At 43.2% G+C, this 72,089-nt stretch overlaps 1 protein-coding gene across 1 annotated transcript; it reads left to right on the forward strand.

The window, feature by feature from the left end:
- Positions 1 to 1,317: 1,317 nt before the first annotated feature.
- PPTC7 (protein phosphatase targeting COQ7) lies at positions 1,318 to 58,077 on the forward strand. Its single transcript, XM_082269681.1, has 6 exons — positions 1,318 to 1,774; positions 32,367 to 32,546; positions 42,369 to 42,567; positions 43,494 to 43,617; positions 51,795 to 51,924; positions 57,602 to 58,077. The coding sequence occupies exons 1-6, from the start codon at positions 1,573 to 1,575 to the stop codon at positions 57,658 to 57,660; spliced, it is 894 nt and encodes a 297-aa protein (XP_082125807.1). The 5' UTR covers positions 1,318 to 1,572; the 3' UTR covers positions 57,661 to 58,077.
- Positions 58,078 to 72,089: the final 14,012 nt, after the last annotated feature.

The raw sequence follows: 72,089 nt of genomic DNA on the forward strand, positions 1-72,089 counted from the left end.
CATTACCAACAGCTCAGTGTCTGCCACCCCTCTCTGCCAATCCCTACACTGTCTTCCGATCGCCCAGCGAATTACATTCAAATATTAACAACAACATACAAATTCACAACTCTGCCCCGAGCTACATCACTAATCTTGTCTCCAAATATTAGAGGTGCACTGAATAAAAACTAAAAATTCAGGATGCACTTGCCCGAAACCAAAAATTAATATTTTTTTAATATATATTTTTATATATAATTGTATTATATTTTTGACTCTTTATTTATTATCATGAATTGAATAGAATATGAATTTATTGTCGTTTATTGTGTTTATTGCCAGTATCACCATTTTGGTCAGTTACAAAACCTGCACCAAAAACGCACCTCCCTGTTGAAAGGCATTGATAATGCAGCAAGAATGCATCAATAATGCACCCATGCTACATTTATTTTTTATGCTGTGTTTAAGTCACATGACCTATGAAAAACACACCGTAAGCACAGTAAAATCACTCCAAAATCACGTGTGTTTACCGCGCCATTATCGACACCTTTTTCTCTAATGGTAAAATGCCGAAAACACAATTTTACCAAAATTTTGGTGCATCTCTACCAAACATCAAGACCTCCTGCTCCCATGCTTGTCTCCAGGAGCCTCTCCCACCCTCTGGAACTCTCTACCTCAATCTGTCTGGCTATCTCCTACTCCTAAAAACGTAGGCTTCCCTGAAGATATTTCACGCCTCCAGCTAATCTATAACTTCCATCAGCTCATCCTCCACAGTTACACCCTTCTGTACCACCTGCCCCATGCTATTAGATTGTAAGCTCTTATGAGCAGGGCCCTCTTGTATTTTTTTTTTGCATTGTAACTGTACTGTCTCCCTTTTATATTGTAAAACGTTGCGTAAACTGGTGTTGGCACTTTAAATCCCTTATAATAATAATTTATGGCTTTAGGCCTATGCTCCTCAGCAGTTGTGTATATAGGATGGCTGTATGCAGCGCCTGGGCTCCCTACACTGGACGCGGCCTCATACACTAGTGTGCACGAGGCCTAAGTAGCATTTTGCTATCCTTCACAACATGCTAAAAAATGATACAGCCAGCAGTGTTCTTTGTGAGTTTATTGTAAGGAAATATCTTTACAAAACGTTCCTTCCCTTTGCACATGTTCTGCTCAGTTGTGTAGACTGTGGAGCTGGATGTGTGGAGAGGTATCCAGGGATCCTCTACTACCCGCTGACGTCACAAGAACTCCCTCCCATCCATACACAGCTAGCCACTGCGGGGAATCCTGGTGACGTAGGAGCGACGTCGGGGCGATCACGTGCATCGTTGCAGTCACCTCCCTCCTCCGGCCCTCTGAAATATTAGTGCGGTCCAAGATGGCGGTAGAGGTCGGCCGGACTCGTGTTAGCCGGCACTGAGTGCGCAGAGAGAGGTCGGGCTGACTGAGACATAGAGGGCGGCAGGAGGAGAAGAGAGCCGGCGCCTGGGCGCCACACTGGCCTGGCTGCGGGAGACGGATAGCGGGGTGCCCTTGAGGAAGGCGGAGGAGAGGGGAAAGAGGTGTCCGGCCGGGGCCATGTTCTCAGTACTCTCATACGGCAGGTTGGTGGCCAGAGCGGTGCTCGGAGGACTCTCACAGACCGACTCCCGGGACTACAGCCTGGTGACCGCTAGCTGCGGCTTCGGGAAGGATGCCAGGAAGGGGATCCTCAAGAAGGGCATGTGCTACGGGGACGACGCCTGCTTCATTGCCCGACACCGAACTGCAGATGTCCTAGGTAAGGGAACCACAAGTGCCAGCGGGCAATCAGGTGCTGGCACTACTACTGCGACCATGTACTCATCAGTGTGTAGGACTGGACACCACTACACCATGACCCCAAGTGTTCTACAAGTGCAGATGTCTCTCTCCCCCCTCCCGACCTTGCCCGCGACCTCTCATGCCCTGCTGACCTTGCCCAAGACCTCTCATGCCCTCCCGACCTTACCCGTGACCTCTCACCCTGTCCCGACCTTGTGCGCGCCCGTGGCCTCTCACCCCCACGTCCTGACCTTGCCAGTGGCCTCTCAACCCCCCCCCCCCCCTCCTGACCTTGCGCACGCCCACGGCCTCTCACCCCCTCCTGACCTTGCCCGCGGCCTCTCACCCCCCTTTGCGCGCCTGCGGCCTCTCACCCCCCCCTCCTGACCTTGACCGCGGCCTCTCACCCCCCCCTCCCAACCTTGCGTGTGCCCACGGCCTCTCATCCCCCCCCCCCTCCCGACCTTGCGTGTGCCCGCGGCCTCTCATCCCCCCCCCCTCCCGACCTTGCGTGTGCCCGCGGCCTCTCATCCCCCCCCCCTCCCGACCTTGCGTGTGCCCGCGGCCTCTCATCCCCCCCCCCCCCCCCCCGTCCCGACCTTGCGCGCTGCCTCTCACTCCTCCCGAACGTTGCATGCGCCCGATGCCTCTCGCCCCTCCCGACGTCGCCCCCCCCCCCCCCCGACGTTGCGAGCGCCCCCGCTGCCTCTCACCCCCCCCCCCCCGACGTTGCGCGTGCCCGCTGCCTCTCACCCCCCCCCCCTCCCGACGTTGCCCGGGGTCCCTTCTCACCCCCCCCTCCTTCGACCTTGCCCGTGGCCCCTTCTTCCCCCTCCTCCCCCTCCTCCCTTGCCCATGGCCCTCCTCCCTCGACCTTGCACGCGCTCGTGGCCTCTCTCCCCCCGACCTTGCGTGTGCCCGTCGCCTCTCTCCCTCCTCCACCGACCTTGCGCTCGCCCATCACCTCTGTATAGTGTATGGCCAGCTTAGGGTAAATGTTTAGATGTGCAATCCTGGTGGAGACAACTTGTCAGCAATGGGATCACTAACCAAACTTTTACCTGTTTTCTTTGGTGTCGCTTTCTTGCTAGCCAGAGGAGGATGACACTGTTGGTGGTAGCGGGTGAGATTCTGCCATCTTCCAGGCCAGTGGGTGAGCGATTCCATCGGGAAGTGATTCTACCACTCACTATGTGTCACCAGCGGCACACTTCATTGTCTGACATGGTCCCAAGAGTTCGTTCACACACCAGTTACATTAATCTTAGGGCTCGCTATCTGTTATGCTGCGTTGATCCACACAGATTAATGCAGGCTCAGCACAAGTTCCATAGGAAATAGCTGTATTCTATGTGTCCTGTTCACACCACGATGCTGCATTGAGGTGAGATGTAAAGAAATGCAGACATGTAGTGTTAAATAGCACAACTCACGGCACCACAGCGTGCTGCAGTGCGTAGACTTGAATAAATTGACATTTTGTGACACTTCATTAAAGTAGGGAAACACAAAACAATGCCTTGCACTGTAACAATGCAAATCAGCGCTCTCCCACACAATGGACACCGGCTTGCGTGCTCGCTTCAGCATGCAGTCTAGTGTGCCCTCAGGAAACCATTGCATCTCTAGAAAGACTGTTTTGAATAGAGCGGGGAATAGTACGACCCTGTGTCAAGTTTTTATTGTGGTCTGTGTTCCATAGGGGGAATCCAAAATTCCCCAGAGAAAGGAGGAATCCTCCAGTGGGGATGCTTGGTATAAAGGGGAGTTCCTCTCACATACGGAGGTTTCCTCCAACTTCCTGTTGCATCTCTTTGGCCAGGAATCGGTACGCGGGAAGCAAAAAAAAGAGAACTGGCAGGTGCTTTAACCCTTTCCAACTCTATACAAATCTACAAAAATAGTTTTTATATAGTATGTAGTGTTGAGCTTACATGATTGGAGCTAAGTGGTGTGTGACCAATACCACAACACTTTATTTTGCATTAGATGGCATCTAGTAAGATTTGCATTTTGTAGGGTTGCATTTCAATTCATCCCTTGGGGTAATTTAGCTTTGGTGGCATGAAAATCAGAATGCAGAGCATTTCCCTGCCTTGGTCTAATGACTTTGAAAGACGTTCTGCCCATAGAGGACACAGAGACAGGGTTTGCACATGGTGCCCTACCTCTTTTGGCATGAAACCCTACCCCAGCCTTGTTTTTGCTGGATTGATTTCTTTGGCAGTGTATATAAAATAAACTTGTGTGCTGAATCTGCACCTTGTGTTTCCATTATCTTATTAGGAGGGGAATGTTTGTAGAATACATGTCCTCCCTGATAAGTTGTAACACAGCCATGGTAGACTTACAAAGGGTTAATACCATCTAAAAATGTTCATAAGGCAGTGCTGACTTTGCTGCCCTTCCATACTCAAGGTCACACTGAGATATAGACTGGTAGAAGCATGGATGTACGTTTGTCACATTCCAGTTGTGTGAGAAGTCAGGTCATTTTGCTGGGGGTTAGAACCCTTGTCTGTTTTTACTGCTACCCCGGCTCTGCTAAAGAGTTTTCCTTCATTTCCTGTTCTTCTTACAGTATTTATTTGGACTGGAATTCAGAGGAACTCTCTAATAGCAACAGACAGAAATAAAACCTTTTTATTTTAGTAGAGCAGGGCAAGGCTAGAAACCCTGTCAGCTCTTTATTTCAGTTTGTCTGCACATTGATGAATTAAAGTGGTTGTAAAACTCAAATCAAAAGCATATCCCGATTTAGTGTGTACTTGTCTATTAAGAGCACTAAGTGTCATTTCTGTCTACTGCTTCGTTCCTCTATCAGCATGAGTCACTTCTGACAAATGTTCCTGACACCAAGAGGAAAAAGGTGACGGGAGGCAGTGGTCCTCAACTCCGGTCCTCAGGGCCCACTAACAGGCCAGATTTTAAGTATTACCTTGGGGAGATGCAGACTAAAATACTGCAATCACTGAGCAGCAAATGATATCACCTGGGATGTATTTCAGTTATCTTGCAAACCTGGCCTGTTAGTGGGCCCTGTAGGCCAGGGTTGAGGACCACTGACGGGAGGGACCTCCAGCTGATTGACAGCCTCAGCTCTGTTCCTGTGTGAATGAGGGTGTCTCTTCCCTCCAGTCGGCTCTCCTCACTGAGTTTTGCAGTGTAATTTCAATTCTCTGTCCCGTGTTTTTTTTTTTTTTTTTTTTTTTTTTTTTTTTTTCTGACCGCTCAAATCAGCTTTATAAATTCTGGAATTGATTGGATGAAGGGAAGGCTGCAGATAAACAGGAACAACTTATGTAGGGAGATTTGTTTAATCTGTGTATTGCCTGAGGCTAGTCGCTTTACTGTAGGTAAGGGTTTACAACCACTTTAATGTATTAGATTTGAGAAGGCTTTGAGGCTTTATTTCCAAGGATGGTATATGCTTGACAGGGTGGATAACAAAAATGTTCAATTTTATTTATTTTTTCATTAAAAAAAAAAAAAAAAAACTTTTTTTTTTTATCAAATTTAATTAAAAAATGCTTTTGGAGTCCAAATCTATTCAAAGATTAAAGAAAAAAAAACTTATCTTTGAATAGATTTGGAGACTAAATTTGATTAAAAAAAAAAAAAAACTTTTTTTAAGATACATCATTATTTAGTTCAGCATGAAATGGAGCTTAGTTATGTAGCATGAGGCTGTATATTCTGCAATATTTACATTTTTGGTAAACTCATTCAGTGAATCAAAGCTCTGCAAGCTGAGAGAACATGCTCTGTATTGATGCATTCACACAATTTCACACTAACTACCAGCAAGAATAAGTGGCGGTTCACATTTATGCAATGCGGGAACGCTGCGAATATACAGCGTGTTCCCGCATTTCATCCGCAGCACAGGCAGTTCACACTGCCAGATGCGATACGCTGGGGGTGTCAATTGAAAGTTACGACACCCCCAGATCAGATCGCATATCGCAGTGTGATCTGAGAGTTCGCACAGAATCGGATCACACTATTGTGAACCACCATGCGATCCGATTCTGCTGCGGACAAAAAAAAGGGTTCTGTGCGTATTTAGTGCGATTGCTGTAACTGTATGGCTGAATTTGCACCGCACAGACATCGCATGTAATTTTAGAAGCAGTGCGCTCCGAATTAGATGCAATCTCTGTGTATCGCATAAATGTGAACCCGCACCAAGTCCTCACATTTAAAGAGCACCTGTCATTTCAGATCCATTATGGCAGCGCCTGTTAGCGGGCATCCACTCACCTGCTGCCGCCACGTCCCTCACCTTGTTGTGTCACTGCCACATCACCAGCCGTTCCATTAAAGTGAATGGGTCGTTGAGTCAACAGCGGGTCAGAGGAGAAGGCGCTGCGGGACAGAGATGACCTTTTGTTCTTTAAAAATTATGGCTTAAATCAAACCTTTTTACTAGTGAGTTAAATCAAATCTACCCTAATGCTCAACCTTTCTTTGACTATATATTTCTGATACTCTCAGTAGTGGAATAAGACTGGAGTTACTGTTCCGTGTGCATGCAGCCCCCATGGTAATGGAACGCATGTAGGTTTTACTGTCACACTACAGTGCAGCACATATGTGAACCAGCCTCAAAGGAAAGAATAGGATTTCTGTTTGGCATCTATGAGTTTATGCCACATTAAAACAGACAAGTATGAATAGGCTGTAAAATGAATTGGAGAATGCCTTCCTAATATGAAAAATACTTTATACTATTTAACTTTTTACATTCTTATTTTACCAAGTAAGCCTTCATGTCTATACGTGGCTATATGAAGATACTTTTATAAATGTGCACCCAAATAGACAGCATTTTGATTTTTTTTTTCTCTTTGGATTTGTGGCCTTGCTAGCATTTAGCACCTGGCTTTCCATGAGGATGATCCGACTTAAGGCTTGGGAGCAGCATACCGCATACTTCTATTGTAATGCATTTGAGAGCTATTCGAAATTAACGTCACCGCAATGCACCAGTTTGTAGTGCGGTAATGTGTGATAAATGTGTTTTAGTGCATGTCACTGCAGAGTGAAGATCTGAATGGGCCAAAAACTGCACTTAGTCACACTAAATTATATCCTTATTCTCCAAAAATCCATAAACATCCACTCCTTAATGGCCCTGAATCTATTTTACATGAAATCGTTTCTATGTTTTTTTTTTTGGTCACCTTGTAATGTCCTTTTCTAAACCTCTCCTTTTGCCGCTCACTCCTGTCTGTTTGGAGCAGGACAGGGTGGCCACATTCCTACATGCTTGAATAGAACTTTTTTTTTTTTTTTTATAGATAGAACTGGGGTGTATGTTGCTTTAAAAGCAGACGCCACTAGATATATATTTGGTTTAGTTTCACTTTTTATATCTAAGACCTTCCTTTCCCTTACCTCATTTCTAAGTTCTATGAACTGCCATTAAAGAACGCAACTCATCAAAGTGTCTGAGGGGTGTTCTGAAGAGGCTAAAGAGTATTTTTGATGCTCAGCAGACACCCCTTTAATGCCAACTTTTTAAACTATATCTAATGTTCTTTATTTCTAAATGAGAGGGTTTTAAATCTGACGACCAACTCCCTGTCAATCATAGCCAATGAGGAGAGAGTTGGGGGCAAGGCCAAGCCACACTGTGTGTGTAAATGGCAATGTCCATTCACAGAAGCTCGGTTCGGGAGCAAGCCTGCTTGAGTTCCTCCATAGCTAGTTACTCAGCAGGGGGAGGAGCCAAGACCGCCGGCATGGAGCCCAAAAAGAAATGGGTTAGGGCTGCTCTGTGCAAAACCATTGCACAGAGCAGCTAAGTATAATGTTTTTTTTTTTTTTTTATCGCTTTAAGGCTTGCCATACATTGTACAATTTTCTTTCCTTCAACCATGAGTTAGATCAACTTCAGTACAACCAGCCTGTCCTATAGATGGATCGAAATTCATCAGTTTCCTACTAAACTTGAATTTTGATAGTCTGTGGCTGGCTTTAGAGGCTTGTTAAATCCTGCCTTAAGATGTTTCTGCATTTCATTCAGGCAAATCTGCTTTGTTGCATTGTGTCCTGAGCTGGTTGTTTTTAGTGGGGGGTTTTATGAAATGTCACTTCTTTTCCTGCTCAGACAGAAGCTTTGATATTGTTTTGTCAGTGACTTGGGCATTCCATTCATAGTTTAAAAAAAAAATCCAAAAAATGGGTGCAAAGGTGATAGTTCCAACAAGTATAATGTGTAATCCCACAGAATAGCAGCTCACATAGAACAGAGAAGATGACAAAAAACTCAGACAATGGAGCGCCTCTATTGTATACTAGTTTAGAATGTCCCACCAGTGTGAGAAGATAAACAAGCATTCACAAATTATGGTAAAATTTAGATATCTCATACAAATCAATTTGCATGTGGTGGAGCTGGTTGAAAACCACTGCAGAGAGATAATGGGTGACTCACAAGCTTGGTCCCAGGGGAGGTGTAACCCAATGCTGGTAACTGATGGAATAAAGTTACTCCAGCAGCCGCCGGGATTGAGTTTTTCTCATGTAATCTATTCTACCGGTTTAGTGTTTCTAGATTTGGAGGAATGATGAGGAACTTATCGCCAGAAACCATTGCAAACCAACAGCTGGCAAGTCATTTTTGCACTATGCGAGTTGCTACCATCCTTGGAAAAATAATATATCCAAGGGTCAGTTACAGACTCAAGAGGAACTGTACCAAGGTCCAAGATTAGATTTCACTAAGCAGTGATCACTGGGGCAAAATCTGAAGAGAAGGGTTATCCTCAGGATCTCCTACGAGACGATTCAACACCTTTTTTGGGAGATCGGGATAATACCAAGAAAGAAAATTCAAACAGCTCCTTACACCAGTACACAATAGAGGCGCTCCATTGTTCCTACAGAGTTTGGAGCTCATCAGACCTCGTCACAGTGGCACCAGTTTTCCAAGTTCAGGAGCTGATCTGGATTCCTCAGCCATAGGCAGTCATAATTCTACTGTCCTGCATAGTGTATATAGATTTCATGTACAACCACAAATGCAATGTGGTTACACAGAATACTTATTATATGGTATAAGTAAAGCGTACAAGAAAATTGTATAATGTATGGCCAGATTAAATAAAAGATGAGCACAGGTGTAAACCTGTAAATTGAATCTGGGTAATATATGAAAAAGGAGGGAGGGATAGCAAAGTTGTGACAGGGAGATCTGAATCACCGAACAACCCTGATAAGGGGGATTAAAAATGTTAAGCTATTTCGTTTCACTGGGTTAGATCAGTGGTCCTCAACTCCGGTCCTCGGGCCCACTAACAGGCCAGGTTTGCAAGATAACTAAATTACATCACAGGTGATCTCATTTGATGCTCAGTGATTGCAGTATTCTAGTCTGCATCTCCCCAAGGTAATACTTATGCCCCATACACACGTGCAGATTATCTGCAGACTTTTGTCTTCAGATTTACCTTTTCTATGTAGTGCAAGGGCCTGCCGGATTGCATACAAATTGAAAGTGTTTAGGTTTGACCTCATATTATATGGTTTTGGTAAGTCTGCAGATAATCTGCACGTGTGTATGGGGCATTAGTCTGGCCTGTTAGTGGGCCCCAAGGACCGGAGTTGAGGACCACTGGGTTAGAGGACACATGTAATTTGCAGTAGAGGTTCTACATTTGCTAGTAGGCCTGTAATTCTGTGTTGATTTACTGGGTGAATAGGTTATTGGGCTATAAATGGGTGATAAATACAATTTGGATGCCATATACTACATAGTTTTATGGGATTTGGGTCATTATAAACTAAGAGTGCTGTTTTTGTTAAAGTTTTATCTGGAATGGGGAACAATAGATATGGAATATTCTGAGTCACAGAAGTAGGAGTATTTTGCTTGATCTCGTGAATTTTTCCACAGTGAAGACCAAAAAAGTTCAATGACTCATACACGAAACTAATTCTATTTGATTCAGGCCATATAAGGGATTAACCCTGTTTGCACATGAATTGGGTAGATAGAAAAATCTTCAAATATGATTTAATTCCTGTTTTCCCATTTAAATGTGGTTTAGATATTCCTGTTTATATTTGTGAAGTGATCTATGTACACTAAGGTGGACTACACATACACATTTGAATAATCGGTCTAATTTGTGTATCAATGTTTGGAGTTTCAGCTTTTTAGATCCTAGCTATAATGTTGGGCATATTTGTTCATTATCTAGGCAGGTTCTGTTTTGTAGCGCTGCACACTGCTTGTGCTTTCTAATCTGGTTATTTTACAGCACTTTTTCCAGAGAAAACCAGAGGATGCTGTCTCTGATAACATGAAGCAGCCATAGGGCATCTTGCACACTGCAGCTTAAAGCTCAGTACAGCTTTTTTTTTTTTTTTTTTTCTGAGCTAAAATACAACCCATTCATTGTAATGTGCCTATGCACACAGGTGCGTAAATGAGAGCCGTGCATTCTTCAGTAAGAACAAAATAGAAAAATCTGCATTTTTGGACAGTAATTTACGCCTAATGCGCACAAATACGCGCAATTGTGCACAAATGAACGCACAAACATACTGTTGATCTGAAAAATGCGAATTTGCATATTTTACAAAAAACACAAATTTGCGTGAAAAGGAGATGCTCAAACAGGAGTATCGCGTGTAAGAGGCCTAATGATGCTGATAGACAGAGACCATGTAACCTTTATTTGGGAGTTTAGAAGCACCCTTCAATTAAGCCCTAGTAGGAAACGAGTAAAAAATTTGATGTCCTTTAAAATATACTGAATAAAATTATAAACGCAACACTTGTTTTTTGCCCCCATTTTTCATGAGTTGAACTCAAAGATCTAAGAAAACCGGGATTCATCCGTGAAGAGAACCCCTCTCCAAAGTGCCAGATGCCATGGAATGTGAGCATTTGCCCACTCAAGTCAGTTACGACAAACTGCAGTCAGGTCTTGACCCTGATGAGGAAGACAAGCATGCAGATGAGCTTCACTGAGACGGTTTCTGACAGTTTGTGCAGAAATTCTTTGGTTATGCAAACTGTTGCAGCAGCTGTCCGAGTGGTTGGTCTCAGACCATCTTGGAGGTGAAGATGCTGGATGTGGAAGTCCTGGGCTGGGGTGGTTACACATGGTCTGTGGTTGTGAGGCCGGTGGGATGTACTGCCAAATTCTCTGAAACGCCTTTGGTGACGGCATATGGTAGAGAAATGAACATTCAATTCACAGGCAACAACTCTGGTGGACATTCCTGCAGTCAGCATGCCAATTGCACGCTCCCTCAGTCACGGTTCACACTATTGCGATGCGGGAACACTGCGAATATACAGCGTTTTCCCGCATCGCATCTGCAGGGCAGGCAGTTCACACTGCCATATGCGATATGCTGGGGGTGTCAATTCAAAGTTGGACACCCCGAGATCATATCGCAGTGCGATCTGACAGTTCACACATGAATCGGGTCGCACTGGTGTGAACCACCATGCAATCTGATTCTGCTGCGGACCAAAAGGGTCCTGTGCGAGTGCACTGCGATTGCGGTGTGAATTCAGCCATACAAACTGTATGGCTGAATTTGCACCGCACAGACATCACATGTGATTTTAGGAGCAGTGCGCTCCCAATCATATGCGATGTCTGTGCACGTTTAAGGGCCCTTTCACACAGACGGGGACCGTTCAGATCCACCTTTTTTTTTTTTTTTTGGCGGATCTAACAGTTACCCCCCCCCCTCATGCATTCCTATGGGGCATCGGATGTCAGCAGAGACATGTCCGCTGACATCCCTCCCAATCCATTAAATCTGGACTGATAGAAACCCTATTTTTCATCCGTCCATCGGATCGGATGATAACGGACCGACGGTCCATGCTCATCCGATTTCCCCCATAGAGATGCATGGGGAACTGACAGCTGTGTCTGTGCACACAGCACATAGACACAGCTGTCGTCCTCCTGCTCAGCGGGGGATCAGCAGATCGATCCCCCCCACTGAGAAAAGCGGGGTCAGATGGACTACAAGTGATTAAGAGCTCTAATGGGCCATACACACTATAAGATTTTCTGAAGACTTTTAGACTTACCAAAACCATATAATATGAGGTAAAACCTAAATACTTTCAATTTGTATGCAATCTGGCAGGCCCTTGCACTACATAGAAAAGGTAAATCTGAAGGAAAAAGTCTTGAGAAAATCTTATAGTGTATATGGCCCTTTCACACGGGCGCTCCGTCCGTAAATCATCCTATTTTTTTGCGGATGATTTACGGACATAATGTAAGTTAATGGCATTGCGGATGTCAGCGGAATACCATCTGCTGACATCAGATTTTCTTCCTTTCAGTTCTGTTCCATTTTTTCGAACGGAACAGAACCCTATTTTTCCTCCGTTCAAAAAACGGAAAGGAAGCAAAATCGGATGTCAGCGGTGTCATCCGATGACATCCGCAATGCCCATAGACTTACATTATGTCCGTATATCATCCGCAAACGGATGGGATGATATGCGGACATACGGAGCGGATGACACAAGTGTCGTCCGCTCCGTGAAAAAAAAAAATTAGGAGCGGAGAATAAAAACTGATCGCCTGTGTGAAAGAGCCCTTAGAGTGGTCTTTTATTGTGGCCAGCCTAGGGCACACCTGTGCAATAATCATGTGGTCTAATCAGCATCTTGAAATGCCACACCTGTGAGGTGGATGGATTATCTTGGCAAAGAAATGCTCACTAGGGCCCTTATTACACTTGCGGACCGTTCAGATCCGCCTGTCAGTTTTTCAGGTGGATCTGAATGGATGCCCCATGCATCTCTATGGGGCATCGGATCTCAGCGGAGACATGTCCGCTGACACCCGATCCTGTCCTCCAAATTGGAACGGATGGAAACCCTATTTTCCATCCGTCGATAGGATTGGATGAGAATGGACAGGTGGTCCGTTCTCATCCAATTCCCCCATAGAGGAGAGCGGGGATCTGACACCTCCGTCTCCACACACAGAGCGGAGACAGAGCTGTCATCCACCTGCTCAGTGGGGAATTGGTGGATCGATCCCTCGCTGAGCAGCACGGCTCTGTAAACGGAACGGAGCCGTCTGAAAGGAGCCTAAGGCTGGCCCCAAGTTTATTGTACAATTTTCTGTTAGATTTACCACAAACCACAATATGAGGTCAAAGCTACACAACACTTTCACGTGTATCCAATTAGGTAGGCCTTTGTACTACGTAGTTGAAGGTAAATTTAAAGAAAATTGTTTAATGTATGGCCAGCCTAACACAGATTTAGACAGACTTGTGAACAATATTTGAGAGAAATAGGCCTTTGTGTACATGGAATAAGTCTTGGATCTTTGAGGTCAGCTCATGAAAAATGGGGGCAAAAACAGTGTTGCGTTTTAATTTTGTTCAGTGTAATTGTGTGACTAAAACCCCGTACACACGATCAGACATGATCAGATTATCGAACGATCTGTCGTCAGTTTTTTGTGGCATGCTAGTCTGATGTGGAAAGTGAAGAGGTTATTTTCATACGAATTTTCCCGTATGACCGAATTCTACTTCAGAAGTGATGTCATGTGTTGGATTGCTTTGTATGCGTTCTTTCGTCTCTGAGCATGCCCAGTCTTGCTATTAAGATTTTTTTTTTCCCGTCAATCTGTACTAATGAGATGAAAATCGGACGTTGTTTTGACGGGACGACAATTTTATAGCCTGCACATCTGAATTTTGTCAGCCGAAAAGTCAGAGTTGACTGTCGAAAGCACCATACTAAGAATCCGAAAATCGGCAGATTGGTCGTCGGACGAATTTTCCCTACAGATTTTCTTATCGTGTGTACGGGCCTTTAAGGCTAGGTTTGCAGTCCGGAGACCAGTGTGGTTTGGTTCACTGGTTCAGGTGCAAATTTTTACTTGAATTTGCACCTAAACTGGACTCAAAATCGCACAGGACCCTTTTCAGAAATTGACCACGGCCTGCCCCAGACATGCATGAACCGGCTCCATTAAAAGCCGGTCTGATTCGCATGTTCACATTAGATACGGTTAAAAACGCATATGTGAACGGAATCTTAACATCAGTTGTCTGCCCAGTACACAAGCTGAGTTTTTGATGAAGTTTTCAGCCTTGACAGTGCATTCTGATTGCATGATTCAGTGTAGGTGTGAGAAAGGTGAAATGCTTTACTGGCTTCTTTCCAGAGAAAGCTGGTACAAAGCTGTATTGGGCTGGAAACACTGAAGGTCATACAAAGGGCTTCCCTGCTACTTGAAAAGGCTTTTGCTTTCCCTGTGACATGTTTAGCAAAATTAGTGTACATGTGAAGACTTTGAAAATCAGGTATGACCATATGCACATCAAGATTCCGTTGCGCTACTGAGCTCTTTGTAGTTTTTGTGGCACCAAGCCTAGGGCTTCATCTTGTGACCAATAACGCCTAGATTCTTTCGGTTTTAAGTGAGGTACATATGCAAACCTCTCGAGTAGTAGCAAATAATGCAAGAAGTGTAAGTAAATCAACCCTAAATTCCTAACACTTCATGAATCTGTAAGTTGAAGTGTTTTTTTTTTTTCCCCCTTTCTAGGAACTAATAGACAAGGGCTTACTAAAACAATGGATGAGCAGAAACACTGATTTGTGCTGGTGGCTTGGTTTGTTCACCCTTTGGTTGGTAGAGTGTGACCAGTTTGCTGATGGTTGTCAGAATTTGTTCATTTGCTTTCCTCTCTGTGATCTGCTAGTTGCCTTGTTCGGTCAGAGCTTCAAACCAAGCAAAGCACACAGTCCAAAATATTTATTTTTTTGTTTTAACTGCGATTTACACCTTGGTGCAACGTGTAGCACCTTAGAATGTGAGTAGGAATACTTTTGTTGTGATTTTGAAAAAAGGTTAAGATTTCACATTATGGTGAATCCCCCTTTTTTCATGATTCCTGTATATACCTGTGAGCACACTCCCAATTTGACAGGAGTGGTGGATAAATTCAGAGGTGGGGCAACCCTCTGGTGATGGAAAGTGTGGCAGAACATCAGAGCCGCTGTGGACCTCTTGAAGATGACATGTATTACATGACTTACCTGTAGCCGGTGGTCATGTGTGTTTGGTGAGTTCTCTGGTTTAGCAAAGTTAGTGGATCACTGGAACACTATGCTGAGGATTCCTATCACTATTTTGAAGAATGTTTGTACAGCACTTTTTGGTGTTTGGTATTCATTTTGAGTTGAGTCCTCTAAAGTGTAATGCCACTTATTGAGAGAAAAAAAAACATTCCCCTTATGGTTATCTATTACATTACAAGATACAATGCGATTAGAGGAGGAGCGTTTTAACCTCAGGCAACGTGGGGGGTTCTTTACTGTTAGGGCTACAAGATTGTGGAATTATCTACCACAAGAGGTGGTTTCTGCGGGAAGTATGGTGGCTTTCAAAAGACTTAATGGCCATACACACTATAAGATTTTCTGAAGACTTTTTTTCCTTCAGATTTACCTTTTCTATGTAGTGCAAGGGCCTGCCAGATTGCATACAAATTGAAAGTGTTTAGGTTTGACCTCGTATTATCTGGTTTTGGTAAATCTAAAGGAAAAAGTCTTCAGAAAATCTTAGTGTGTATGGCCCATTAGACATACATCTCAAGGATCAGAACATTCAGGGGTATGAGAGATGATTACGGCCACACACCTACACAGGTTGCACTGAATGGACTATTGTCTTTATTCAACTTCATCTACTATGTAACTATGTAACAAGAATTGTAACAACCTACCTTGTTCAGAAATCAGTTTGTTCCTCTGTCCTGAGTGGGTCTATGGAAGTGGTTTCATAATTATCTATCAGCTGTGCAGATGCAGAGCACTATATGGGAATGTGGGGTATCTCACCAAAAATTGCATTTTTGTTCCAGGGAATGCCTGAACTATATCTTGGGCAGACATCTGGTAAAATTGGTGATGGGATTATTTTATAATATGAGAGCATCAGGAGTGGAGGGGCGGGCAATGACACGGTGGGGGGGGGCACAGACAGAGCAAGGCTGCGGATGATAGAGGCACGTACAGTGGGTACGGAAAGTATTCAGACCCCCTTAAATTTTTCACTCTGTTATATTGCAGCCATTTGCTAAAATCATTTAAGTTCATTCTTCTTCCTCATGAATGTACACATACACTTCCTGAAAAAGTTGTCACCTTTCTTAAGCCTTGTACACACGATCAGATTATCAGACAAATTTTCTTTTGTTGTTTGTTGCATGCCAGTCTCATACCGAAAGTGAAAAGGTTACTTTCATTCTCGTACAACAGAATTCAACTTCCAAAGTGATTGCATGAATACTGATTGGACTTGATTAGGAAAGCCACACACCTGTCTATATAAGACCTTCCAGATCACAATGCATGTCAGAGCAAATGAGAATCATGAGGTCAAAGGAACTGCCTGAAGAGCTCAGAGACAGAATTGTGGCAAGGCACAGATCTGGCCAAGGTTACAAAAAGATTTCTGCTGCACTTAAGGTTCCTAAGAGCACAGTGGCCTCCATAATCCTCAAATGGAAGACGTTTGGGACGACCAGAACCCTTTCTAGAGCTGGCCGTCCGGCCAAACTGAGCTATCGGGGGAGAAGAGCCTTGGTGAGAGAGGTAAAGAAGAACCCAAAGATCACTGTGGCTGAGCTCCAGAGATGCAGTCAGGAGATGGGAGAAAGTTGTAGAAAGTCAACCATCACTGCAGCCCTCCACCAGTCGGGGCTTTATGGCAGAGTGGCCCAACGGAAGCCTCTCCTCAGTGTAAGACACATGAAAGCCCGCATGGAGTTTGCTAAAAAAACACCTGAAGGACTCCAAGATGGTGAGAAATAAGATTCTCTGGTCTGATGAGACCAGTGTTGCCAACCTCCCGGAGGGAAATTTACTGGCAAAACGTCCAAAATTTACGGACGGCACCAATTTTTTACTGGCATTGCAAAAATGTACATAAACAGGCTGTTTTCAGTGCTAAACCGTGCAAATATCAATACTTAGCACTATCTACAGGTTTATAGTTTATTAGCAATGTGTTTAGGTTAAACAAAAGTCAAAAACCATATTTCTCCATTAACATGGAGAGGTGAAGGGGGCACAGGAGCAGGACACTGATGTCCTCTGCCCCCGGGCCCCGACTCCTCTCTCTACTACTCCAGTCTGCAGTGCGCTGCTAGCTGTCGGACTCGGGGGGGGGGGGGGGGGGGGGTGAGAAAGAGAAAACCAATGGAGCTTCCCCTTTTTTGCAGACTGAGTGCCAGCCACACATTGCCCCCAATGATGGCAGAGTGCCAGCCACACATTGCCCCCAATGATGGCAGAGTGCCAGCGATCCCCTAGCACTTACCTCTCTCGCAGCTTCTCTTCAGTCCCCGGCTCCCCGCGGCGCCTCCTCCTCGTCCAATGGCACGGTGTTTGCCTTTCGGCCAATCAGGAAGCGGGAGGACCCGCTCCCTGATTGGCCAGGAGGATGATCCGTGTGACAATAGCGAATTCTCATTCGCTATTGTCACAGAATGGGCGGGTCTCCGAGTCCACTCCACACACAGTGAGTCCACACGCTGCACGCACTCACTGTCAGCGCCAGCGGCCGGCGGGAAAACTTGAATGACGGCGGAGGCAGGGGCGGGCGCAGGCGGACCTGCTGCATTGATCTCTGTGCGAGAACTCGTCTCGGAGTCAGTCGGGAATCTTCGGAACTGCGCGCCGCACATGCGCAGTTCCGACCTTGCCGCCGCCGTAGATTTACGGGCACTTTTCTCCTGCTACGGGCATTTACGGGCAGGAGAAAAGTGCCCTGTTAACGGGCTGTCCGTAAATCTACGGGCGGTTGGCAACACTGGATAAGACCAAAATAGAACTTTTTGGCCTTAATTCTAACAGTAATAAAAAGAAAAGAGAAGGCGCCTGGCCCTTTAAATAAAAGATTGTTGAACCTGCTGCCCTTTTAATTGTAAATAAAACAATAGGTATATATCATAGGTAAAAAGGTGCTGGTAATCTTAATATATCACGTGTTATAAAAATTAATAGGTGATTTAAAGTGTAATAGATGTGATTAAGAATTGCTACAAATATATATATGATCTACTATTGGTGCAATTAGCAAAGAAAAGTGCATACCAGTGCAATTTCAATTCAGAAGTGTTTGTGCTTCTCAAAGTAAATTAATCCACAAAGGTGTGGATCAGTGAACCAATAAATAGATATATAAAGAATTCCATACAAAAATCACATAAGAATATATAAAAATATAAAATGTGCTCCAAGTAGTGTTTAAAAGTCCAGGCAATAGCATGCAATCAAAATTGTGCTTGGTGGATTCTTATTAATCCATTCACAGTGCTCCAGGTGCTGGGATGTGACAACCGTGGCCTCTTACCAGCTAGCAGCAGGTCACAAGGACCCCCAACACCTGTGATCCCTTTATTGGGTGGATCAGACCTCTCCTCGATTGCTTGGATCTCTGGCTCCTATATTACTCGAGTTGGACCATGTAGTCCCCCCATACACATAAAGATATAGAAGAACAAATAGCCTCCAATAGTGAAATACTGTTTTATTCTCCAAAAAACATACACTATAAGGTGACAATTAGCCTCTTACTATTTGTTGTGCCCTCCTGGCACTGGGCAATTCGGCAGTACAAAATCGTTTTTTTGGGTCTTCGGAAGATATTCTCCGGGGATCTGCAGCACCCTGTATCTCCTTTCCCCCTTGTTTGTATTGCGGCGGTGGATGTGTATCCCAGCCTCTGCCTGAGGACGCTCGTTAAGCGAAATGCATTGTGGTCAATGCTAACCCGGAAGTAACACACAGAGGCATTCGGAACAGAGGCTGGGATACACATCCACCGCCGCAATACAAAGAAAGGGGGAAAGGAGATACAGGGTGCTGCAGATCCCCGGAGAATATCTTCCTAAGACCCAAAAAAACGATTTTGTACTGCCGAATTGCCCAGTGCCAGGAGGGCACAACAAATAGTAAGAGGCTAATTGTCACCTTATAGTGTGTGTTTTTTTGGAGAATAAAACAGTATTTCACTATTGGAGGCTATTTGTTCTTCTATATCTTTGTGTATGGGGGGACTACATGGTCCAACTCGAGTAATATAGGAGCCAGAGATCCAAGCAATCGAGGAGAGGTCTGATCCACCCAATAAAGGGATCACAGGCGTTGGGGGTCCTTGTGACCTGCTTCTAGCTGGTAAGAGGCCACGGTTGTCACATCCCAGCACCTGGAGCACTGTGAATGGATTAATAAGAATCCACCAAGCACAATTTTGATTGCATGCTATTGCCTGGACTTTTAAACACTACTTGGAGCACATTTTATATTTTTATATATTCTTATGTGATTTTTGTATGGAATTCTTTATATATCTATTTATTGGTTCACTGATCCACACCTTTGTGGATTAATTTACTTTGAGAAGCACAAACACTTCTGAATTGAAATTGCACTGGTATGCACTTTTCTTTGCTAATTGCACCAATAGTAGATCATGTATATATTTGTAGCAATTCTTAATCACATATATTACACTTTAAATCACCTATTAATTTTTATAACACGTGATATATTAAGATTACCAGCGCCTTTTTTACCTATGATATATACTTAATTCTAACAGTGTTAATTTCGTCGACTAAAACCGACTAAAACGTTTTTGTCGACTAACACAATTCAGATGACTAAAATAGGACTAAAACTAAAATGGCATTTTAGTCAAAAGACTATAACTAAAACTAAATCGAAATTTGCTGCCAAAAATTAACACTGGTGCATGCTCAAAGCATAAATAACATATTAGATTTTTCACTCTAGGACCAGCAGTAGTATATAATGAGTTTGGAAATTGTAGAGAAATGCTTAAATAATGCATTACAAATTACAATTGAACTACACCCATTCGATTATAGATGACTAAAATGAGTTTGTCGACTAAAATGTAGGGCGTTTTAGTCGACTAAAATATACTGGAGTTTTAGTCGACTAAATACGACTAAAACACTTGCAGAAGACTAAAATAGGACTAAAACTAAAATGCCATTTTAGTCCTAAGACTAAGACTAAAACTAAATTGAAATTTGCTGCCAAAATTAACACTGAATTCTAAGCAGTATGTGTGGAGAAAACCAGGCACTGCTCATCACCTGTCCAATACAGTCCCAACAGTGAAGCATGGTGGTGGCAGCATCATGCTGTGGGGGTGTTTTTCAGCTGCAGGGACAGGACGATTGGTTGCAATGGAGGGACAGATGAATGCGGCCAAGTACAGGGATATCCTGGACAAAAACCTTCTCCAGAGTGCTCTGGACCTCAGACTGGGCTGAAGGTTTACCTTCCAACAAGACAATGACCCTAAGCACACAGCTAAAATAACGAAGGAGTGGCTTCACAACAACTCCGTGACTGTTCTTGAATGGCCCAGCCAGAGCCCTGACTTAAACCCAATTGAGCATCTCTGGAGAGACCTAAAAATGGCTGTCCACCAACGTTTACCATCCAACCTGACAGAACTGGAGAGGATCTGCAAGGAGGAATGGCAGAGGATCCCCAAATCCAGGTGTGAAAGACTTGTTGCATCTTTCCCAAAAAGACTCCTGGTTGTATTAGATCAAAAGGGGGCTTCTACTAAATACTGAGCAAAGGGTCTGAATACTTAGGACCATGTGATATTTCAGTTTTTCTTTTTTAATAAATCTGCAACAATGTCAACAATTCTGTGTTTTTCTGTCAGTATGGGGTGCTATGTGTACATTCATGAGGAAGAAGAATGAACCTAAATGATTTTAGCAAATGGCTGCAATATAACAGAGTGAAAAATTTAAGGGGGTCTGAATACTTTCCGTACCCACTGTATATACTGTAGACCAGGGCTCAGCAGCCATAATACACCGTGGTGAGTTTACAGGGGGAGGGTAGAAACTGGCAGGATCAGCCAGGTTTTTAAGGTGATGCAGGGGGCCAAATGACAAAGCACAAGCACTGTGCTGTATAACATGCTTAATTCCCCTTTCACACTAGTGCGACTTGTCCTGCGATCTTGGACCGCAAAATCGCATGACAAGTCGTTTTCCATTATTTTCAATGAGCCCCATTCATATCAGTGCGTCTTGAAGTCTCACCGACCTCCAACGTAGTTCCTGCACTACTTTGCCACAATTTGATTGCTTTCGAGCCATAGCCATTGCTTTCAAAATCGCGGTAAAATCGCGTCGCATAAGTGTGAAAGGGTCCTTAAGGAAACAGTGTCTGTTTTATTTTAGGGTAACAAACACTTTGATTACAAAGCAAGTATAACTAGTTTGAACTGTATACCTTGCATCCTCTACAGTACTTAACCCTCTTATGTTAGAATTCCGTTACTATCCATGATGTTAGGGTCAGTTTTGACCCGTGTTTTAAATCAGCCATAAAATACCCTCTGAATAATTATTTATCATCAAATTTGTTTCTTACCTCTTGGTTACCTTGTTAGGCTTCTTTATCCTTGAAAAGATTGGTTTTAATATTTTTGGTGTGACCCCTTAGACCTTTCTTTTGATAGCATACTTCTCATTTTCAAATTTAAAAAATGGTAAAATAAAGTCAGCAACTCTGAAATGAATTTGTCCTATGTTTCTTCACTTTATTTAGAGAAGCAGACAAGCAGGAAAAGAGATAGGCCCCTCCCTAACTACAGCTCACAGGGTTGAGAGGGGATTGGCTGTCACTGTTACTAAGCAGAGAGAGTGTTTATGATTTCAGTTTTGGAACTTATTAGTGTCCTAAAATCCTATATTATAACTGGGTCAGAATTGACCCTAACACCATGAACGTCTTAATTTTCACCACAGTATTTTATAATTTAGTGAAAAGGATTATTTTTCTATTACATTGTTTAAATAGAGGTTCCTGACAAAGTAAAAAAAATCTTGATGCAATAAACAAATTTATGTGATACTTATAGACATTCAAAACCTGAGAATGGGTCAGTTTTGACCCTAACACAAGAGGAGGGTTAAGGACGAGTGCTTTTCTGTCATTTTCCTTATACAGTAACAAAATGGGACAATATGTGCATTTAATTAAACAGCTAGTAGTTTATAACTACTCATTTGAATGTGATTTCTTGTTTATACTCAGTGGCATAACAAGTTGTTCTGTTCTAGTCTGATGTGTTCCTATTTTGTCTTCTATCCTTGGGATAGGGCGTTAGCTGCTCTTGTAGTCTGTCATTTCTATGGCTCAGTTCTGTTCTCACCCTGTAACTTTCAGTACAGGTTCTTCCTAAAGCTGAATAGATGAGCAGTTGAAATATCATGATTTGCCTTTGAAAATGCTAGGAATTTTAGTGCTGTTCTCTGGAGGCTGTACATCCAAGGCTGACCTCAATGATTGTGCAGCAATCAGCACTTGTAGGGCTTTCCTGAGGGGTGATTGTGCAATTGGAATGCTGCTGTTTCTTTGAAATATACAATCCTATAGGATGTCTGAGTATGCCCCTTACAGTAATCACAGATGGGAACTGCCCTGTGCTGTAGGACTGGAACAGTAAAATTTAAATTTTTCTTTTTTTCTAGGCACCACGTGATCACTTTTGATTTTAAATCCTGAACTTAAGTGGGTACTGCACCAAAAAGCTGATGAGTAGGATATCAAGTATTGGCATATAGACTGTGCACGCTCTTTCTTGTAAACAAATGATTCTCATATGAGTACCTTCTTCATGTAGGCAAAGGAGAAACTATTCAGTTTTTCCACAATCAGGGTAACCGCGGTTTAGTTGATGCTTCTTAGTGGGATGTTCAGTGTGTTCTAGAGTGAAGAGAAGTTTGCTTTTTGGCCTCATGCACACTGGACGTTTTTACAGCTGCTAATTTTGGCGTCAGACTTTTTTTTTTTTTTTGCAGCTGATCAACTCTCCCCAGCATGGTATTCTATGTGTCCATGCACACAGACTGTTATGAGCAGTTTTTGGCAGGAGCGTTTTCTGGCTGGGGAAAAAAACCCTGAACTAGTTTAGTTTGCATATCGCAGTGCGAGCTGTCAATTTGGACATGAATCGGATCGCAAAGGTGTGAACACCCATGCGATCCGATTCTGGTGCGTACCAAAAAAGGATCCTGCAAGACTTTGGTCTGAATGCAATGCCAATCCAGCCATACAATCTATGGCTGAATTTGCATCGCACAGACATCGCATGTGATTTTCACAGCAGTGCGGTGCAAATCACAATGCGACGTCTGACATTGCTATAATGTGAACCGGCACTAACTGATAAAAGCTAAAAAAACATGGCTATTCTGCGTTTATCAACGTTTTTGGGCCATAAGCTTCTGTGGGAATATAGTTTTGCTAAACACTACAGCTGAAAAAAAAGCTAAACCCCAAAAAACTGAAACGCTACTGCAAAAAAGCATAAAAACTCCTGCTACAGCTTTCTAATGACGTTTTCATAAAGTCCAGTGTGCATGAGGCCTTAGAGCCAGTTCACACTGAGGCGACACGACTCCTTACTACTTCGGGGGCGACTTGTGCATTATCATGCACCACGACTTCGGTGCGACTTGCAGGGACTTCACATAATGGAAGTCTATGCAAGTCGCTCCGAGGTCGCCCCGAAGTAGTACAGGACCCTTTTTCTAAGTCGGAGCGACTTGTGTCGCTCCTATTAAAACGGGTCCTGTAACGGTCAATGGACCACGAGGGAGCGAGACTTGTCAGGCTGACAAGTCTCGCTAATGTGAACTGACTTACTGTTGTAGTTCTTCTATTCTTCATAGGTTACATTGGGTACATTTGCTGTCAATATCGTGTAAGCCAAAGCAAGAACTTCCATTCTGTGTTCTACAATTCAGTAAATCCATTCCCCACATCTTGGTCATGGTGCAATGCAGGAAATCTATTGCTGTAAACTGATCATTTGCAATACTCCTAATCCCAATGTGTGCATAAAGGTCAGATATCTGATAGTTGTGCCTGCAGGGATATAAATTATGGATACGATAAATGAATACTTTTTTCTGTGTTCACTACACAGACACTACCTTCAGGGCCGGACTGGCTAACCGGGATACCGGGAAAATTCCCGGTGGGCCGCCGGCCCTGGGGCCGCTGGTAACATGGGGCCGCTTTAACATGGGGCCGCAGCGCCGCTTTAACATAGGGCCGCGGCGCCGCTTTAAGCATTGGGGCCGCGCCGCTGTGATGATGGCCGCTGCAGCCCCGCCCCCGGCCCCCGCTGCACTACGCTACAGAGTGACGGACGGTCCGTCCGATATTTACTATTCCACGTCAGCCGCTGTGAGCGGCATGACGTCACGCAGCGGCTGCACGGCGGCGTGGATGATGGACCAACTGACTCTGACTGCCTGTGCCAGCAAGACTGACACGGGCGCGCCGACGCCGATCCCTCCTCCCACACTGTCCCACACAAAACTTCTTGTGCCAGCAGCAGCAGCAGCATGATGTGATTGCAGCAGGTAAGCCTGAGAGTGTGCCTTACTGCTGTCCCCTTATATGTCCATGTCAGCTCCTCTCTGTATAATGTCCACAGCCTCTGACCTCTCCTGTATAATGTCCACAGCCTCTGACCTCTCCTGTATAATGTCCACAGCCTCTGACCTCTCCTGTGCAATGTCCACACAGCCTCTGACCTCTCCTGTATAATGTCCACAGCCTCTGACCTCTCCTGTGCAATGTCCACACAGCCTCTGACCTCTCCTGTATAATGTCCACAGCCTCTGACCTCTGCTGTATAATGTCCAAACAGCCTCTGACCTCTCCTGTATAATGTCCGCACAGCCTCTGACCTCTCCTGTATAATGTCCACACAGCCTCTGACCTCTCCTGTATAATGTCCACAGCCTCTGACCTCTCCTGTATAATGTCCACAGCCTCTGACCTCTCCTGTATAATGTCCACAGCCTCTGACCTCTCCTGTATAATGTCCGCACAGCCTCTGACCTCTCCTGTATAATGTCCGCACAGCCTCTGACCTCTCCTGTATAATGTCCGCACAGCCTCTGACCTCTCCTGTATAATGTCCGCACAGCCTCTGACCTCTCCTGTATAATGTCCGCACAGCCTCTGACCTCTCCTGTATAATGTCCGCACAGCCTCTGACCTCTCCTGTATAATGTCCGCACAGCCTCTGACCTCTCCTGTATAATGTCCACACAGCCTCTGACCTCTCCTGTATAATGTCCACACAGCCTCTGACCTCTCCTGTATAATGTCCGCAGCCTCTGACCTCTCCTGTATAATGTCCACAGCCTCTGACCTCTCCTGTATAATGTCCGCACAGCCTCTGACCTCTCCTGTATAATGTCCACAGCCTCTGACCTCTCCTGTATAATGTCCACAGCCTCTGACCTCTGCTGTATAATGTCCAAACAGCCTCTGACCTCTCCTGTATAATGTCCACAGCCTCTGACCTCTCCTGTATAATGTCCACACAGCCTCTGACCTCTCCTGTATAATGTCCACACAGCCTCTGACCTCTCCTGTATAATGTCCGCAGCCTCTGACCTCTCCTGTATAATGTCCACAGCCTCTGACCTCTCCTGTATAATGTCCGCACAGCCTCTGACCTCTCCTGTATAATGTCCACAGCCTCTGACCTCTCCTGTATAATGTCCGCACAGCCTCTGACCTCTCCTGTATAATGTCCGCACAGCCTCTGACCTCTCCTGTATAATGTCCGCAGCCTCTGACCTCTCCTGTATAATGTCCGCAGCCTCTGACCTCTCCTGTATAATGTCCACAGCCTCTGACCTCTCCTGTATAATGTCCACAGCCTCTGACCTCTCCTGTATAATGTCCGCACAGCCTCTGACCTCTCCTGTATAATGTCCGCACAGCCTCTGACCTCTCCTGTATAATGTCCGCACAGCCTCTGACCTCTCCTGTATAATGTCCGCAGCCTCTGACCTCTCCTGTATAATGTCCACAGCCTCTGACCTCTCCTGTATAATGTCCGCACAGCCTCTGACCTCTCCTGTATAATGTCCGCAGCCTCTGACCTCTCCTGTATAATGTCCGCACAGCCTCTGACCTCTCCTGTATAATGTCCACACAGCCTCTGACCTCTCCTGTATAATGTCCACACAGCCTCTGACCTCTCCTGTATAATGTCCACACAGCCTCTGACCTCTCCTGTATAATGTCCGCAGCCTCTGACCTCTCCTGTATAATGTCCACAGCCTCTGACCTCTCCTGTATAATGTCCGCACAGCCTCTGACCTCTCCTGTATAATGTCCACACAGCCTCTGACCTCTCCTGTATAATGTCCACAGCCTCTGACCTCTCCTGTATAATGTCCGCACAGCCTCTGACCTCTCCTGTATAATGTCCGCACAGCCTCTGACCTCTCCTGTATAATGTCCACACAGCCTCTGACCTCTCCTGTATAATGTCCGCAGCCTCTGACCTCTCCTGTATAATGTCCACAGCCTCTGACCTCTCCTGTATAATGTCCGCACAGCCTCTGACCTCTCCTGTATAATGTCCGCAGCCTCTGACCTCTCCTGTATAATGTCCGCACAGCCTCTGACCTCTCCTGTATAATGTCCACACAGCCTCTGACCTCTCCTGTATAATGTCCACACAGCCTCTGACCTCTCCTGTATAATGTCCACACAGCCTCTGACCTCTCCTGTATAATGTCCGCAGCCTCTGACCTCTCCTGTATAATGTCCACAGCCTCTGACCTCTCCTGTATAATGTCCGCAGCCTCTGACCTCTCCTGTATAATGTCCACAGCCTCTGACCTCTCCTGTATAATGTCCGCACAGCCTCTGACCTCTCCTGTACCATGTCCGCACAGCCTAAGATGTCTCCTGTTCCATCCAATATGCAGCCTCTGACCATCTGTCCTGTGTTGCTATGCTGTAGCATATATTGCCAGAACATATCTGTCTTATCTATATATAATACAGTTTTCAAATGTGCTTTAAAATGCATGGTTTTCCCTTTTATGAAGAAGAAAATAATGACGTTCTGCTGTTGGGCCGGTATAATAATGCTATGGGGCTGGTATGAAATTATTTCCAGGGCTGGTTTTCATTCCCAGTCCGGCCCTGACTACCTTTTTTATTTGAACACATCGTCAAGTTTATTTTAGAGGGCAGTGAGAAGTGCAGCATTCTATTCCAAACAGGAACATTTTATTTTATTGTATTCAGACTAAATAAAGATGAATATTGGTTGCTATGGCTTACCACACCTTTTCATATTGCTCTCTGCTGATTGCTAATATCGGTTTTGCTAGACAGAGGACTCTTAGCTGCAGCTCAAATGTTTAGATACAGCATGTAAATAACGGAATCAGATTTTTGTTTGACTTTAATATTTCAATACAAGAATATTAGTGATACTAAAGTCTCTCCTCTTTAACCAAAAAAAATAAATAAACCCTTCTGTTGAGTGCCCCCACAGCAAGCAGCTTGCTATGGGGGGACACCTGAGCCGAGCTGCTGCTCCGTGTCCATTCAGACAAGGAACTGTGGCCTGCCCCTCTCCCTTTTTTCTTCTCATTGACTGACTTTTACAGCAGCCAGAGCCAATTGCACCGTGTTGCTGTCTCAGCCGGTGAGGAGGGGAGTCCCAGGCAGCTGAGACACTCTGCATCATCGCTGCATCTAGATAGATGGACCTCAGGTAAGTATTGGAGGTGCTGAGGGGGGTGCACACTGAAGGCTTTTTTTTTTCTTAATGCAAAGAATGCATTTGGATAAAAAAAAAAATGTTTGACTTTACAACCACTTTGATTACTGTTTACCTTTTTTAGTATTAGTTTTAGACTAAGTGCCGGTTCACACTGATGCGATGCGGGAAGGCTGCGAATTCGCAGCCTGTTTCTTGCATCGTAAACGCACCCCTGGCAGTTCACACTGCCATATGCGATACGCTGGGAGTGTCAATGAAATCCTAACGACACCCCCAGTTTGATCGCATATCGCAGTGCGATCTTTACAGTTCGCACATGATCGGATCGCACAAGTGTGAACCACTGTGCGATCCGATCCTGATGCAGCTGATAAAAAGGGTCCTGTGCGTCTTTGCTGCGGGTGCAGTGCGGATTTAGCCATACAAAGTGTATGGCTGAACTCGCACCGCACAGCCGATCGCATGTAATGAAGGAGCAGTGCGCTCCGACATTACATGCGATCACCGCAGCAGCACATGTGTGAACCGGCACTTAGTGGAATGTTGTAACCAGCAAGAGCTGATTTTTATGATTTGATTTTTTTTGTTTAAGTTTTTAGTGGAGTACTGTAAATGCAGTGTTAAAGCGGACCACTTTTTCCAAAAAGACAAATTTTTACATGTACCTGCTCCCACTTTTAGCCTGATCACCTAGGGCAATTCCACTGGCAGTTCCCCAAACCCCCCCGCTTGTAACCTTCTGGGACACGTCATAGGTTCACGAAGGCTGCGGGGCCATTCACAAAGCCGGACTTGCGCATGCACATTGGAAAGCCAATGTCGCAGCCAGCTTCCCACAGTTAACATGCCACAACCGGGGGCCCGAAGACCAGTGAAGGACTGGCCTGGGTGAGGATGGTGCTGGATCCCTAGACAGGTGAAAGTCTGTCAAAAGTCAACAGCCACAGTATTTGGAAAAGAAAAGTACAAACGGGGTGAAGGACCTCTTTTAACTTGCCTTCTTGTGTCAACTTCCTGGTTCCCCTGAGGGCACTAGGGACGTCATGGTGGCATAGATGTAAATTCAGGGAGTATGAGCTGTACTGGACACCTGTGCATCCCCATGTGGGTAAACGCACCCCTCCATGGGCGTAATCTTTATTATTCCCAGTGTGAATGAGGCCTAAAAGGTACAAATAAGGACAAAAAGCAGCACGTATGTGGGTACATATACATACTTTGGGGTGAAACCCCTTTTAGCTGGGCACACGCACTCAATAAAATGGTTTTTCCTCTGAAATGCCTTTCAGCTTATTGCTTTATTAGGGAGACACTAAGCAGTGTTGGGTTATACATTAGCAGTAGAGATTGGTAAAATATCCAGTGGGGACAGTTGACTTCATAGTAATGGTGATACTGGTCCCCTGATGTGATTGTATTATGTTCTATGCAGGGAGATTATCCCACAGTATTGCTCATATAGTTTGATACTGTCTGCTTGTCTATGGCAGTTTCGGAAACGGGGACAATGACTTTATTAGCTTGAGTAGAGAGATGAGCACTGTTTGTTATAATAGCATGAGTAGCTTCTTGTGTGCAGCTACAGGCCCAGCCTTTGAAGAGAAGGATACGTTTACCTATAGGAGCATGTTGTATCCATATTTATGGTGTAACATGCTCCTATACACCACTCAGCTCCTTTCTCTGTGACAGTAGGAGGGGGATCTTCTCCCAGCACCTGCTGTTACAATTTGAAAACCGCACAGCACACACACATCCACTTCATTCAGTTTCCTTTAAGTGAATTAAGTACCTCCTTCCGCCGTGGCAGGCGGCTTGTATTTGTCAATGAATGGACTGCGAGGGCACTGGTGAGCGCTCTCATAGTCTATTAATTTTTTTTTTTTTTTTTTTTCCCCTGCAGCTTATATTGGAGGTTCGGGCAGACAGCTGACTGAGAGTCTGCAGGGTCCTGACATTAAGCCCATGATCTGCTGATCGTGGGTGCAATGCTTTACAGGCTGCTGGGTAAAAAAAAAAATGTACTTTTTTGACATGCAAAAAACGTGCATTTTTTTAAAAGGTGAACTTTTCCGTTGAAGCCAAGCAGAACTGACTAATAGGTTTCTGTGTTAGACTGACAGCACTGTGCAGTAGTTTCTGACTCGCTTGAAGTGCATGCCCTTTCCTCTCCCAATCGGAGTCTCGCAGGGCATTTCTATAGGCCAATGTAAAGACATAATCTGACAATATTTAAAAGCTAATTGAAACACTTTTTTAATAAATGCATATGTAGTTTAAATGTGGGTCTCCTATATCTGCATACAGTTTTGCTTTAGTAACGGTAACCTGTGTTGAAGCGAGCAGGTGGTTGAAGGGTTGACCTCTATTTTTGGGCTGAATCTGATTAATCTGTGCAGGCGGTGTGAGTCTGGCAGCAGGCAGTTTGCAGATTACCGGGTTCATAGCTAGGTCAAAGCAAAATCTTACTCTGCCTGAAAGGTCTATCTTGAAGGGCATGCACAGGCAGCTGAAAGTACTTTCATACTACGTATAGTATATTCTTTAGGTGGAAATGTGTACTGGATGTTATGGGTTGTGTTGCAAGATTACACTTTAAAGGGTTTGTAACCCTAAACCATTGCCTTGATGTCAGCCCTTCTCTTTTAAGCTCCCATTCTGCACTGTATAACTGTAAAACTATTCCTCTAAATACTAGGGATGCACCGAAATGAAAATTTTGGACCGAAACCGAAAATGCAGGATGCCATTGGCCGAAAACCGAAACCGAAAATGACTTTCCCCCAAAAAAAATTAAAATAGAACAGGGGCATACACCAAAAAACAGGCAGCAACGTACACCTGTCGCTGCCATCCTGTCACAGTATATGTACTGTGACGGGTTGGCAAGAGGTTAATTTAATTACCAATGGTATTTGTATTATGCAGCATGAGGGGGTTAATGTATTGCCACTGATGCATTAGTGACCGACCAGTGGCAGTTAATTAACCCTTTTGTGCTGCATTAGTGCAACCAGTATCAGTGTTAATTAACACTGGTTGCACTGATACTGGTTGCACTAATGCAGCACAAAGGGGTTAATTAACTGCCACTGGTCGGTCACTAATGCATCAGTGACAATACATTAACCCCCTCATGCTGCATAATACAAATACCAATGGTAAGCTGCCTCAGCTATCACCCCCCCTCTCCCCTCCTCTCTCAGCCTCAGCGTCCCTCTCCTACTCACTCAGCTCCTCCAGTCACTGTGTCCATTATTCAAAAGTCCTGCCTCTGGCCAGCCTCCCGGTGATGTCACTACTACTAGGATCTGTCCATGAATGAACTGACACACCGGGCGGGCGAGCGGCCTCTAATAGCTGTCACTATGAGCCGTTCACTTCTCTTCAATTCCCTGACAGTCCGGGCGGCCGCTAATACATAGTACTATGTGATCCTTCCTGTCAGCTCAGCGGGACTATGACTATGTGTGAATGAGATCTGATCTGACCTGACACCATTGGAGTGGCCGCTATTAGCTGTAACTATGCAAGCGCTTCACTTCCTTGTCAGGCATGTATCTCTGCTGACAAGGAAGTGAAAGGTTTACATAGTTACAACTAATAGCGGCCGCTCCAATGGTGTCAGCTCAGATCAGATCTCATTCACACATAGTCATAGTCCCGCTGAGCTGACAGGAAGGATCACATAGTACTATGTATTAGCGGCCGCTCGCCCCGCCCTCCTGCCTGGTATGTCCATTCACTAATGCAGAGATCATAGTAACAGGGACGTCATTGAGAGGCGGGCGGCCGGTCAGAGGCGGGACTTTTAAAACCTGCCCTGCGCTGCGCTGCGCCCTCCTCCTTCCTCACGGCGGTCATATTAATTTCGGCACCGTTAACCCATTATCGGCCGAAATGAGAGAGGCTCATTTTCGGCCGATAATTTCGGTGGCCGAAATTTCGGTGCATCCCTACTAAATACTTATTTGTGAAGTGTCTTCAGGCCGGACATTTGACTCCTGGCCGCTCTTACTATCCAGGGCTAGAGCAGGAGAACCTGAGCTCTCCCTCTGACATCAGATGGGTGTCACGTGACCACCGAGCTGGCCGCTAGGCTCCTGCTGTAGCCCTGGATAGTAATAGCAGAGTGGCCGGGAGTCACGCGACCGGCCTGAAGACACTGCACAAAAGGATATTTAGAGGCATAGTTTCTTACAAACACTTACACAGTGCAGTGTGGGAGCTTAAGAGAGACCGCTCAATTGCCCGTAGTGCCGAATCGCAAAAAATGGCCTGGTCATTAAGGGGGCAAATCCTTTCAGTCTAGAAGTGGTTAAAGGAGTTGTAAAGGCAGGTTTTTCACCCTAATGAATTCTATGCAATAAGATAAAGTCTTCTGTGTGAAACAGCCTACCCATCACCCACTAATACTTACCTAAACCCCTTCTCTGTGCAGCGATGTCCACAAGTCCCTTAGCCACCCGGGACTCTCCCTCCTGATTGGCTGAGACACAGCCACGGCGTCAATGGCTCCCGTACCTGTCAATCAATGTCAGCCAATCAGGAGGGGGGTGGGGTTGAACCACAGCTCCGTGTCTCAATGGACAGATGGAGCTGCAGCCCCCATAGCAAGCTAAGCAGGTGTGGGGGGACTTGACTAGGACTAGAAGCAGCGAAGAAGGACCCAAGAAGGAGGATCCGCGCTGCTCTGTGCAAAAGTTTAAAAAAAAAAAAAAAAAAAAAACTCACTTTAATGCAGTCTATTGGATGTGTGCCTCTTCAGGCAATTATATGCAAAATAACAGCAGGATATTAGTCTGTATAAGATGCAATGAAGTATATAGTTCATACAGAACAGTTTCCAGATTTGTTTTTGTGATACATTTTCTAATAGGTAATATTTTGTCATTTTTTTCCTTCCAGGTGTGGCTGATGGAGTGGGTGGATGGAGAGACTATGGGGTTGACCCCTCTCAATTTTCAGAGACTCTGATGCGCACATGTGAACGTTTGGTTAAGGAAGGACGGTTTGTGCCAACCAATCCTGTTGGGATTCTCACCTCCAGTTATCGTGAACTGCTTCAGAACAAAGTACCTTTATTAGGTCGGTATGGATTACAAAGCACACAAATGGTACCCTTTTCTGATCATTGTATTTCTTTATGCTAAGGTAATATTACAGGTCAGCATCCCCCAAAACGGTTTGTTTTTGGGCAGAGTTGAACATTCAGACTTTTAACGAAGAAGTTGTTGGAACAGTTGGGTTCAGTTTTTGTTCAGAGGTGGTAAAATATTGCAGGAGACTGCCTAATGCACATCTATTAACACATGAAAAAACAGGACCCTTATGCATTTAGGGTTAGTTCAAAGTTGGTGTCAGATTAATGTAAAATTCCAGGATTAACCTAGATACAGGCGGTCCCCGGTTAAGTGTTAGGAGGGAGCATTTTTAAGACTTGTTAGGTTTTTCCTAGAAGTCTACTTTAAACTGGACCTTTGGCAGATGCAAAGTCTGCCTCCCAAGTGGCTCTACCCCCTTTGGCTCTGCCTGGCCTTTTGTGTTCTGTTCCTGTTGTCACATCTGCCCATGAATAGGTGACTTACCACATATGCACAACAGGAATGTTTTCAGACTTCCTGGGTTGCAGTCTTTGCGTGTGCAGATGTCTGAAGGGGTCCCTGCATGTGTGCACATGTGCCACTGGGCTCTCTTGGTGCATGAGCTATGTGGCACCTCTGCACAGGGGATGGAGAAATTCTTGCCTTGGGAAGAATTGTGGAAGTTCTGCTTACAACACAACTTAACCACTTGCCTACAGTGCACTTTACCCCCTTCCTGCCCAGGTCAATTTTCAGCTTTCCGTGCTCTCATACTTTGAATGACAATTGCGCGGTCATGCTACACTATACTCATATGAAATTTTTATCATTTTTTTTTTCACACAAATGGAGCTTTCTTTTGGTGGTATTTTAATCACCGCTGGGTTTTTTTATTTCTTACAAAAAAAAAAGAAAAAAGACAGAATTTTGAAGAAAAAAAGTTTTTCTTTTCTGTAAGTAAATTTTGAAAATACATTTTTCTCCTTCACTGATGTGCGCTGATGAGGTGGCACTGATAGGCTACACTGATGAGGTACTAATATGCCGCACTGATAGGTGGCACTGAGGGGCGGCACTGCTGGGCACCATCAGAGCCCATAGTGCTGCCAGTCAGTGCCCAGATGAGTGGCCACTGATTGTGGGCAGTTATGGCAATTTATTTCACTCTTGTGTAATAAGGCACTGGTGATCAGTGCCCTGATTGCATTTCTTTGTCCCCTATGAGGAGAAGCCGCTGATCGGCTCTCCTCTCCTCACACACTGACAGTGTGAGCCGAGGAGAGCCGAATAACGGCACTTCCTCGTTTTACATGTGACCGGCTGTGATTGGACACAGCCGATCACATTGGTAAAGAGTCATGTCATTGACTCTTTACCGAGATCGGGATCGCGCCGTGTCCTAGCAACACGGCGTGGTCACGATCGCCGCTCCACTCGCCCCCAGGGGCGTGCAAGAGAGGCTGTTTTGGTGCGCCGTCCTATGACGGTGTCCCAGGATAATAGCTACACCGCTCCGCCGTCATTTGACGGCGGGCGGGTAGTAAGTGGTTAAGCTTTAAAAAAAGAAAAAAGAAAATATTCAATTTTTAGGAGATGTAGGGAGAGGATGAAGGACAGCACATAATGCCCTTTACGGAGAATATTTGCTTTATTTTGCAGGGTTAGATTGCATAAGAGTTGAGATGAGGATTAATTGGGTTTTGGGTTAACTGTTAAACTGTAGATAAGTTAAAGGTTTAGTTTTGGATTGAGTTGAGGGATAAGAACCCCTGTCAGTTTTTATTGCTGTCTGCCCCTGGTAGATCTAGCCTCTTCATTTGTCCTGTTTACTGTTCTCATCGAAAGTAAAATGAAATCCCAAATTGTGGGTTGTACAACTCAACAACTTTTAATCAACCTTGGCAGCAATGGTTAACTCTTTGCAAAATATGGAATCATAAACTTTGGCTGCTGTTGTACCACACTAACTGCTTGAACTATGTCTGGTGTGCATGTAGGACCCAAGCTCTGGATATTATCATGTTGTGATTGTTGTTTGTATTGTTTACTCCTCGTGTACTGTCATGTCGTCAGATGGTCCTTTCAACCTGTATGGCCGTCTGAACTTCATTTTGGATATGATTATGGTTTAGCGTCATGGTGCATGTCTCTTCTGTTACGTACAAAACGAATAAAGAAATATTGATATAAAAGAACAGTAAGGCCTGGTTCACACTACTTCGACTTCAGATGTGACTTGAGTGGCACAGAATTGCATGGCAATGGAAATCTCATTGCTTTCAATGGTGCCTGTTGACATCAATGCAGCACAGCACAATTTTGGAAAATGTTCCTAGGCTACTTTGGTGCGATTCCAGCACCATTCTGACCTCATTAAATATGCAAAAGTTGCATCACATAATCGCACCGAAAGTCGGATCAAAATCTGACTGTAGCAGTGTGAACCTAACCTGATGGTGGGTAAATCTTCCAATGGGGACACTAGTTCTGGTGATACCCTGGGAATCCCTCACTTTGGTGGGATAACCTTTAGTTACACTTCAAGTTAATATGGACCCAAGTTCTGAACGTTCTCTTGATTTCTGTCCTTTAACCTTCCTCTTTCGCAGTTAAAAATGTCTAATTCATAACTAACTTTTGATTTGGTCTCCATTTAGCCAGCTGTATCCACAGCTGGAGGGTTTTTAATGTTGGGTCCACTCTAGGGTTGCAGTCTAGGTATTTGGGGACTATTCAGGCAGAATACTACCTTCACTGGGTTCTTGTCGCCAAATTACCATGAAAAGTACATGTACATGCTTATGCAGAGGAATATGATGCAGAATAGAGTAGGGTTTTGTTCTATGCTTTGCATTTTTGATCAGCCAGGATAAAAATTCCTTTGCATTTGTTCCCCTAATACTCAGAATCCTTAAATAAAATCCTACTTTATTTTTAAACATTGCTAGACTTACTGCTTTAAATGAGCTGGGTAATGACCAGCCTTTTTAAACGGTGCATACTGAAATGTATCTGCTGGACACTTGCAGGTCTTGTGATAGAGTGTATAATGTTCTCTATCTAAATGTAAATGTCAGACAGGAGCAGCATGTTCTTCTGGAAGCCATTTTACTGCTTTCTAAGTATAGGTCTTTTATATTAATAACTTGGAACACCGGATGGGAATAGGTTCAGAAAGAGCCCACTGAAACTGGTCCAAGTGCTAACATCTAGCAGAGAACAGCACCTTGCATCATTAGAAGTCCTTAACATAATGTAGAGAGAAAAATAAAACCTTTCAATTGAAGTGGTGATGTCAGGTTATTTTGGTTATACATTACATTGCAATATATAAAGACATTAAGTCCCGGTTCACACCGGGGCAACTTGTCAGGAGAAGTAGCCGTCTGCCAAGTCGTGCTCTACTCAGTGCAATGGAACCATTCTAATCAGAGCAACTTAAGTCGCTCCGATTCAGAAAGGTTCCTGCACTACTTTGGGGGCGACTTGCATTGACTTCTATTAGTTAGAGTAAAAATTTAAAAACTAAAATAATGTGGTTGCATAAGTGTGCACACCCTCTTATAGCTGGTGTTGTAGCTGTGTTCAGAATTAAGCAATCATGTTAAGTAGGAGTCAGTATACCTGCCATAATTTAAAGTGCCTCTGAGTAACCCCAAATGAAGGTCAGCTGTTCCAGTAGGTCTTTCCTGACATTTTCATAGTCTCATCCTACAGCAAAAGCAATGGCCCACATAGAGCTTCTAAAGGATAAGAGGGCTCTCATTGTTAAAGGTATCAGTAATGAGAAGGGTACAAAAGAATTTCCAAGGCATGAGATATGCCATGGAACACAGTGAAGACAGTCATCAAGTGGAGATCCAAAAGTTCCAGCGCTGACACTGCAGCACCTGTATTGTATGAAATCCCAAACAAAAGCGGTGCAGCTGTCAAGATAAGTACTGATAAGTACTAATAAGCAACCAAGAGGAGAGAACAGCGCTGTCCAGATGTTGGTATTATCAGGATGCTGATAAATAAGTCGATGGATGTAAGACCATTTTATTTGAAGAATGTCAAAGTTAAAATACAGTTTAAGACAATAAAGCCAATAAAACTGTTGCTGTACCAGACCGATGTATTCAGATGATGATCAGTAATGACTGCTGGGTCCACTGGGTGAACTGTAGCCAGACCCCTGTAGATGGGAGTACAGGTCGGAGGAGCCATATGCAAGCGGGAGCCAAGCTTGGCCCGCTGGCGCTCACCACATGCCGTCACTGTGACTCGGAGGAACAAGGTGGAAGTCTCAAACCCGGAACCATGAACCAGCCTGGAATGCATGAAGGAGACGTTGCCATGACGACGTGTTGTGCGTGCATGCACTTTGTCAAGCCCTAGTGGGTCATCAAGTGGAGAAAATATGGCACAACAGTGACATTACTAGGAACTGGACGTCCCTCCAAAATTGATGAACAGACTAGAAGAAAACTGGACAGGGAGGCTTCCAAGAGGCCTACAGCAACATAAAAGAGCTGCAGGAATATCTGGCAAGTACTGGCTGTGTGGTACATGTGACAACAATCTCCCGTATTCTTCATATGTTTGGACTATGTGATAAACTGGCAAGATGGAAGCCTTTTTCTAAGGAAGAAAATAATCCAAGCCCAGCTAAACTTTGCAAAAACACGTCTGAAGCCTCCCATAAGCATGTTGGAAAATGTGTTCTGGTCTGATGAAACCAAGGTTGAACTTTTTGGCCATAATTCCAAAAGATATGTTTAGCGCAAAAACAACTGCACATCCCCCAAAAGAATACCATACCCACAGTGAAGCATGGTGGTGGCAGCATAATGCTTTGGGCTGCTTTTCTTCAGCTGGAACAGGGGCCTTAGTCAAGGTAGAGGGAATTATGAACGGTTCCGAATACCAGTCCATACTGGCACAAAACCTTCAGGCTTCTGCTGGAAAGCTGAACATGAAGAAGAACTTTAGGTTTCAGCATAACGACCCAAAGCATACATCCCAAAACAAAAAGGAATGGCTTCACCAGAAGAAGATTTAAGTTTTTTTGTAGAGGCCCAGACCTGACTCCGATTCAAGATCTGTGGGGTGATCTAAAGAAGGCTGTGCACAGGAGATGCCCTTGGAATCTCACAGATTTGTAGTGTTTTTTTGCAGAGTAGGCAAATATTGTCAAGTCAAGATGTGCCATGCTGAGACTCATACCTAAAGACTGAGTGCTGTAATGAAACCAAAAGGTGCTTCAACAAAGTATTTTTAAGGGTGTGCACACTTATGCAACCATATTATTTAGTGTTTTTATTTTTACCCTCCACCTAAAAAGATTTGTTTGTTCAACTAAGTTGTACAGTTTATAGGTCGCATTAAAGTTGGAAAACGTTCTGAAATTATTTATCTTTGTCTTATATTTTTTACTGTCTTATATTTTTTACATCACAGAAACCTGACTTTACATCCACTGTATGATGAGTTATAACAAAAAACAAGCCCAGTCTGAAAGAAAAACATTTATTTAGCCTGTCCTGTCAGGCTTAAAGAAGTATTAAACCCAAAAGCAAACACTTATTATATTGCAGCTTACCAATTCTTAGATGTGTTGGCTGCAGTAGGTTTCTTTTTTAGGGTTGCTTCTATTTTTCATCTGGTCATCCAGCCAGTAAGTCGGTTATTCACAAGCTCAAGGTCTCCAGCAGAATGTATCCGTTTTCATGGACGAGGCAAGCCACTTAACACTGGGAGGGGTAATTAAAAAAAATTGGCTTTTATTTATTCATGCAAAACCTTTATCCCAAAGGTAAAAAGTTTGCTGTAACTGATTATAAAGTGTGAGCTGGAGTTTGGCTTAAGTTTTAGTGTATACCTAAAGCTGCTGATGCATTTAACACTTCCTCCCCCCAGACAATGCAGCTGTCCACTGTACCCCCTGTGCTCATACCTCCAGAATTCTCTCACTAATACTGGGGTTGTGTTACTGGCCAGATCACCAGGTGAAAACACAAGGAAAAAAAGCCAAAAAAAAAGAAATGCAGCCACCACATCAAATACATGGTAAGCTGCAATATAATACATTTCTTTCATTCGACGGACACAGTGCTCCATAAATCATAACTACTGGGTTTTATTGCCGCCTCCAGAAGTAGGACTAGGCAAAGCAAAAAACAAAACCTGGCCTAGCCCATGGGCCACCCTTAGCTTGGTATATAACCCCCCTCTCTGCTCTAGGTAATCTGTTTTATTAATCTAATCAGGAGTAGTAGGGTCCTAGGCTCCCGGCTGGAAACTCTGGCCCTAGCAATTTTTTTTCTCCCTCCTTTGTTTTTCTCTTGGAAGATCTACAATCAACTTGCGGGCTGGGCAAGCAGCTGGCTAATATAGATCAGTGGTGTGTGTCCCCATTCCCCCCCCCCCCAGTCCAGCCAGCGAGCGCGTGCAGACGCTACGCTCTAGGTCATTAAACTTTAAGGGTTCTTCTGTTAAGCCTTGGGTTATTTTCCCCACCCATCATTTTCCTTTTGGCACTGCTTTTGGATGTCCCACTAGTTATGATTTTATGGAGTGCTGTGTCCGTTGAAAGAGAATGCGGATTTGGTACTTACCGTAATTTTCATTTCTCGGAGTTTGACGGACACAACATCCACCCCTCTATGAAGTTCTGATACTTCTAATACTGTTTGCTACTAAACTGATTACCTAGAGCAAAGAGGGGGGTTATATACAGCGCTGAGGCCGGCCCATGGGCGTAGCCAGGTGTTTTGTTTTCCCTAGTCCTACTCTTGGAGGAGGCAATATAACCCAGTAGTTATGATTTATGGAGCGCTGTGTCCGTCGACGAAAGAGAAATGGATTTTATGGTAAATACAAAAATCCAATTTTTTTATTTTTATTTTCAGTTTAGTACCGATTTTTAATCTGAGTTTTTAACTAGAAACCTGGAACTGAGCATCTGAATTTGTAAATTTTTTTTTGAGGATTTTTTTTTTTTCTTTTTTTTTTGGGGAAACAAAACTGCCAAAAAACCCAAGCCCTAAAGCATATTTTGTTTGAGACCTGCTAACCACGGAGTATGCTAACTTCCACAAAAGAAGTTTGTTTTGGACCAGAGTAGTGCTACACAGCATGCTAGCTCTGCTGTTGCACAAAACCTTTTTGTGATTACATTTTCACAGCATGGTGCTAGCGAGCACAATTCAGCTTGACCTTGTTCTTAGCTCACACTTAGCACGATGTGAGGGAAATAAAAATACATAGCTTGCATTGCAAGAATGTTATCCCCCATTCACACTTTTTAGCGTGTCAGGTGTTATGCATGTTTTCATGCTTTGTGCATAGGGAAGCCCATTTTTTATTACTGGGCTGTCCTACGTGCGCAAAATGCGGCAAATGAGCGCAGATCTAATTTTTAGGCTTTGGGCCCTGTAATTTTTACACATGCATTTTGAGGCATTTGACACACCTTTTTTGTTTTTCGCATGCTGAACTCTGCAGCTTGTGTGCCACGTTTTGGTGTGCCATTAACAATGAATGCCACAAGTGTGACTTTTTAGTGCAGTTTGTGAGTGCGCTATTTTGTTCTACTGTAGCATGAATGTAGTCTGAATAATTCAGTAGGTAGGTTTTCTAGGGTACCCTTGGGGGGGGGGGGAAATGGTTGACTTTTTTCGAATCAGCATTTTCATGATTGACAAAATTGGTCAACATTTTTGTTTTAAAACCGTGTGTTGAACAAAAACAGACTAATGTGGATCCATTCCTATCCGTCCTTCGGATTGGATGACAGTTGGATGTAAACGGACAGACGGTCCGTTTACATTCAACTGCTCATGGAGGAAAATGGGCTGTGTTCGTGTCAACTCTTCACTGACTGACCTGTCATCCACCTGCTTAGCGGGGATCAGCGGAGTGTTATACCGCTTAGCAGAGGGATCTGCTAGTGGAGTCCACCAGTGTGAAAGAGCCCTAGTGTTGCTGCACTTTACACTACACTAGCAAAATAAAGTAGTCTGATTCCTTGCAGATTATATGTTTGCCCAGAAATGAGGGGTATATAATTGTTTTTATAGGTGTATTTTAAATAATAAAGAGAATATCGTCCAAAATCAAGAAAAAAAAAACACTATACAAGTGTTATACATTGAGTTGCATGTCAGTGAGTAAAATAAGTATTTGATCCCCTACCAACCAACAATAATTCTGGCTCCCACTCACTGGCTACAGTATGTGCTCATGTGGTACACTTATTAGTCTCTGTTTAAGGTGCTCCTAGTGACAACTTGTGTATAAAAGGCACCTGTTCAAAGAATCTTCATTCAAACGTTACCATCATAGGCAAGACCAAAGAGCTGTCAAAGGATGTCAGGGACAAGATTTTAGACCTGCAAAAGGCTGGAATGGGCTACAAGGCCATCAGTAAGAAGCTTGGTGAGAAGGAGACAAATGTTAGAGTGTTTTTTTTTTTTTTTTGCTAATGAAAGAAATACAAAATAACCATCAATCGACCTCGGTCTGGAGTTCTATGGAAGATTCCGCCTCATGGGGTAAAGATAATCATGATAAAAGTGAAGGGATGAGCTCAGAACTACACTGGAGGAGCTTGTGAATGATCTTAAGGCAGAGTTGGGACCACAGTCACCAAACCAACCGTTGGTAACACAATATACCGTCATGGATTGAAATCCTGTAACGCCTGCAAGGTCCCCCTCCTCAAGAAGGCACATGTACAGGCCATTTGAAGTTTGCCAATGAACATCTAAATGATTCAGAGAAGGATTGGGAGAAAGTGCTGTGGTCTGATGAGACCAAAATTGAGCTCTTTGGCATTAACACGCCTCCCCGTGTTTGGAAGAGAAGAAATGCTGACTATGACCCCTAACACAATCCCTACAGTCAAGCTGGGAGGTGGAAACATTATGCTTTGGGGCTGTTTCTCTGCTAAAGGTACAGGCCAACTTTGCCGCATTGAGGGGTTAATGGACAGGGCCATGTATTGTAAAATCTTGGATGAGAACTTTCTTCCCTCAGCCAGAACTGAAGATGGGTCTTCAGCATAAGGACCCAAAACATACCGCCAAGGCAACAAAGGAGTGGTTCAAGAAGAAGCACATTAAAGCGGAGTTCCAGCCTCACACACCTGTCCAACGGTCCAGCGATGTGGCCGCCCCGAAGCCTCGCTCTTCTCCCTCTCTGCTCTGCGGCCGGGTACGCACTGCGCATGCGCGTCTTGATTGGCCCCCCCAAAAAATGACATGCCAAATGTGGCATGTCAGGGGGTTATTCCTACCTAAAACGGAAGTTCCACTTTTGGGTGAAACTCCGCTTTAAGGTCATGGAGTGGCCTAGCTAGTCTTCAGACCTTAATCCTATAGAAAGTTAATGTAGCGAGCGGAATCTTCGAGTTGCCAAGTGACAGCTAAAAAACTTTAAAGATTTAGAGAAGATTTGTAGAGTGGACCAAAATCCCTCCAGAGATGTGACAACCTGGTAACGGGAGTGTAAGTAACGTCTTACCCATGTGCTTGCCAACAAGTTTCTCAACCAAGTACTAAGTTATGTTTTGCTTGGGTATCAAATACTTATTACTCACTGTACTGCAAATTTTTTATAACATTTGTATTTTATTTTTTTTTCTGCATTTTTGGTTAATATTCTGTCTCTATCATTTAAAATACACCTATGATAAAAATTATAGACCCTTAATTTCTTAAGTGGGCAATCTTACAAAATCTGCAGGGGATCAAATTTTCCCAATGTATTTCTCCTTGTACTGTATTTTACATTAGAAATGAGTACAAGTCTAATACGACTCCTTTCTGCCTCTACATTTAAGGAAGCAGCACTGCTTGTCTAGTGATTCTCGATAGAACAAGTCATCGATTACACACAGCAAACTTGGGTGATTCTGGGTTTCTAGTGGTGCGAGCAGGAGAAGTTGTACATCGGTCAGATGAACAGCAACATTACTTCAACACTCCATTCCAGTTGTCAATAGCACCGCCTGAAGCTGAGGGAGTAGTTCTTAGTGACAGGTATGTATCCTGTATGTGCTATAGTTTCTCTAAATGTTTTACATTTTATTTTTTCCTGCACTTAGAACATGTTATTACAATTGGATGCATGTTACAAAGATAATGAACAGATCATAGTTACTAGTTTGAAAAACTGGGAGTACAGTTCACACCCCCCCCCCCCCCAAGCAGCACCTTTTTTTTTTCCTCCTTTTGTTTTGGATGGGGTGCGAGATAAACATATTTTTGTAGCTTTGCCTTGATAGTGGCAGCAGACTGCCTGAGGTTTACCAATTGTTTTGTATCTATATAAACCCTGAATACAGTCAGTGTGATCACAGACTTGTAGATAAATTTACAGGGTGTGCATTTTCTGCATAAAAATCAAAGTAAATTATGTGATATATAATTATGCATTTTAATTCCGACAAACGAGCAAGGCTTGTATCTGAACTCTTTTTTCCTTAGCACAGAACACTGGGCATGTGATCAAAGTGGTCTCATGTTGCTTTCACATCAGTGTAAAAAGAAATTCCAGCAGCACATAGTGTCCTTGCAAAGGGAAAGCAGCTCCACACTTGGCAGCAAGCTCTCTTTTTTTAATGGGAGTGTACAGAAACCAGGCTGCTCATAGGATGTGTGGGAGAGCTCCTTTTAAATCACATGAGCAGACAGCATTGGCACGCAGTGCACATTCAGCAGGAGCTTGACCATTGAACTGAACCTTGATATGTAAGTGACAATGTTTTAATAAACACAAATGTGCAATCTAGCGAATCCCAGTGTCCCCCCCCCCCCCCCCCTATAGAACTATAAATGCACAAAACTAATAGTAATGGGAGTTAAACACTGTATTCTTTGGATAGAATTACATGAGCTATAGAGGTGCTGGCACAAATTATGATTTACTTCAGTGTCCTTTTTATTATTTTTGATTCTCTCAATAGCCCTGATGCTGCAGACAGTAGTTCATTTGATGTCCAGCTTGGTGACATCATTCTTACAGCCACTGATGGACTTTTTGATAACATGCCTGACTACATGATTCTTCAGGAGTTAAAAAAGTTAAAGGTATGCCAAACCAATAAAATGTAATCCTATCTACTTGTATGTACCTTTTTAGGCGTTATAGACATGACATTTTACTTCCACTGCAATTTGTATTATGCTTTTTTTTTTTTTTGCAAAGGAAAACAGATGGAAACGGGCTGCCTTTCTCCTGCCATCTAATCCGCCAGACGGATGGGGGAATGAGCCCCCTTTGTTTTTGGTGGATCGTATTGGGTGATGGGTGTCATACGTGTCTGCTGACCTACGTCGCTCCATAGAGACCGGGGGGTCTGATCAGGTTCGCCTGAAAAACTGACAGGCAGACCTAATCTGTTTGCCCATGTAAAATGTCTTCACACAGGCCCTTAATGTGCATTACCATGACTTACCTGGCTATTTTCAAAGCCTGTGTGAATGTGGCCTAAATTGGCATGCTGCTTGTGATTCAAACATTGGCACCCTCAATCAGAAAAACCTGTGATGGGCCTTCTTGAGCAAAATAAGTATTGAGAGGTATGAGGGGGCAGGGTAAAGCTTGGTTTGTGTTTTTTTTTTTTTTTTTTCCATAACCCTGAGAGCCGGTTCACACTGGGGCGACTTGTCAGGCGACCTGGTTCGGAGAGGTAATTATGTTTGAGTAGGTGGCATTTTTTAGGTTAAAAATCCTATCCCAGAAGAAATTAATGCATTGACATTCTCATGTGATTTTTATAGGTAGGATCCTGTAGATGGCAATGGCAGAACAGCAAATAGTGGTATGTGGGGTAAATGGAGGCTCAAAACAATATATTATATATTATCTCCCATCACCTCAACCACCAGACTCCTCAAATATTGAATTCAAATAAACAGTGTAGAATAAGTTGCCAGCTGAAGATGCTCTAGTGATCATTTTCACAACACACTATAATAAAAAATACTAAATAAAATGGTGCACCCTTTTATTTTGTATAAAAGGGAGGGAGTCAGGTACCATCTGGTGAGTATTTTGAAAATGCGCGCTCTAATTTTGCATTTGTTTGTGTCAAATATTGCTTTTTTTCCTTTTTTTTTTTTTTTTTTTTTTTTTTATGGTGAACAGTTGTGGATACCAGTTTCCCATCTGTTTGTATATCCTGGTATTTGGACTGCATATTAATAGACAATAGTGAATACATCAGGGCGATGTGTTGAATCAACCTGCGTGTGTGTGTAGTGCGTTTGAAACCACACATAGACCTTCAAGGGGCTATGAATGTCAGATCTGGGTTGTGCGACCTTGTAGAGACTTTTAAGTTGTCCATAGACAAGCCATAAGCGTTTGACAGGTGTGTATATTCTGAAAAGGAGACTAAAAAGAGGATTAAGGCTTGTTTTACACTGCCGCACAGGAAACCCACATCCAAGACGCACTAGTGTAAACCCAGCCTTAAAGATGACCTGTAATAAAAAAGCCCATTTGCCAGCCTAAGATAGCTGGCGCATGGGGATCTATCAAGAATATATCAAATTCACTTTGTACTTATTATTTGCTGGGTTTTAGTATTGGAACCAATCTACAAAGATAGTGGCTTCATTGGAAGTCTCAAAGTCCAGTAAACCCACTCTATTTTCTTTTAAGCAGAGTTTTAGAATTCATTCTGAGTCTGGAGGAGAAAACTAGATATGATCTAAGTCGGTGGAAAAAGGAGCATAAAAGGGTAATAAGGACTATCTGGAACAATTATAGAAACTTTTTAGTAGGATTTCCATTGTTGCATCTATTGACCAAGACAGTGGAAGGAATGCTCAGTTGAGATCTGTTTTGGTCATATGTGTTGTCAGGTCTGCTGGAACTTCTCCTAGAGACTTTATCTAAGAAGGTTGCTAGTTGAATGGAAAGTAAAACTTATTGTTAATTTTCTACATTGAAGAGGGAAATGTTCAACATGTCGGATTTAGTGAGGGAGATGCCCTTCATAAGTGGGTTATTCGCAGGACCACTGCAAGATACTTCATCGTGCAACCCTGCTGGAGTCTTTGAAAATGTAGAAGGGATTCGGAGAACTGACATTGGTGTTAATCCTAGCCGATAGTGTGAAGTATTAGGCTATAATTTTGGCAATATCTCCTAGATTCAGCTGAGTGAAAGCATTTAAGGAATTGCCTGCTAACCCTGTTAAATGCCTTTAGGACAGGACAAATTGCAGTTTGTGGCTTATCCGGTGCTGACAAACCTTCCTGACCTGTGTGGCTGACAGGAAAAATAGACTTGTCATTTTAGTGAAAAGCTTGGTATCCTCATAAGGGTACTTGCACACAGTACTGATGTTTGAACATTAATATTCCAGGCCAAAATTTTGTATTTATTTTGCAAGTATTTGCCCATACACAAGTAAAATCAATTCTAGCTCTCAGAATTGAATTTTCACCTCTTCAAACTAACATTTTACATGTGTATTTGTGCGTATTTGCACACGTACGCATGTAAAATACTGACTAGCAACTTGGTTGTTTTTTTGTAGCTATACACAACACAGGTTTACATTTACACGCCTTTGTGTACAGACACATTGAAAACAATGGGCTGCGTTTTAGATAGGTGAGTGTTTAGGCAGCAGTATACAAGAGGCCTTGAGACTAGAAATATGTCTATAGCTGTCAACATAAGTGTGGTCTTTTCCTGGTTACAATATTACAGAAATGTGGGCAGCCAAGGTCTGTGGTGAAAAGGAGCAAGTGTCTGAGATCACATTGTACATGTTTAGTAGGATAGGGATGAATCCTTAGATTCTACAAATTATTTGCCTATTTGAAAACCCATCTGACCCTGGGGCCTTAATGTTAAAGATTGTAAATGATTTCATATTTGAAGAAATGGTGGGCAAGGCAGTATGCTTAATATATGTAGAGATTTTATTGTATGCCTCTAGTGTTAGGGAAGACTGAGCCGTCTTGGAGGTTGTATATAATGTAATCTTGAAAGGTTACAAAGATTTCAGAATTTGTGTGTACTAACCCTTTCTTGGGAGAGTTAGGAAATCTAATGGTAGGAAGATCATGTAATGGTACAGAGGAAAGGAGCTAACTTTGAAAAAGTACAAACCGCTTGTTGGTATTTCCAGGAGGGGGACCAGAATCTCCTAAAGAATGTGGGTGCGTTACACCCATGTACCATGTAAGAAATGTAGACCACACCTTTAAAAATATCCAAAATGCAAAGGATGACTGCTCTGCTGGATATCGATTTATGGAACTATAGCCAATGGAAAAAATAGAAAGGTCATGTATTGTCTTGACCGTAGTGGGGCAGCAGCAGGGGTCCAGTGGGCTGCATTGCCACAGACAACAATCCCTTCTCAACAATCCCTTCTCTTTAGTATTATAAAGAGGAGAGCATCTGTTTGACAGAAGTCCAAAGCTGAATAACCAACTGCAAAATGGAGAGTCATACACTTGCATAGAACGATTATCCACGGATGCAGATCTCCTCAAATATATTAATCTAGTAGTAATGAAGCAGTCATTGAGAGCATTTATATGGACTAATGTAATGGGTCAGTCGCCTATCTTTGTATACAGTGGCATCAAAAGTATGTGAACCCCTTGGAATTAACATGTTCTGCAGTACTTTTGCCTTTAAAATGTGATCTGATTCTCATCCAAGTTACAAGAATAGACCGACACAATGTGCTTAGGCTGAAAACATACAATTCTAGTTACTCGTGTCTTTAATAAACACATCCATTAAACATTCCAGCACAACAATGCTGGAGGAAAAAGTAACTGAACCCTTGGAGCTGGTCGACCCTCTTTTGGCAGCAGTGACTTTAAGCAAGTGCTCTCGATCAGACCTGTAAAACGTTCAGGAGGTATTTTTGGCCACTTCCTCTTTACAAAACTGCTTTAGTGCAGACACATTTTTTGGATGTCTAGTGTGAATGGCTCTTAAGGTAATTCCACAGCATCTCTTTGTATTTAAGATCTGGCCTTGGACTGAGCCACTCCTCCAAAAAGGGGCTTTTGCTTTTTCTGCAGCCAGTCTGTGGTGGATTTACTTTAATGCTTAGGTTCATTGTCCTGCTGCATTACCCAACGTTTCTGCTAAGCTTCAGCTGGTGGACAGCCACCCTTACATCATGTAGGATATTTTGGTAAACTTGGGAATTAGTTTTCCTTTCTGATGGCAAGTGGTCCAGGCTCTGAGGCAGCGAAACAAGCCTAAAATATGATGTTCCTGCCACTGTTTCACCGTTTGGTTATGATGTGATGTTTGTAAGATGTGCCATACATAGTGCTGAGTATTCTTCGCAAAGAATTCAAATTTTGTTAAATCGGTCCACAAAACCTTTTTGAGAAAACCTTGCAACTGCGCTTAAAGTAAAAACCTAACACGAATATAGCAGCAAGCCTACCAACAGATATAAATTGGTCACAACAACCAATATACAAAAATGCTGTACAATATAGTGCAAATTATGAATAACAAAAGTTGGTGAATTCAATTATCAATAATGTCCAGTGAAAGTGGCCATATGTGTTTGTGAACTATATATTCATACACCAAACCCTAAATTTCTCCAGTTTACCTGAACGCTTTGACTTCCGTATATGGCCAGGGTTCCACTACAGAGCCTCCCACAATATCCACTTCAGGTCAGGACTCATGGATTACCCTTTGTTTCAACAATGTATCATAATTTAAAAGAGAAACCAAGGGAACCGCATAGTCTAAAATTGATGGGTCCAGAGACTGTCCCAGAAGATGCTATTTGTAGTGAAATGCGTAGGGGTGCATTTAGGTTTGTTGACGTCATCCAGCTCTTTGAACCTGGAATCAGCCGCCCCTCTATTGGTGCTGTGTTTTCTGTTTTTTTTTTTTTCCCAACAGTATGTTACTTGGTTTAAATAAATGAGAAGCACTTTTTATCAGTTTTACACTCCTGAATCGTGCCAGTTCCCCAGTGATGTCTTCAAGCCTTTAGCTGTTACTTGTGGGTTCTTCTTAACTTCATTGGGGATTCTGCATTGTGCCTAGAGAGTCATCTTGGCTGGGCGCCAGTACTAAACTGTTTACATTTAATAGACAATTTATTTAACCATCAACTGATGGATATGGGCTTTATTCTTTCTGTGTTAGAGGTTGTAAACCCTCTTGTATAACTTCTACCTATAGGTAAGCCTATATTAAGGCTTACCTATAGGTGCTATAAATATCTCCCAAACTTTCACCGTTTAGGAGATATTTACAGCGCAAACTGCCGATGACGTCATCGACGCAGGCGCTCTGAGGGAACGGCCACCCGTGCCGTTCCTTCAGAGCTCAGTGCCGTGAACGGCGCGCGGGAGTGATGTAATCGCACCTCCGGCCAATCAGATGGCCGGAGGACGCAAACCCGGAAGCGGGACGGCAGGACATGTCGCCGTCCTGTCGCTGAGGTGGCGGCACAGCGGGGGCTTCGTTTTAAGGTAAGTACTACATAATGAGCACTAGTATGCGATGCATACTAGCTCATTATGCCTCTCTCTTTACAGGGCTTTTTTTTCTGTTGTTTTTTTTTTGACTTCCTCTTTAAGAGCTTAAGCACATTGTTGTGACTTAGTTGAGAATCAGATCACGTTTTATGGCAAATATTTGCAGAACACAAGTAAGCTCCAAGGGGTTTGAATGCTTTCTTGCTGCTGTATAATAAAGCAGATATTTTTATTTTTATACAGGAATTCTAAAATGAAGACCATACAGTTGGAGAAAAAAAATGTAAGGCCAGCGGTATTTGGGGAAAGGTGAGGGTGCTGCTTGTGAAAGTTTAACAATCTAAAGAAGGGAAAGTAATACAAATGGTAGTAACTATGTGGGGGATGAGTGGTTGAGAGAGAAATTCAGTTGCTAGCTATAGGCTGGGTAGGCTTGCCTAAAAAGATTTGTTTTAACTTTTAACAGATTGCCTAACGACAGAGTAGGAGCTGTAGGTTGGGCTAGGGAGTTCCAGAGGATGAAGGGTTCTGGTGAAGTCCTGGACATGGGCAGGTGGCAAAGGAGCCAGAGCAGGAGGTCCTGGGATGTGACGTGAAAGGCTTGGTTGATATTTTGAGATGAGGTTGTTGATGATGTAGCTGGGGGCAGAATTTTTGATGACCTTATGGCCCTGTTCACACCTGAGCATTTTTCAACTCGTGAAGCGTTCATCTCTGAAGTCTCAAAACGCCCAACAAGCCAAATCTCATTCATTTCAATGGTCCCTGTTCACATATGAGCATTTTGTCGCCTGAAGCTCACAAAAGTACATGAGCTGCTTTTTTTGGCAGATTACAAGCGGTTTTGTTAGATGTCAGTGCCTTCCTCCAAACACCTGCAAAAAACCGCCCCAAAAAACGCCATAAAACAATACACTCGTGTGAATGGAGCCTAAATGTTAAAAATGTGATATTTGTTTGCCAGTCTCTACACTGGTTTTCAATTGACCGAGAGATGTGGAAGACACTGAGCATTTGGTAAGTTGAATGAGACTGGCAGCAGCATTTGACAGACTGAAAATAAAAGCCTATGTAGGGTCCTGGAGTTGCAGTAGTCTGGGTGAATGGGAGCAAGAGTGAATTAGTCATTGGTTAAGAGGTATATTTTGGAAATGTTGACTTGGGTGTGGGGCTGAAAGAGGCCGGAGTTCAGGGCTACACCTCACACACAAGTATGAGTAGGGAAGGAAAGTTTTTCTCTTTTGTGGAACTTCAACAAAACACTAAATCTACTGGCAAGCCACCTTCTAAGACTTATCTAGCACATACCTTTTCAACTGACCAAGGGAAGTGGTATAGATAATAGAAGGCATCCTAGGAAAGAGCATTGGGGTCCCCTACAGAAGGAGGTGGAGCAGCTAGAGTTGTAGGTGATGCTGTTGGAGCTCTTGAATAGGTAGGAGGAGAACCAGGAAAGAGAAAAATCTTGGAAGCCAAGGGAATTTAGTTTGTTTTTGAGGAGGTTCAGGTGATTGCTGTGTCAAAGGCAGCAGAAAGGTCTATTAGGAATACTAAGCAGTGGCCATTGGTTTAAGCACTATGTTGTAAGAGGATTTTCTGTGGCGTGTTATGGACAAACGCCAGACTGTAAAGGTTAAAGGTGGTTAATTGTGAGGTAGCAGCTCAGATGGGTGTAGTTTGGAGGTGTTTAGACTAGTGGGTTCCATGAGGGCTTTTTATGTGTAACTGTGACCAGTGTATACGTTTTTAAAAGTAAGGGGAAGTAACGGGAAGATCAAAGTACTTGTGGGGGGGGATGAGTTCCAGAGGGGCAGGTGTTGAGGTGGGCGTCAAAGAAAAGCTTAGCAAACTTCTCTACACTGACAGCGCCCTATCTACTTTTTTTATTTTGTATGATGTGTGTGTGTGTGTGTGTGTGTGTGTGTGTGTGTGTGTGTGTGTGTGTGTGTGTATATATATATGTATGTGTATATATATATGTATGTGTATATGTGTATATATATATATATATATATATATATATATATATATATATATATATATATATATTTCTCCAGGTCCAACTGTGTGGGTACTGCGTGGATGTATGCATTGAGATGTGCATCCTCCTCATCCGCGTCTGGCTCATATGCTGGCCCAAATTGGGGAATTCCATGGTGGAAGACCTCTGGGAAGGAAGGGAGTCTAAGTTGTGTGAGGGAGAGTCTTATTGCAGTGGATCTTGGGCAGCAGCCTGTGCCATATTGGTAGTGCTGGCAGGAAGGCAAGGTCCTTAAAAGCTTCGAAAAAAATCTTGCACTGAAGATCTGTTGCTGCCTGGGTTAGCAGTGGATTTGGGGTAGTTCCTATTTTCCATGGAAAGTGTGAAGAGCCATGTGTGAGCTTGGATAGTGCCAGAGCAGGCTAGAGGACAGGAAACTGTTGCTGGTGTAGCACATCACATATTTGCTAGCCACCTACCCAAAAAGTAGAGGTCTATTTCTTCATTATTGGCCACCCCATTGCAAACGGACTATGCAACAAGCCTATACGAGTAAGGAACGGATTTATAGTATTGCAATACCAGTGTTTACATGTGTTGGCAGTTCTTCTGTTATAACTTAACATTTTTTTTTTCTTTAATGAAACCCTTTCATTTTTATTCTATAGATAACATCTAAATATTGTATGAATATATATTCCTCTTTTATCTGCACAAATTGCTTTGGGTGGGCATGCTTATCTTGGTATTCTTTAAAGTAATTTTTCTTATTGCTTCCCTCCAGAATGCAAACTATGAAAGTATACAGCAAACAGCCCGCAGCATTGCAGAGCAAGCTCATGATCTAGCCTATGATCCGAATTACATGTCACCATTTGCACAGTTTGCATGCGATTATGGACTGAATGTCAGAGGTAAGCCTGGGATTTGATGTGCAAGAAGCTTACATCAATCCAAATAGGTGGATGTTGCATGATTTTACCACCAAACTTGATTATTTTAGTGTTGCAAAACAAGCATTGTATAAAATCAAAAAAACAAGCATTGTAAAAAATCAAACATTTTCATTAAGAAAAATTCACTGTCCATGTATGTTTTTTTTTTTTTTTTTTTTTTTTTTTTTTTTATTCAAGGCTTGTGTAGCCAGCACTTGAGACGTCACTCTTCTGAGACCTCACCCCCACCAATTATCATTTGGCTCAAAGTAAAAATCAAATGGGTCATGTAGAAAATCTCATGGCGGCCTTCAAATCTTTAAGAACAATTCCACAAAATGTGACTCCAATGATTCGATTTTACACCTGATTACCACACTTCATGGCAAGCTTACAGGTTTTCCTGTTTGTAATGGAACCACATGGCCTTCCACAGCACCCAGTTTCCTTTAATTCCTGTTGCACTTCAGGGATACAATCATAAGGCTACCACCGACAAATCAGATACTCCCTTTCCCAGACCCTCCCATCCCCCTCGTTCCATCCCACCCACCTTGGCCCTCCTTTCCTAAGTCTATGGCTTTGTTTTCCCAGACTACCTGTTTTCTTTTCTCCCTGAATACTCTTATGTTTGAGGCCTAGTAGAGGGGCTATCCTTCCACATTTAGCATTCTCCCTGCCTCATGGTCAGGTTTCTGGTCAATAAAAGTGATAAAACTAGTGCAAAATGACATTTACGACTGTTTATCCTCAAGTGTGTGGTTTTTTTTTTTTTTTTTTTTTTATTTGATTTATTTAAAAAAAAAAAAAAAAAAAAAAAAAATAGAAACCACCTGCCACACAGGGCAGCACAATGGAAGACAAAGGAGAAAGATGCATAGTAATTGTAGTGCAGCACAAAACACATGGCGTGTCAATGGGCAGGACAGTCCGATGCTTCAGAAGTACGAAATTAATTAGCAGTTATCCCTCGGATAACACTAAAGTAAGCATAGCATTATAAAGCAAGAAAAGGGCACATCACTTCTATCCAGTTGGCCCAGATTGTGTCAAACTTGAGTAGGGTGTTACAAAGGAAGTACATATGTTTATGAAAAATAACCTATTACTCTGTGGACGACTAGATATAAGAAATCTAGTTGTCTACAGAGTAGCAAACACTCATTGTGAGGCAAGCACGTTTTTGTGCAATAAAATGAGGTGTTAAGAATGTAAGGCTCCTAACTCAATTATTGAAAGTGATTACTGATGTACGTAGAATGGAATATGACTGCATTGGTGGGGGACACCATCCCCCACTTTAATAAGACATGGGATGCTTGGGACACCTCCACTTTTGGTTCCCCTTTGGGCCCAACCTTGATGGAGGCCGCAGGGGACCCTACTCCCTCTTCACATTAATTGCACCTCGCATCCCATGGCTTAGCTCACGTTGTGTAACTTGTGGCTTTCCGTTATCTAACCCAAATAACCCTCAGGTCATACGGTTATAGGTTTTGTCATTGCTACTCTTTGCTCTTCCTTTTTCTCTACCTTTTTTTCTCCTTTGTCTTTCCTTCCTATTATATGCAATGCTTAGGCTCTTTGGAGTCTCATTTGTTCTTGTTACTGTATATTTCTATTGTTGTTTGAAATGTCCCTTTGGGATTTATTTTTGTACTTGTTTCAAAAATGTTCTCAAATACAATAAAAAAAAAAAAAAAAAAATTGTAAGGCTCCATTCACACCTGAGCGTATCTATTTACTGGTGTGTTTTTAAACTTTTTTGCAGCTTTAACAGGTTTTAGACATATATATTAGAAACTTTTTACAGCTTCAGATGATTTTAAGTCAATAGAAATCACTAGGGGGAGGAGAGGGAAAGGAAATTGGGGATGGAGAGCTGCTATTTGTACAGAAAACACTCGTGAAACAATGGTAAAACGCTCAAGTCAGGCATTTCTATTAAAGTCCATGGGGCCAAAAATGCCTGTAATCTGCCAAAAAGCTCATGTACTTTTTTTGCGCTTCAGGTGTTTTGCTTCAGGCAAGAATGCTGAGATGTGAAAAGGGGCCTTTGAAATAGGATTTGGCTTGCTGAGTGTTTAGAGCTTCAAGTACAAAATTGCTCCGGTGTAAGCAGGGGTTAGAGTGATGGGTTAGTATTAAAATCATTGTGATCAATATATCCTTTGATGCATAAAGCAGGGTCAGCAGTCAGGGCAATACCGTATAGATCATTCAGTTGTAACTAACCCTAGCCAGTATTGTGTGTTTATTACACCTCCGCAGTAAATGCATTAGGGTACCATGAGGGTGGGCAGATCTGGCACAGTGTCCTCCCTGTGGCCAATTTTGTGCAAAAATTCTGGTGTATGATATATTCCATACAAAACAAAAAGATGGGTGACTCTGTCAGTGTGGCTATTTTTTGCAAAACTTCATCCCAAAGTTTGTCAGGTTATCTAGGTCTTCTTTCCATCTGCTTTTACAGGGCGTGGTAAATTTTAAGAAATTGTCAATTGCATATATCCCTTTTTAAAATAAGTCCCTTGGTGATCTGAACCTAGGCAATGGTATCAAATAGGGCCAAATAGGAGAAAGAGGTTGACGTGGAGCAGTGAATGTTATTTTTCAATAACGAGGCTCATTCGCTGCAGTCATTCGTTTGTATTCTCTATAGAAGTGTATGATATTGCTTACATGTATGTGTAACATACATGCAAGTGTGTGTATAATGCATTACATGTATGTGTATAATGCATTGTTGCGGATGATCTTTTTCTCCTGCTTACTATTTCTATTTTTTCTCTAAACATGTAAAACCCAATCTATACATTATAAAAAAGGTTAAAAGACCCCTTTTTCCGCCATGTGCACATTAACACAGCACCTGCTATGTTCTACAGGCATGGCCAAAAATATTGGCACCCCTACATTTCTGTCAGGTAATGCAGAACTTCGCCCAGAAAATTGTTGCAATTACAAATGTTTAGGCATTCTCATGTGTATTTCTTTTGTTTGTATTGGTATAAAACAAAATGAAGAAACAAAGTCAAATCTGACATTCCACGCAAAACTCCAAAAATGAACTGGATAAAATTATTGGCACCTTGGCAAAAAACTAAACAATTGCATTCCAAGCTTGTAATGCTCCTGTAATTTGTAATTAAACTCCCCTGTATTAGTTAGCAAGTGCTAACGATATAGAAATCACACCGGCAGCCAGTTAAAATGGTGAAAAATTGACATGATTTTTTATTTATTTTTTTTTGTTTCTCTACCCCCCCCCCAGCTGATCGTTTTTTCTGTCACGTTTTAAACAGTAATTCATTATGTGTATGGTGAGTGAGATTTTACTTCATTAAACCTCTTTTATGGATTGGAATGTATTGCACTATTTGTCCTCCTTGATCTTTTGATACATGAGAGAGCTGTTGCCCCTACACTACCTTGCCCTGGAAGATCTGAGACCCAACACAGTGTGCTCCAGTCTGATCTCCATAAAGATCTCAAGGCATTTATGATCACTGTGAGAGCAGTAATCATTAGGATCTGGTCGTTTGTGTGGTAGAGGTGCTTGCTGTTCCAAACCTATCCACTAATGTTACATCTTCACATACCGAGGTGTTTTCTGTGACTGTGGATTCATCACATATCATCTAAGTGTGGACTTACCATATGTTGTGGACTTTATTAAGCGCTGCATTTTTACCATATCATAGAAATCACACCGGCAGCCAGTTAAAATGGTGACAAATTGTCTTGATTTTTTTGCGGAAAAGCATGGACAATCTCAAGGTTACAAGTCCATCTCCAGAGATCTAAATGTTCCTGTGTCCACTATGTGCAACATTATCAAGAAGTTTATAGCCAATGGCACTTTAGCTAATCTCCCTGGATGTGGACAAGAGAAAAAATTATCAAGCATTGCAAAAAAGGATTGTTCGAATGGTGGATAAAGAACCTTGATCAACTTCCAGACAAATTCAAGCTGACCTTCAGGCACAGAGTACAACTGTGTCCACTCACACTATACGTTGCCTTCTGAAAGAAAAAGGACATGTTGGGAGATCCAGAAGCACCCCACTGCTGGCACAAACCTAAAAAAGCCAGATTGGAGTTTGCCTAAACTTACCTGAGAGCCAAAATCCCTTTTGGTAGAATGTGCTGTGGACCGACAAAATAAAATTACAGCTTTTTGGTAAAGCCCATCATTCTACTGTTTTCAGAAAAATAAATGAAGTCTTTAAAGAAAACAGTCCCTTCAGTACAGTTCAGATCTAAATACCATAGAGCACCTGTGAAGAGATCTTGAAACAATAGTTGGGAAAAGGAACCCTTCCAATCTGAGAGACCTGGAGCAGTTGGCCAAAAGAGTGGTGTAAAACTCCTTGATCGTTACAGGAAGCGATTGATTTGTTGTTTTTTCCAAGGGGTGTGCTACCAAATATTGAGGGTGACAATAATTTTGACCAATCCTTATTTGGAGTTTTAGATGGAATGTCCAGATTTGGCTTTTTGTTTCACCACTTTTTTGTGTCATGCCAATACAAACAAAATAAACATGAGAATGCCTAAACGTTTGTAATTGTAACAATTTTCTGGGTGAAGTGGTGCATTATCTGACAAATGCAGGGGTGCCAATATTTTTGGCCAGGACTGTATATAGGAATGAGTTTCGGACTTGCGCACAGTCCTTTCTCGAGTTGAATACATATGGGATACATGTACATAAAACACCTATTGCGTAGCACATTTTGGGTAGCCTCCCATGCCAGGGGATAAAGGAATCATTGTAGGGTCATTGATTAATGCCTTTTTAAATTGAGAAGCATTAAGCATAACTTTTTTTTTTTTTTTTACAATTTTGGGAACTGCAGCTTTTTGTTAAAGCACACGCAAATGGTGCTTGCCTAGGAAATAGGGACTATCATGAAGCAATGAGCATTAAATGTTCCATGAAAGTTGGGTTACTTTTTTTAAAAAAAAGAGAAAAAAAAATAAATTCTAGTATGTATTAACTTAAAAGTAGATTCTAGTGCTATCAGCCTCCTCTAAATTATATATATATATATATATATATATATATATATATATATATATATATATATATATATAATTTTTTTTTTTTTTTTTTTTTCTATTTGCTACTGTGATCCAGCTTTCTAGAGGGTGGCTACCACCCTTTCTGAATTGCTCTTTAGATGAATTGGGGAGTATGGTGTTTTTAGTGTTCAAGAGCAGTACCGATTACACTGCTGTGCACTGCGCTTGTTTCAAACAAATGGCAGTGATGGAGAAAAGGAGAGGTTGAGCTGCTCATGGATAAAGTTACAAGGAGGTATAAAAACACAGTAGAAAACGATTTCTATAGAATACAGGGTGGTTAAGTAGCAGATGTGTATGGATTTTCTTAGCAAAATAGTTTCACTTCAACTGTGTTGTCCACACGCTACAAGTTTTCCTGTATGTTTCGTGAAATGTTTCAAAATCACTTTTGAATTAGCATTATTTGAGGTGAATGTAACAGTAAACATGTATTTTACATGCTTGTATTCTGACTTGAGGCTGCTTTAATAACCTCACATGAATGATACTGTGACAGTTAACAATGTTCACTTACCTTTTTTTTTTTTTTTTTTTTTTTAAATGTGTTTTTTTTTTTTTTTTGCAGGAGGAAAGCCAGATGACATCACTGTTCTTCTTTCGATTGTAGCTGAATATACAGACTGAGATGCCTGAAACATCTGCTACAAATTTTAGTTTTTTTTTTTTTTTTTTATTCCTGTACAATCCTAGGACTAATAATGTGTTGCACTGTATCCTGCTGGCAGGACTGCAATTTACTTTCAGTGTATTTTTCAAAGGCCAGTTCTGAAAACAATGAAATGCTGTCCACAAATGAAGACTGGGGTCTTCATAGGAACCACTACTGTCTAATGGTTGGGAATTGCTTACAGAAGGGACTTGCCTCAAATGCTATATTCCATTTCTGTTCTTGTACACTTGCATGCTTTGGGGGTATGTAGGCACAAATGTAAGTGTGTTCGCCTTGTGACTTGTGCTGTGCAGCAACAACACTGAGCCTTATTTAACAGTTATTTCAACTGTATTGCCCTTGAGCAACCTACTTGATCCAAACATACATTTTACAGCACCAGTATAAATTTTGGAATTTGGCCATAGGGAAATACAGAAAGTACAAATTTCACAATTTTTCGATAAGTGAGGCTCACTACTGGGCTGTATTATGAAAACTGGGACACTTAGACTAAAATGGAGTTGTTGCCATAACAACCAACCACCTAATGTTAAGATTACATTCATCAAGTTGCTGTATACCACTTTACCAATTTTCTTAACAGTCCTTAAGATGAAATAACATTTCTGTACCAAAGCTGTTTAAGTTACACTGGGATCGTAAGCTCGGAATAGGCTGCACCTCAGTTCCCAAGTTCTAAGAAGACCTGCGTGAAAAGACATACTGCATCGTCTATTGCCGATGTTTTTATAAATGTTATCTGACTGCAATTCTTTCCTTAACTGACCTAAAACAAGCATGCAGATCGTACAAGTCAGAGTAAAGTCAGAACTCCAGATCTAAATAAAGACTTGTTCTGAGTCATTCGCAAAATGAATTGAAGCGATCCGATCAGCACGTCAGGCAGTGAACTAGCATTTTTTAAGAAATGGTCATCAGTAACAGCCTCCACACATCCTCAGTACAGGCCTTGTATAAAGGAAATCTATCAGAATATAAATGTGGGAGCTTTAATTTGACTGGTTAAGGTGTGTGCTCCTGAACTAATCCTTATTTTACTTACTGGTGGGCCACTGTCACGGGAAAAACGAGCATGTGTGCATCAGGACACCATACAATACAGTACATGATTTGTGACTCCTGGAGTACTAAAAAAAAATTGGGGTAACATCCCAGAAATGTGCACCTTTCTAAAACTAGTTATCAATGGCAGTTCCATATTTCTGTCCTGGTTGGTTCCTTTAAGTTGTCTTGCTAATTTAGTAAGGAATGCAGACTGTACAGCAGGTATGCAGTCAGTGTTTCTGAATATATGCACATGTCAATTGTCCATAAGTCCATGAGCAGCCAGTGCCCTGCAGATTAACTGCCCCACTGCATAAGTGTTTGTGATCTACCGTGTGCAGATTCAATCTATACATATTGAATTTTGTAAAAAGCATTGTTAATTTTATGAAAACAATATATTTTCAGTGCTTTTTTCAGTAATGTAAAGTGTTATATTGCCAAAAAGCACACTTGGAAAACCTCAAAGGCTATTAAATAGTTTTCATGCTTTTTGATCGATTTAATGTTTCTGAAGTTGACTGAAACTTCAATTTGGCCACCATCCTAAATCACATGACCTCAGCTAGAAACCTTTGATATACTGAATTGTTGTACAATACACTGAGTTCCTTCCAGTGTTTATTATGTAACCGCTAACTTAACTTAAAGCCATGTTTATATGTGTTATATACAGATTTGTATATAATATATATTTTGGGTAACATTAGTAATTGTGCAGTGAAGATGTATTCGTCACTGATCTCTTTTGGAAGTAACTTTCTTATCAAACTATTTTTATTGGATTTAAGATTGCTTCTCAAAAAGATTATTTGACTGTACCTTGATTGCATTTTATGTGCTGCGTGTGTGTGTTACCTCATATTGTACATATTTTTTTTTTTTCACGTTTGTGGAATTGTACTGTATATTTGCATACCCATGTCAAGCTCTTATTTAAACATGTTTTTAACATGTACCATGTACATGTAATGTTGCACATCATGCTTGTAACAGGCATTGATTTCATGAGAGGTTCGTTTGTAAGCAGTCAAAAAAAAAATTGTGTTCTCTTGCTAATGTGGTTCGTTGTCCACGTGAGGTCACCTTGAATGACTTCTGATATTGCCTTAACTGCTGAAAACTTGATAAAGCAGCAAAAACCAGCATATGAAATCACAAAGAACATGGTTTTTACATTTCTTTGGCTTTTTAACAAGCCTTATAATGCTCATCTAGATTACTTATTAAAGAAAAGTTTCCCAGTTTGTGTGTGCCTCATTTTCCCAGTGTAGAATAAAAAAAAAACTGCATCTATGTATTTAGAGAATTATCAATTTTGGTGTTTTTTGGTGAGAAATTTTTACCCTGAATCAAACGGCACAGTGCATGTAAATGGTAGTTGGGAGTTTTTTTTCATGTCACTAGATCCCAGTTTATGTTGACTAGAGTTTATATTGAAGAACTGCAGAAAAAAGTATTGAGAGAGAAAACGAGAACGATTTCCAGTTATTTTCTAAATTTCCTACAAACTTCTATATACTGGCCTGTACTGGCAGCCAATCACTGGGTCGTTAGTAAGCGACTTTGAAGACAGTAGGTTCTTATCTCCATAGAACATGCTGATACCTCTGCTTTCCCCAGTCTAGGGAATCACTCAGCCAAAGGTAACTAAAGATGGAGAGTTTCGATATTCTGGGGACAATGGAGCTAGCTGCATGTGTCAGTGGCGATGGGGATATTAAGTGCAGAGTCCCTGAAGGGATTGAAGAAAGAGGAGTTGACCAGTGTGTGTCAATTAATAGTCTACAAAGGCTGGCCATGGATTATCCAATATTCTTTCCTTCAACCATGGGTTAAATGAAGGAAAATTGCTAATTTCCCTTTAACAGTCTGTGTTGAAGGGGGAATCCCTCCTGCTATGCTATAGCATTCTGACAGCAGGAGGTTTCCCCACCATCTGGATACAATGACCACTGCTGGCAGCTATGGCTGCTGCTAGTGATCGCATGAAAAAAACAGTCTGGTTATACCGAAGTCTGTCAATTGACTACTGAACAACCAGCCTGCCCATAATTGGATAGAAATGTGTCTGGTTCCTGCTGAACCAGATGAATTTGGATCCGTCTACGGCCGACTAAAGCAAACTGGATGCAAAGGGGTAACAGAGGCTGCAAATTGTGTTCTCTTGTACTGTTCACTTTATAGCCAAATACTGACTCTAGGGTGTGGCAGCAGTATGTGAGTCACAAATGTTACTGGTCCAGAATTAGAAATGCTCTGTCCAATAAAAATACTACTTTATTATGTAAGTAGTAGTATTTGGAGCAATGATAAATATGCTCTTCTAGATAAGCGACCATCTAGAAAAAGCACTGCAAGCTAAGTTAGTTGCAATCTGGTGCTATATTCCTTTTTTGGTCAAGGCATTTTCCATTTTTAAAAATGTTAAGTTGCCTATATGACCCTTAGTACAACACTTAGCCCTGATTCACAACTAAAGCCCCGTACACACGTACCGATGGTCGGCTTACAAATGTTCCTCTTTTCTCCCCGGGATGTCGGTGTCTGCTGAAAAGTGCAAAGACAGCACAAGGACAGCACAAGAATTTTGTCCGCCGACTGCAGAAGTGATGTCATGTAATGGTTAACTTTCCCTGTGTTTTCTATTTTCTGAGCATGCCCAGTCTTGCAAATCTGCGGTCTGTCGGCCGAATTGTGTACTGACAGGCGAACAATCGTCCGTTCTGGTGTCGGCATACAAATATTTTCATGTTTGCACGAAAGACTTTTGTCCGCGGATTGTGCGCAGACATCTGTCGGAGGCACCATACTAACACGCGTACAATCGGCAGATCCTTCGTCCACCGACGTTTGTATGCCGACGATCGGTACGTGTGTACGGGCCTTAAGTGTTTTGTAGCTTGAAGCTGAAGCTCCAAAGTGCTCAATAACCAAAATCCCAAGCTTTTAAATTGTTCCTGTCCACACATGAGTTCCCAGGCACCTGTAACTCAACTCAAGATTTAAACTACTTTGGAAGCTAATTGAGGCGGGTTTTTTTTTTTTTTTTTTTGCTCCATAGACTTCAATAAGAGCATGTGAAAGATGCCTGAACATGAACATTTTTAAACCTAAACAACCAGCTCTCCCTCCTCCTGGTAACTAGATTTCTATTGGCTAAACAAAAAATGCTGAATATTTAATTCGCCTGGAAAAAAAAAGCACCCAAAAACACACAAATCTCTGTAAAGGCAGCAAGAGGACAAGATCAGATGGGGTGTTTTTTTTTTTTTTTTTTGCACAGCATCGATCAACAAACATTTGTGACCTTTTACTAGCTGATGTTACTGATGTCCTCTCAAACCAATCAAGCAGCATTTGCACTTTTTAAGACCTGGCCAACCTTGAATACCATCTTACTTTCCCGGTAGAGGTTTATTTTAAAAACTCATATTTTATGGAGAGGCAGGTGGATGGTGTCACAATTTCAACCTCAGCCAATCGGAGGAAGCCTTGTATTCATTGAAAAAAAAAAAAAAATACAAAGCTTCTCACGATTGGCAGAGAAGCATTCAGGCAGACTCAAGTCAGTTCTGACAGTGAAGAGGGACGTCTCCTGTACTGCAGCCAGAACACGGCTACACTTGGCCTTGTGTAGCTGGTGCTGCTCTACAGTATAGTACAGCGCATACTGCAGTTGCCTCAGTAAGTAATGGAAATAGTTTGCCTGGCCCAGACAAATGAAAGTCAACGTAAATCTGGAATTCTATTTTAAATACTTTGCCAGGTAGTTCTCTTGCCATGTCTGGCTGAGTGTTTTTTTTTTTTTTTTTAAACGCATGGCTATATTGAATTTGAAATAAGATGAATTTAGATGTTTGAGGTGGAGATGATGGTGGATTCACCATCATGATGCCCTTCAGGAAATATGCTCAACCCCCCCCAAGTTATTTCAGTTCTCACAGGCTTCCAGTCCCTGAATTTACCTCTGTAGCTTCTTAAGGTAAGTTGTTAACTCCCCTACAGAACTCCTAATTTCACCTGAACCATGCAGGGACTACTAGAGGAATGTGGGTAGAGGAAGCATAGTGGTGAGAGTCCTGGTTTTTTTTTTTTTTTTTTTTTTTTTAAAGGTCATGTTTCCTTGAAGATGAGTGTAACTTATACATTGATCTCTGTTTACCTTTTTATCCTTGTGTGGTAAGCCATTTCTCATGGGACCAAAACTTACTATGGTTTTGTAGGTTTTACTATGAGGTTGATTAACTGAATATTTTTTGTCATAATTCTGGAGCTCCATAGCTTTGTGTTTTAGATGCAGAGACTATCGCATTACGAATTACTTGTCATTTTTAATTGTTTAGTACCACCCTAATTTGGGTCAATGAACAGCGACCTTTAGCTAATGTGTAATTAGTCTGTTTTTTTTTTTTTTTTTCCATCCGTATAGTACATTTATGCAATCAGATGAATCCTTTTGCTTAGTCAGCTGCGATACCTCTATTCACGTGTTCAAAGTTTGGAATAACAAATATTGTGGCTCTAAATTTCTCTCACAAGAAACGCCAAAGACGTGAATATATTTCCATCTGTTTATAAAAGCAATACTGTAATATAAATGCTTATTTTTACTGTGACTTGTATGAAATTCTGCACTCTTAACATATCGATCTAGTCTCTTCCTTATGCTGTCTGCGCACAAGTTATTTTACGATGAAAACCCCATGCATTTACTAAAATGAAATAGTCATGTGATCAGTTGAGATGTTAAGTCTGTTCGATGAGGCATATACATAGCTTCTTACTGGTGGAGATTTTAGCGATCTTGTGAATGTTGAGAGTAAAGCTAATAGAAAAAGGGATATATAGCTACTACAATGCTGCTTTATCAGCATGTCACTACATCGTGTACAATAAGCATTAGTGAGAGTGTTCATTTTTATTCAAGCGTGCTGAATGATTGTAATGTAGAATTTGTTGTACTTGAGTGAATGTGTGACATTCTTAGTTGTACCAGGTTTCCCCATGGGGTGCATTTTTTTTTTTTTTTTTTTTTTTTTCTTCTTTTAGAGGGCTGGGATTTGAAACATGACCTTATATGTAGGTAATTAAAGAAAGAACTGTGACTCAGCAAAGCTATCAATGATTGTGTAATTATTGAGTTTGGAGACTGTCCAATTTCCCTCTTGTAGTCTAAGTCTCCTAAGATCTTAAGACTGTATGAAGTAGTCATTGGCAGCAAGGGTACACGAACCAAGTACTTTTATACTTGATTTTTTTTTTCAAATTCTATATACCATTGCTTATTTCTAAATGCAAATGTCTGCAACTCATGTATGATGTGTCATTTAAAGGAAACCTGTCAGGATAGTGTTACCTGGCCCGCTTGAAGATGTCATCCAGTGCATGGGGCACCAATGCAGCTTCCTGGGCAGTGTACGCCTCTGAGGGTTTGCTCTAAAACCAATACAGGTTGCCAGAGGCCTTGGCAGCCTTAAGTGCTGTATGGCAATCTTGGCTATGGTAGGTAACAACATCCTGGCCGATTTTTACCTTTTAGTACTGAAATGTAATGTAAATACAATGTAAACTGTAAGATTATTTAATAAATAGTATTTATATTAAAATGCATTCTCAGTGCCCTATTCTTTTTAGATGTATTTATATTGACACCACATAATTCACTAGAAATTCATATTGTACTGCAGCCCCAATCCCCAAAAAGTTATGACGCTGTGTAAAATCATTATAAACAAAGAATGCAATGATTTGCAAATCTCAAAAACCCCATTTGTTTTATTCACAATTAAAAACATATTAAACTTTTTTTAAACTGAGAAAATTTACCATTTTAACTACTTTAATACTGTGCCAATTCTGGCATTCCTCTCCTACATGTAAAAATAATTTTTTTTTGCTAGAAAATTACTCCGAACCCCCCAAACATTATACACTGTTCAAAAAAAAATGAACACTTTTTTTTTTTTTTTTAAATCAGAGTATAGCATCAAGTCAAACTCCTAGGATATTGATCTGGTCCTTTAAGTAGCAGATGGGGTTGTCTATTCAGTTTCAGCTGCTTTGGGGTTAATGAAATTAACAGGTGCACTAGAAGGGCAACAATGAGACAACCTCCAAAACAAGAATATTACAGGTGAAGGCCAATGACCATTTTCTCTATCGCTCATTGACAGACGCAGCTTCATATCTTCTTAGCCATTGGGTTATGCTCCTCCCATCAGGAGTAGGATACTAGGCAGGAAAAAGCTTTCACCACGCCTATGAGGCTGTCCCTGCAGGCATAACCCCACACACTCTGCTACAGTCTTTAGTTTGTTTCTGCTTAGTTTAGGAGTAGGACCTAGTTCCCTGCTGGGACTTCCGTCTTGGCTAGTATTTTTTGGGAACTTTTTTTTTTTTTTTTTTTTGTACTTTATTCTTTAAGTAGAATTCCTGGAGAACTGCAAGCAACAGACTCGGACTGGATATCCCAGATCCTTAACCGCTTGCCGACTGCTCACAGTATATTTACTGCGGCAGTCAGCCCCTCACAGGCAGAGCGACATAGGTCTACGTCGCTAGCCTGTGAGGCTCTGGGGAGCGCGCGCCCCCGGACCCCCCGCGCGCGTGTGACCGGCGGACCCGATGTCCGCCGGTCACTCGGCGATCGGCGGGGGAGAGGGAGAAAGTCAGGCGGCTTGTGTAAACGAGCTGCCTGTCATTCTCGGTATAAACACTGATCACACGGTTCTACAATGTAGAACCGTTGATCAGTGTCCCTACAGCTCAACAGACAGCCAATCGCAGTAAGAATCACGCCCCTAGGGACACACACAGCCCCTCCCTCTCAAATAAAGTTAACCCCTTCACTACCAGTGTATTTTTACAGTAACCGTGCATATGTATAGCGCTGATTACTGTAGAAATGTCACTGGTAACCCCAAAAGTGTCAAATGTCAGTCAAGGGTCCGATCTGTACGCCGCAATGTCGCAGTACCGCAAAAAATCGCAGATCGCCACCATTACGCGTTAAAAAAAAAAAAATGACAAAAAACTTTCCCTTTGTTAGTAAACGCGATAACTTTTGCGCAAACCAATAAAAATACGCTTTTTGCGATTTTTTTTTTTTTAAAACAAATTGGCCAAAAATGTTAAATTTTGATTTTTACATTTTTTGGGGGGGGGGGGGAATTTCATATAAAAAATGTGAAAAATATTGTTGTTTTTGCAAAATTGACTCTTTTTTTGTTTATAGCGCGTGATCAAAAAATCGCACAGGTGATCAAATACCACCAAAAGAAAGCTCTGTGGGGAAAAAAGGACGTCAAATTTGTTTAGGTACAGCATCGCACGACCGCGCAATTGTCCGTTAAAGTCACGCAGTGCCGAATCGCAAAATACCCCCTGGTCGTTTAGCAGCCAAATCCTCCGGGGCTTAAGTGGTTAAGGTCTCCCAACCTGGCCAGCGAGCATGAGCAGTTTATAGTCCAGCACTAGGCCTTGCCACGACAGAGCCCCAATAATTGGGACGAGCCTGCGAGTGGACTGTCTTACTGGGAGGCAAACTACCTGGAATGCCCTGAGTTGCAGTGTACCCCTTGGCTTGGCAGCACCACATCCCGGGTGGTAGTCTGTTTGGAGTGGTGCCCACCTGATTGTGGTATGGTAAATGCCCCCCCAATTCTCTGGTGGTCTCGGTGGCCGGGGGCCCCCTCCATGGAATAGTTGGGACCCTCAGCTATCCCTTGGTTCCCCTGGCCTCCTGGATATACCGGGGCCCCTCCCATAACAGGTTCCTACCTTGAGGGGTGGATATATTGTGGCCGCTGCAGTGGTTCTGCGAGGGGGGGGGGGTTTCTCTTACGTCCTCCGACAGTCGCCGCCTCCTCTAAGTCATCACTGTTGAGTATTGACTTCCGCTCCGCAGGAGTAGCTTGGAATAAAGACTTAGTCAAAAGAACATAGGCATTTGCATATACACACGGGGGCTGTCCCATCTGGTCAATACCCCCCTGCAGTGACCACTCCCAACTCAGTTTTAATCTGCCTAGCGTCAGGAGTAGTTAGGCTTCCCTGTGCTGGGGCTACAGTCTCAGCCTATCTAATCTTTATTTGATTTTCTTTTGAAAATGTCAGTTTTCTCTTACTTTACTAGCTGTTTATTTTGTCAGCTTCAGTCGATTCTTCGGAAGAAGATGGATTCCTGCGGTGGTGGGATTGGGACTGACCGCCTGGTTCTCCAGGGCAGAGGGTCAGATGGACCCCCAGCCCGCCATCGAGCGTTCGGCTGTGGTTCGTCCTGGCACTATAAACGACCCATCCCTGTTTGCTGCAGGGATGCAGCCGTGAGGTGGCTACCTCACAGGACACATCTGCGATGCTGCAGTGTCATGTCCCTGGCAAACGGCACTCCCTGTCATATGAGGACAGCGGCTTTCCATTCATGGAGGCACACCACGCCATCTGGTACAGGTAAGTACTTCTGTGTGGGGCCTCTGTCTGGGGTAGCAGTCCTGTGTTGCGGTGTTCCCCATGTCTGTACCTGTGTGACTCCCTGATGCGGTCCCTGCGGGGATCGCTTGTGCATGCGCTGTGGTGCTGTATGTTTTTGGGGGTCCCCTTCCCTGTGTCACTTCGGTGTTTGTTGGGGGTGCAGACTGTGTGTGTGGTGGCCGCGGCAGGGAAAAAACGCGCGGTCCGCCATTTTAGGAATGGGCAGGCATGTTTAGCTTCTCTATGGGCAATCTACATGCTGTTTTTGGTGCCATCCACCACCATTTTGCGGTAGCCGAACGATCGTTCCGACCGCATGTCCGGCGGCCATTTTGGCGGAGCCTTCCATGCAATCCTATGGGGCAGCCATTTTCCCTGAGTCATGCAGCCTATAAGTTCAGCCTACTCTAGCAGCGCTTCCTTTTCCTCTGAAGCAGGACACTCGGTGGCAACACTCTGCGGGGCTCTGCAGGTTATTGCTCTCAATATCTTTCTGTATTGTCATTTCTGGCTCAGTTTTTTTCTCTCCTGTTTGGGGGTCTTTGTCACTGTAGCGGAAGTGGTGGGCTGCGCACTCCGCAGCGATCTTAAAGGGACAGTACTAACTTTATTGTACTGTTTTTTGTCACCTTGAGCAATGGATTCTCAGGACTGCAAATTCCCCCCAGCTCTGGTGGGGGTCCCCAGTTCTCCTGTGGCCCCTCTGAGACCTGATTTGGCCGCTATAGTGGCGACCTTGGTGTCAAAATATGGAAATGCTGATGGCTGAACGTGCTGCTAAAAAGAGGCCCAGATTGTCTCTCTCCTCTGATTCAGATGGTGATATGGCTGCTGCGAGCATGCCCTTTTCAGGGTCTCGCTCATCCTTGGACCTGTTGGGGTCTGAGGGGGAGGCAGAGGTGGAAGGGGTTGATACCTCTTCCCCGGGGTCGCCTGAAGAGCTGGCGACCATGGATGAATTGTTTCTGTTAAGGAAACACTACATTTGGAGGATGAGCCCTGTCCTCTGGCAGTGGCGGAGCTAGACTTTTAAAACAGGGGTGGCAAATGGGTGGCAAGGTATTATTTTGGGGGGTCAATATACATGCGTGTGTGTGTGTGTGTGTGTGTGTGTATATATATATATATATATATATATATATACACACACACATATATACACACACACTTTTATAAATAAATGTAAACAAACATCCTTAGTGCCGGTTCACACTAGGGCGACCTGTGAGGCGACCTGGTCGCCTCACAGGTCGCCGCAGGTCGCCTTCCATAGGGAAGCTGCGGACCCGTTCTAATAGGAGCGACACAAGTCGCTCCGACCTAGAAAAAGGGTCCGGAGCTTCTTTGGGGCGACCAGGAGGCGACCACCATAGACTTCAATGTTATGAAGTCCGTGGCGGCCGCTCCGAAGTCGCGGTGCGAAGTAGCGTCGCTGCAATGTGAACCGGCGCTAAGTGGTATTAAAACATTTTTAATTAAATAAACAATTATCAAAGTAAACATTATTCTTTTAAGGCCGCACACCGATCACAGGGCTCTGCTCTAAAGGGGATCTATGGGGACCCTGCTCTAAAGGGGATCTATGGGGACCCTGCTCTAAAGGGGATCTATGGGGACCCTGCTCTAAAGGGGATCTATGGGGACCCTGCTCTAAAGGGGGATCTATGGGGACCCTGCTCTAAAGGGGATCTATGGCATAGATCCCCTTTAGAGCAGGATCCCCATATATCCCCCTTTAGAGCAGGCTAGGGCAGGTCCCCCAAAGATCCTCCTTTACAGCAGGCCAGGGTGAGGTGAGGTCCCCTATATAGATGCCCCCTTACAGCAGGCCAGGGTCCTCCCCCAGACAGTCCCTCTCAGTCTCCGCACCGACAGGATTGGGTTCGGGAGCTGAGTAGCCAGGGGCAGAGAGCAGCAGACACAGCGGCGGTGGCCATGGCAGAAGCACTGCATGGGGGTGATTAGGGTGTGCCTAGGCACACCCAGCACACCCCGTGCGCATGCCTATGAGTAGGGCTGCACAATATTGCCCCCCATCAATGTAGTGACCAGCATGCCCCCCCCATCAATTGACAATGTAGTAACCAGCGTACCAACCCATCAATGTAGTGACCACCAGCGTACCAACCCATCAATGTAGTGACCAGCATGATTTCCAACCCATCAATGTAGTGACCAGTGTGATTTCCAACCTATCAATGTAGTGACCAGTGTGATTGCCAACATATCAATGTAGTGACCAGCGTGATTGCCAACATATCAATGTAGTGACCAGCATGAATGCCAACATATCAATGTAGTGACCAGCATGATTGCCAACATATCAATGTAGTGACCAGCGTGATTGCCAACATATCAATGTAGTGACCAGCGTGATTGCCAACATATCAATGTAGTGACCAGCGTGATTGCCAACATATCAATGTAGTGACCAGCATGATTGCCAACATATCAATGTAGTGACCAGCATGATTGCCAACATATCAATGTAGTGACCAGCGTGCCGTGCCCCCTTCAATCATGCAGAGACCAGAGAGAGAGACTTACCTAAGGTTACAGGTAGAAGAAGTGAACGAGAGGGCCCCTGTGTAGCTAGTTCTCTGTGACTGTCTGTGACTGAGCGCGGTGAGCAGCAGCGGTGCCGTGATTTGCTGCACAGCTAACCAATCACGCGTGCCTGCACACCTGATTGGTTCGCTGTGCCGCCACTCACCGTGAGTAGTGGCACAGCGAAGCAATCAGGTGTGCAGGCACGCGTGATTGGTTAGCTGTGCAGCGAATCATGGCGCCGCTCCTGCTCAGCTCACCGCGCTCAGTCAGAGTCACAGAGAACAAGCTACACAGGGGCCCTCTCGTTCAGGTTCAGCTAGGCTATGTAATGTTATAAGCATAAGCGAGCGTGAGCGGCAGGGGCATTGCTAGGTGGTAAAAAGACCACTCTCGTGACCAAGCAAACGAGCCAAAAAACAATCCCATCCACCTGGACAGATGACACGAGCGATGGATGTGCTACTAAGATGTGAGTGCAACATTATTAAATGTGGATGTGAATAAAGTTGTTTAAACGTTATCACACTAGTGAAGCTCTTTTTTCTTCCACATGATTTGGAGCACTGTGAGATCACACATCATTTTGGCTACCCAGGATCTGTCCAGGTGGATGTGATTGTTTTTTGGCTCGTTTGCTTGGTCACGAGAGTGGCTAAGCCAGTAGTGTTTGCACTTTTACTCCCCCTCTGAGCATAGTGGTGGCATGCATTGGTGATCCAGTACTACATCTGCACGTTTAGTCATCATCCCAGGACTCTTTAGCAGTTATGGACTTTTAAGCTAATTCTGCTGTTTTGGTGGATTTTATTTATTTTATAATTCATTTTATGATATTTTAATGACAAGCTTTGTTCATATGAGAGACTTATGTGGACAGATTATGCTATAGACTGTGAGTTTATACACATGTGTATGCATTCCTGGTGGTGAGAGGAGTGGGGTAGTGAGAGAGAGGGGGGAGGGGGTGGTGGTGAGGGGGGGGGTAGTAGTGAGAGAGGGGGGAGGGGGGCAGAGCCAGTAACACTTACCAAGTCCAGGAACCGGCGCTGACATCATCCATCCATCCTGTGGCTGAATCCTTCCTGCCCCATCCAGCTTCAGTCAGTTTCTCTCTCTGATTGCAGGGAGGTGGGTGCAGGACTGGCCCAAGATATTATGCTAACTGGGTCCAAGAATTTGATGCTGCCCCCCCCCCAAAAAAAAAACAAAAATGGAAACTAAAATAAATTTATCAGGAAGCAACCCTACTTCACATCAGGAGTCCCCCCTTAACATCAGGAGCTCCAAACGTAGCATGCCTACATCACCTCCTGTCTCCAGCATCTTCTGTCTCCATCACCTCTTGTCTGCATCCCTCCATCACCTCCTTCACCCATCACCTGTCTCCATCAATCTATCCAATTGTCCATCCTACCATCCCTCTGTTGTAGGTCCCTCCAACCTCTTCACCCTCCATCACTCTCATCCCTCTGTTACTCTATCCCTCCCTCCATAACTCCATCACAACACCCTTTTAGCTCTTACTCCATCCCTCCACCATACCATCCATCCAATAATCCTTGTGCCCCATTTCCCTCCACCCTTTCTATTCTCCATTACTTTCATCCGTATATTATTCTGTCTCCTTCACCCCATCCCTCTATCCCTTTCTCCATCACCCCATCCCTTTCTCCATAACCCCATCCCTCTATCCCTTTCTCCATCACCCCATCCCTCTATCCTTTGCTCCATCACCCCATCCCTCTATCCCTTTCCCCATCACCCCATCCCTCTATCCCTTTTTCCATCACCCCATCCCTTTCTCCATAACCCCATCCCTCTATCCCTTTCTCCTTCACCCCATCCCTCTATCCTTTTCTCCTTCACCCCATCCCTCTATCCCTTTCTCCATCACCCCATCCCTTTCTCCATAACCCCATCCCTCTATCCTTTTCTCCTTCACCCCATCCCTCTATCCTTTTCTCCTTCACACCATCCCTCTATCCCTTTCTCCTTCACCCCATCCCTCTATCCTTTTCTCCTTCACCCCATCCCTCTATCCCTTTCTCCATCACCCCATCCCTTTCTCCATAACCCCATACCTCTATCCCTTTCTCCATCACCCCATCCCTTTCTCCATAACCCCATACCTCTATCCCTTTCTCCTTCACCCCATCCCTTTCTCCATAAGCCCATCCCTCTATCCCTTTCTCCTTCACCCCATCCCTTTCTCCTTCACCCCATCCCTCTATCCCTTTCTCCTTCACCCCATCCCTCTATCCTTCGCTCCATCACCCCATCCCTCTATCCTTCGCTCCATCACCCCATCCCT

The sequence above is a fragment of the Pelophylax lessonae genome, assembly GCF_965119305.1.
Source record: "Pelophylax lessonae genome assembly, chromosome: 1".
Classification (NCBI taxonomy): domain Eukaryota; kingdom Metazoa; phylum Chordata; class Amphibia; order Anura; family Ranidae; genus Pelophylax; species Pelophylax lessonae.

What these genes read in the sequence shown, in the direction of transcription:
- PPTC7 (XM_082269681.1), top strand. Translation starts at nt 1,573, where the DNA reads ATGTTCTCAGTACTCTCATACGGCAGGTTGGTGGCCAGAGCGGTGCTC. An exon ending in GGAGTAGTTCTTAGTGACAG is followed by an intron (nt 42,568 to 43,493) that starts GTATGTATCCTG and finishes TTCTCTCAATAG; the next exon opens with CCCTGATGCTGCAGACAGTA. An exon ending in TTATGGACTGAATGTCAGAG is followed by an intron (nt 51,925 to 57,601) that starts GTAAGCCTGGGA and finishes TTTTTTTTGCAG; the next exon opens with GAGGAAAGCCAGATGACATC.